At 49.9% G+C, this 71,640-nt stretch overlaps 2 protein-coding genes across 2 annotated transcripts; one reads left to right on the top strand and one right to left on the bottom strand.

Moving 5' to 3' along the window:
• Window positions 1–24,019: 24,019 nt before the first annotated feature.
• Window positions 24,020–46,343, bottom strand: LOC122372698 (tubby-related protein 4-like). Its single transcript, XM_043350213.1, has 16 exons — window positions 46,116–46,343; window positions 38,756–38,923; window positions 37,413–37,595; window positions 34,892–34,999; window positions 33,760–33,925; window positions 31,086–31,178; window positions 30,504–30,667; window positions 29,914–30,138; window positions 29,407–29,662; window positions 28,954–29,123; window positions 27,967–28,210; window positions 26,723–27,719; window positions 26,347–26,491; window positions 25,937–26,152; window positions 25,459–25,602; window positions 24,020–25,331 (listed from the first exon to the last, which is right to left on the bottom strand). The coding sequence occupies exons 1-15, from the start codon at window positions 46,209–46,211 to the stop codon at window positions 25,486–25,488; spliced, it is 3,348 nt and encodes a 1,115-aa protein (XP_043206148.1). The 5' UTR covers window positions 46,212–46,343; the 3' UTR covers window positions 24,020–25,331; window positions 25,459–25,485.
• A 14,820-nt stretch (window positions 46,344–61,163) lies between these two features.
• LOC122372702 (collagen alpha-1(IV) chain-like) lies at window positions 61,164–70,402 on the top strand. Its single transcript, XM_043350225.1, has 2 exons — window positions 61,164–61,279; window positions 68,711–70,402. The coding sequence occupies exons 1-2, from the start codon at window positions 61,164–61,166 to the stop codon at window positions 70,350–70,352; spliced, it is 1,758 nt and encodes a 585-aa protein (XP_043206160.1). The 3' UTR covers window positions 70,353–70,402.
• The last annotated feature ends 1,238 nt before the right edge of the window (window positions 70,403–71,640 follow it).

Raw genomic sequence — 71,640 nt, 5'->3', positions numbered from 1 at the left:
AGCCCCATCCCTTCTACCCCGTAATTGACTACTTTTGATACATCTCAGTGACCGTCGTGGCACGTGCCACGTGAAAAGCCAAGGGTGTTCAAGCTGTTTTGTAAAAGTAGTGATTTTGAGAGGCTCATATCTCAGCAGCCGCTTGGGCGATTGGCTTGCGGTAATTTTTGTAGGGTAGCAGCATCCCTTCTACCCAAAATAGGATACTCTCGATGCATGTGGGTCACCCCCAGTGCACGTGCAAAATATAACAATAAGAGGTGCCAAATTTGTTCCCATTTCAGTAACTCGGTAATTACTGGGGCGATTTCGCTGAAACTTGGCATACAGGTAGGCACCCACCAGGCAATGCATTCCCATGTGTTGCGGCTAGGGTGCTACTGCACGTGCGCACGTGCAGGGGGCGTTTCCAGATCTCGAGAACGGCTGGGCCGATTGCGCTCAAATTTGGTACGGCGTGAGACGACAAAATGCATTAGGTGTGTACTCTTGTACGGTCCTCCCCTACACGTGCCAGATGCAAAAAAGAGGTGATAGTTTTGTTATTAATGCGCCTCTTTCGAGTTGCATTCAAATTTAAGATCACTAGCTGTGAAAAAAAAATGTTGATGTTATGATGAAGCGTGTACTTCCCTTTCGACATTCAAGGTCTGGTTACGAGCGAGCGAGCGCAGCGAGCGAAGCGAGTCTTTTCAATATAACGGAAAAATCTCAGTATGAGCGGCCCGGCCCGGCCCGGCCCGGCCTGTAACGCTTTTGAGAGGCTTATATCTCAGCAACCGCTGGGCCGATTGGCCTGCGGTCTTTTTTGCTGGGTAGCCCCATCCCTTCTACCCCGTAATTGACTACTTTTGATACATCTCAGTGACCGTCATGGCACGTGCCACGTGAAAAGTCAAGGGTGTTCAAGCTGTTTTGCAAAAGTAGTGATTTTGAGAGGCTCATAGCTCAGCAGCCGCTTGGGCGATTGACTTACGGTAATTTTTATAGGGTAGCTGCATCCTTTCTACCAAAAATAGGATACTCTCGATGCATGTGGGTCACCCCCAGTGCACGTGCAAAATACAACAATAAGAGGTGTCAAATTTGTTCCCATTTTAATAACTCGGTAATTACTGGGGCGATTTCGCTGAAACTTGGCATTCAGGTAGGCACCCACCAGGCAATGCATTCCCATGTGTTGCGGTTAAGGTACTACTGCACGTGCGCACGTGCAGGGGGCGCTTCCAGATCTCGAGAACGGCTGGGCCGATTGCGCTCAAATTTGGTACACGGTTGGAGACCGGTTAGTAGGGTGCCGTGCAAAAGTCAGTTTGGACCCCGTTTGCACGTGCGCACGTGCAGAATGCCGCTTCCAGATCTCAGAAACGGCTGGGCCGATTGCGTTCAAATTTGGTACACCGCTAGCAACCGGTTTGAAGGGTGCTTTGCGCAAGCCCGTTGGAAGTACCTTCTCGCCCTTCCGCACGTGCAGGGCTCACTATCTCGCTCGCTCGTTCTTCGCTCAAAAGGCGTTTTACTGGTTTATTTGACTCAAAGAAATGATTCGTGAAGACTCCAGAAGAACATGCACAGAGCCTCTGTTATGTTACTAGTGTGCATCTGGTAGAACGGCATAATTTAAGATGACCATTGGCGGTCCCTGAGCTGCCCTCGTCAGATGGACGGTCGACAGTCTTACAATAAATAAGCCGATTAGCATGGCTCGTTGAGTTGACAACGGCATCAACGTGCTTGCGGAAGAGTGAAATGGGATCAGGGATTCCGAGTAAATTGTTGTGTTGTTGGTTGATAAGCGTGCGGTAGTAGTTTAGTGCCGTTGAATGCTATTCATTTCGTCATAGGAATGTGCTGTATGCTGCCTTTGTCGTTATTGAAGTCTTATACCAACCATTTCATAATTTTATGCGACCATCCTTCTCAGCACAACAATCAGGGACGGAAGCGGTCGGTGACGATTCCTATGTCTGATTTTGTTTGAACAGTATTTTCTTCCCATTAACAGTGTTTTCCAAAGCAATATTATCCAATCTCAATTGCTGATTATAATTTCCTTTCCGGCTGACTGTCACCTCACCCAGGCAACCGTCATCGGAAGGGAAGGTGGGGTTGGGGGACAGTTCCAAAAGGAGCATATCCCTCCAGGTTATCAGTTTGAGTGGCTGTGTGGCTTGAAGTCTATCCTTCCATTGCATGCCAGCCCCAACGACAGTGCAATCAGCCGATGGAGAAATCAGCCCGTCTTCCCTTACCCTTTCATCGCATGGGTCGCCATGGCCCTGCAATGGTCTGAAATAAAGACTGAAAGTTTCTAACCCAACAAAATAAGCAAGCAAACCAACTAACCAACAAATAAACCAATTTAGTAGATGTCACTCGTACGGTTTTCAGTTATACCATATATTACGGGCACTTGAACTTCTAAATCCATTATGTAATGCCATTAGACAAACCTAGTATAAAGACAATTGTCGATACGAGACCCTTGGGCAACAATTACCACAGATTCGCTATAGATATTTCCAAGAGGGTGGGTTTGTGACTCAGTCACACTTATTCAAAGGGACTTATCAGCCATCGAATCACCAATGAACGGATAAACTATTGGTCGTTTATTATTATTATATTATATATTATTGGTCGTTTTAGGGACGTGGTCACCATGCGCGCATGCTGATCTCTCACCAGTTTTCTGGCAAATTGACATTTTTCCGTAAGGTGACGCAATTCACCCTCCTTCGCCAAATGCATTTTACGAAATAAATGCTTCCTTTTACACTGGCGTTAACCCTCGCCCGCACATGGGGGGGGTGGTTGCCACCCAGGCAGTCTTTCTGCTCTGCACTCAACATTTTTAGAGCTAGAAGGCTGATTTTTCGTATAGCTGCTCGTCTATCCTTTCTGGATGTCCACTGAAAATTTCAAGTTTCTGTGATTTTTGGTTTCGGAGATATGACCTTGTTTTTCAGGTCATGTCATGACCCAAATGGCCAATTCTCAACATCTTGCGTTTGCCATGGGCCTTGTGAGCTTTTGACACCCTGATTTCGGCCTTTTTTTGCCAGTCTTACCTCCCACCTATCATGGAACATGTTGTTCGACGATGTACAGGGGTCAAGGTCAGGGTCAAGGTCAACCTAGGTCATCTAAGATAATTGCGTTTTAGGCAAGCTGAATTTACTTTTTGTGAAGTTTTTTGACTGCATTTTTGGTAAAAGCTTCTCAGATCATGATTTCATGTGAGTGATATGAACCCAAAAACAATCGGTGCACACATCAGTATACATACAGACACACACAGACATACAAACACATATAATTGACCTTGACCTAACTTGACCTGAAATGACCTCAGCAGCAAAATTCTGGTCGGATAGTGTGACAAAGAGGTTCTAGCTGGCTTGGCACCAGAAAACAGCATCGTCATCGGTATTTGATAAGCAGCGCACTTGATATCCAACGGTGACCCAAAACAGCAACATTTTTTAGTTTGAACTGACCTGGAAGGTCAATGACTGACCTGAAAAGGTAAAACTGGGTATCATTGGATTCGTCTCTTCCCAAAGAATCTTTTTGGTCTTTACTGCTAAGCTCTATCTCCAACAGGAACGAAATGGCGCGGGGGGGGTGGCAACCACCCCCCCCCCCCCCATGTGCGTTCTAGGATGGGAAAATGGCATGTGCGGGCGAGGGTTAATAGGCATATTGCATGTGTATTGTGTACTAGCCACGGACACCTAACAAAGTGCGCATTTAACCCTCGCCCCGTTGGGGGGGGGGCAATTTGCCCCCCTGTGGTTTTTCCTGAATAGCAAGAAAACGTACCAAATTTTCAGTACCTTCCCGGGCATCAATTTGACACATTCACACCAAATTTCAAGTCTTAGGTCACCTTAGGTCAGGAGTTATTGAGGTCAAACTGAGGTCATGTTCGAGCAAAAATGAGCAAAAAACATGCAATCTTGAAACGCTCACCAAATCTACAGTTACCAAGCAATTTCAAAGTTCTTTATATGGTCTAGTAGACAAAAAGCGGCGCTACAAAACTGTCATCTCGGATTTTCAAAATTTTGGGTTTTTGACCCCCAAAAATTCAAAAAATTGATTTTTTTAGAAAAACTCAAAAAATCAAAAATATTTCCAAATTTCGAAAAATCGGAATACATGTGATAGTTCCTGCGCTTTTCTATATTCATACCAAATTTCAGGTCGATATCTTGTTTTTTGGCCAAGTTATAGCGAAAAAACTGTTCAAAAATGATGACGTCAAATTTTTGAACTAAATTTTTAGCGATTCTAGACCACGTAGGGAAAAACGAAGACCACCATTGAACTCCCCGTGACGAGCTGCATCGAATCGATACCCATTTTATGCAAAAATATCAACTTTGAAATTTGACCTAATTTGACCTGACCTTGACCTGACCTTGACCAAAACGTGACCTAAGCTGGCCCCAACGGCTGCCTGACCCACATAATCGCATTTGTCATGTAAAATGGACCATAAAACATGTATCACACGACACTTTCATATTGTGACCCCCCAGTGACCTGGCCTCTGTGACCTGATCTGGTATCAGTGACCTCAAATAGCATAATATGTGTTTGAAGAACATTTCTCCATCGATGATTTTCAATGAAATGCATTTTACTCGATTATACAGCGCATTTCTTGAAATGCCTGTAAACGGTGAAAATTCGACCTTTGACCTGACCTGTGACGTCATCGGTTTGACCTAGATCAATAAAATTGGGTCACAAAGTAGTTCCCTGATAGGGCTATCCAACACCGTTTGCCGCTTGTCGCTAGGTTGCGTGGTTCTCGAGATCTTAGGGAAGGGCAAATTGCCCCCCCCCCCCCCCCCAACAGGGCGCGTTGCTCGGCAGAGCCCAACGGGGCGCGGGTTAATCATCTATGTTCTGAAACTGTGTGTATGTCATACATTCTATATCTCAAACGCCTTAACTTTGTCCTGTCCTCCGCTTTGAATGCAAAATTATTCAAAACAAACATACTTTTTTAATTCTCTGGCCTGGTTTTATCAGCAAAAACAAAACAAAAAATGCTTCTTTGCCTAGCCTATCATGTAGAATGCTGAAAGCATTCATTTTTGAGAAGGTAGCAAAACTTCATATATAGATCGCCACTGCGCTCTCGACTCTTCTCTGAAGAGATCAGCTAGAAAACGGAGTTTTGAGATATAGGTCTTGGACCTTGGTATTCAGTTTTGATGTATTTTCATCGCCTTGCTGACTAATGTCCTTTTCTTGGACGTCCATTGGCAATAGTAATTGCTTACTTATTGATCACGGATGGTTGGTATGGTCGGTATGGCTGGTTAACTGGTTGCTTTGTTTCAAACACTCTGTGCTGTATTCATCGGAATGATATAAGTCACACAAGCTCAAGCCCAATTATGGATTGATATAATGGTGAAACACCTTGTGCTCTGTATTCCTTTTTTCTGGGGACGAGAAGACAAATTGGTAGCGTTTGCCGTTTTCTTCTTGTTGCATGATATGAATCATCAGTAAGAAGCATAACTAATAATATGAACGGATGCATCTCTCAGTATGTCCTGGGAAGCTAATTGTTCTAGCATTATGTTAAGGCGGGTACACGTCACTGGTAACCGTTTAGCGACACTCACCTTTATGTTGACTGCTCTGATCGTGTTTCTCCGCGATCCCTGGAGATTGACTTGGGGTGACCTCAGCCGCTGTGTATCCTGAGGATGTCGCCTACCCCGGCGGGGTGACCTCGGCCGCCCTGTGTGTCCGGGGGGTGTCGTCGGCCCCGGCGCTGCTGCGTCCGTCGCCCGCCGTCCCGCCGCGGTATCCGGTCGTCCGATGAGCTGTGTGTGCCGCACAGTGGCCGCAGCCGTCGAGCGCGGCGCGGGCCGCGCGGGACCCGTCGGCCAGTGGCCCCGCCTCTCGACCCGTCTCATTGGCCGGCGCGTCACCTCCGTCAGAGCGGCGGCCTCCTCCGCCCGGCGGCCACCTCGCGCACACCGGCGGCCCCCGGCTGCGGCCGCGGCCACCCCGCCGGCCGGCACCACACCAGCCGCGGTCTGTCAGTCGCGGATCTTATCGGCAGTTGTGATCCGGGCTGCGGGAAGCTGGTTTTCTCCCTCTCCAGCGCGGTGGGAGGGCCACATCCTCGGGCACTGTCAGTGCCACCTCTGCAGGGTCGGCGGAGTCGGCTCTGACCCAGCTGGTGCTGTGGCCGTGTGCTCGCGATGCAGTCTCCGTCCGATTAGGACAGCCGGCACGGAGGTGGGCCGATCCTAGGGCCGCGGCTACCGGTGAGCATTGGTTCGGGCGAGCCGGGCTGCCAGAAACAGCGACCGGAGAGCGGTGCTTTCATCGGCATAGTTATTTCATCGAGCTCAGATATTACCTACATATAGATGTCTAACCATATTTAGTTAGATAGAGCATTTTTCCCTTCAAAATGAAATGAGTTGCGAGATAATGAAGTTATGTCCAGCTCAATTCTGTGGAATTCATATTTCGCCCAAATGCCATGCTACTATTGCTTGTACTTGTAGCAATATCAACGAGTAGTTGGTGTGCGCTTTTTGAGGCATTTAAGAACGGTGCAACCCACTATAACGTTTCAAGCTGGTAACAAGAAATGTACTGTTGCCCAGCCAATTTAAATTGCGATTCAAAGCAGATCATAGCATGCCATTTTCATTTCAAACATTATGAGCAAGTCTGTTTTGATGTGTCATGGGCAACAGACATGTATTATCGCTTTTCAAAAGGTTTTGACACTTCCGAATGTCGTAAAACGTTGTTACTGGAAGCTGATATGAATGTCTGTTGTTTATGAAGCAAAGATATGTTCTGCAAGAATTGGATCAGAAGCAGTGTTATGTTGAAAACGCCTTATTTGGCTCTTTATACCTAACTGAAGACCAACGGAAAGCTTTGGGGGAAGGGGGGCTGAAGGGAACATTGGAGCTCGCAACTGCTTTATCATAAGACGAATATGTACGAATTGTTCCTTTATTTTGTTCGCCTTATATCCTGTTCTATTTGCATCACAAGTCAGTTTAATTTTACTCGGTAGTGCGTTGGAGTGACCTGAGCGAGTATGGTTGGTGAGGGCCGGTTTCGAGTCCTTTCGGTTCTCACTATATGCTTCTGGCAATTCAGCGGCGGTAGTTTCGTTGCAGGTCAGCGCTAAAGCTGGTGATATGGACGATTTGTTCGTTTTGCTCGTCTATGTGGACAGTGGACACATTGAACGTTCAGTTTTAAAGTTGCCCGACAGTTTGACTTTGCTAGGCATATGGTCGGCCAAGTGATGGCAGCTAAATCGTGGGCGGGCTCGGCAGTAAAATGGTCAATGTGACAAGCTGCAAGGTTTCCTAAAACACTACGAAACTTTTGCTCCAACGCTTCAAGCAGCAGCCCCGGAATGCGTCGAGGGAGGAAATCAGTCTTCCCCGAAGTGCGGCATCGGATACAGCTGGACGTCGCTGGGCAAAAGTAGGCCACAAGCCTACGATGGCATTGACGTCCATTCAATAATAAAGCAGTGAATTGTAGGGGTCAATGGCTCGATGTGGAAGTGTAACCATTTACGCACTTTTGTCGAATAGGCCCTATGAAATTTGTGAATTGTGCCCCATTATTATTTTTTTTTTTCTGTGGCATTATTTTGTCAAATGAAAGCGGCTAACGGTACAGGGAGCATTCTATAGGGTGCGGCAAAAGTTTTGATGTCTTACGAATCGTTCCCTTCCTTTGGTAAAAGTAATGCAGCAGCTTTATTTCACCGGTCTATATTCTCCGTGAAGCTGGACACAGTATAAGACACGGCCAGGTAGCTGGCCTTGGGTGTGTCCAGATTCTAAGGACTGATGTTTGCTCGCGTCCTCTTGATCGCCTTTTCGAGCTGCCCGAAGTCGCTGCGAGGCTTTTTCTGGTCAAGCTCCTGGTACACAATTCGCCTTATTCGCTAGAGCAATTTGATTGGATCTAGGCCAGGCTGGCTCCCTAGCCATGTGTCCTTCGCTCAGATATTGGATTGTTTCTCCTGGCACCACCCCTGGGTTCTGGCGAACCGATGAGCAGCAGCACGGTCCTCCATGACAATGTTGTCGCCTGTCTAACCTGTGGGGCACCATGCGCCGCTGAAGGAATGAACCCATGAAAGTCGTCCTGTGGATTGCAGGGAAGCAGTCTTTCTACAGGATGTTCTCCATGTACTTACTATAAGTAGCCAGCATCGACCACCAATTTCAGCGAAATCACGTCCAGCTAGCCCTGGTCCTGATAGGACATCTTGCGCCATGCCATCAGATGAAGCGAAAATTTTATACTGGAGTCCTTCGAGACTTTTTCCAATTCCATGTTTTCAGCCCATTCTCTTTCTGGCGGTTTGGTTTGTAAAACAGGTTAAACGGAGAGTCGTCGCTAATCAGGACGCGTTTCTACTCCGTTTTCGCTATTCCACAACCCCGTTCTAGCGTTTCTTGCTAAATTTAAGGCTCTTGACTCGCTGATTTTCTTCGCAGAGTGCTCGGATTTACCAGGTGCTTTCTCCATGACGTCTTGGCAACGGTCGAAATGCAGAAGGGCCGCCCTCAGAGGCGGATCCAGCTCAGAGTTTTTTGGGGGGGGGACAAACCATAACAATTTATCGATTCTTTCCATGCATCGTCCATAGGCGTAATGTTAAAATTATGCCGTTTGGGGGGGGGGGGCAAATGCCCATTTTGCCCCCCCCCCCCTGAATCCGCCACTGGCCGCCCTGATAGGGGTCTACCTGTGACGCCCCCTTCTTAAACTTCTTCCACCAGCGCTTGGTGGTGAGAACTGGGACTCAAAAGTATTAAGCAACGTCCATCTGTGTTGCTAGCTTACATTAGCAATACAAAGTAAAGGATGCCAGGATAAAGCATCTCTCTCTCTCTCTCTCTCTCTCTCTCTCTCTCTCTCTCTCTCTCTCTCTCTCTCTCTCTCTCTCTCTCTCTCTCTCTCTCTCTCTCTCTCTCTCTCTCTCTCTCTCTCTCTCTCTCTCTCTCTCTCTCTCTCTCTCTCTCTCTCTCTCTCTCTCTCTCTCTCTCTCTCTCTCTCTCTCTCTCTCTCTCTCTCTCTCTCTCTCTCTCTCTCTCTCTCTCTCTCTCTCTCTCTCTCTCTCTCTCTCTCTCTCTCTCTCTCTCTCTCTCTCTCTCTCTCTCTCTCTCTCTCTCTCTCTCTCTCTCTCTCTCTCTCTCTCTCTCTCTCTCTCTCTCTCTCTCTCTCTCTCTCTCTCTCTCTCTCTCTCTCTCTCTCTCTCTCTCTCTCTCTCTCTCTCTCTCTCTCTCTCTCTCTCTCTCTCTCTCTCTCTCTCTCTCTCTCTCTCTCTCTCTCTCTCTCTCTCTCTCTCTCTCTCTCTCTCTCTCTCTCTCTCTCTCTCTCTCTCTCTCTCTCTCTCTCTCTCTCTCTCTCTCTCTCTCTCTCTCTCTCTCTCTCTCTCTCTCTCTCTCTCTCTCTCTCTCTCTCTCTCTCTCTCTCTCTCTCTCTCTCTCTCTCTCTCTCTCTCTCTCTCCCCCTCTCTCTCCCCCTTCCCAATCCAAGGTGTTGAAGTCTGTTGATGACATTGGACAGATTAAAAAGTTGCATGCAGCAATGACCTTCTTGACCCGTGTCCCGTAGGGGGGCCGAAACGCCCTCCCCCCCCCAAACCTGTTTTGTCGATGCCTCCTAAAATTGTCCCGATATCATCAATAAAGTTTCAGTAACCCTCCGGACATTAATTTTACACCTTGTGGCCAATTTTTCCCGGAGGCTTTGGTAGGTTAGTCACAAATGACGCCTGAATGACGTCATGTTTTGCCTTTTTCTACCCCAAAAAAAGTTTTGCGGGAAGAGTCGTCACGCCTACAGTTTTGAAGAAACAGAAAAATGTCTCACAAATTAGAGCAAATTACCCAGCCAGCAAAATTGACCTGGGCCGTGTGTGGTTTTACTCTGGCTAACTATAGGGCACTTACCACGGCCGAAGTACGGACAAGGTATGGAAATCTATCGGAGGTGACACACGATGCCGGAGCTCGCCCGCGCGTCGGACTTAAGCCGTATCGGTCTGCCGTACCTCAACCGTACTTCAGCCACACTAAGCCAGAGCAATACGTATTACATATTTACCTCTTTGCACCCAGGGGCGGGGGGGGAGGCACTGCCGATTTTTGGTCCCATTCTTTCTATGCAACGCCCATAGGGCTAATGTTAAAATGCCAAAATCAAAGGGGGCACGGTGCCCTGGTGCTCACCCTCCCCCCCCCCCCCCCGCCGCTGCGCCGCCTACGTTTGCACCATAGGCGAAAATGCATGTAAAAGTGTATTTTTCCAATACATGACACAGGTCAATGTACAAAAACCAAAAACCAATTTCAATGTGGGTGGCAGGGAGCCGGAGTTGTGCCGGACATGGCGGTCTGAAACCATACCAACTCCGGAGCGCTACGGCAGACCGGCTAAGCGGAATTGAGCCATATCGACCCAAACCCCTGTTCCGACGGCGTTCTGTTAACACCGGCCCAAATCTGGCATGTTGTTGTTATTTCCCCACGTAATCGAATCGCTACGTAGCCTCTCGGCATGTCGGAGTTACCGGGGCAGAACGGACTTGAGCCACACCAAATTGCCGGCTGGGTAGTTGTAAAATTAAAAGGGCTACAAAACTGTTAGACAAAACTACTCAGGTCACCCATCGACATATCAAATTTCACGTCAATTGTTTCTTTTTTTGCAGGCTTATGACGAAAAACTGTCAAAATTCGTCAATTGTTTCTTTTTTTGCAGGCTTATGACGAAAAACTGTCAAAATTGATAACATAAAATGTTGTCTCATTTTTGGCTGTTTTAGACCACGTAGCTTAAAACTAGACCAACATTGGATTCCTCGTGACGAGCTCCATCGAATCAATACCTTTTTATGAAAAAATATCCGTTTTGAAAGTTGTTCTTTTTTGGTCTGACCTTGACCTCACTTTCACCGGAACGTAACCTTAACTGGCCCAAATGGTCGCCTGACCCATATCATTAAAATTGAAATGTAAAATTGACCATAAAATATGTTTAACACGACCCTAGTGTAGTTTGGTTCATATTGTGACCCTTAATGACCTAACCGCTGTGACCTGCCCTGACCTGGTATTAGTGAACTCATTTAGCAAAGTATGTAGGTATTTGAAAAACAATATTTGATCGATGATTTTCGATAACATGCCTTTTACTCGATGCTATGCTATAACACATTTCTACGAAGGCCTGTATGTACATACACATGGTCAAAAATGCGATCTTTGACCTGACCTGTAACGTCATCGGTTGCACCTAGATTAATGAAACTGGGTCACATGGTAATTACCCAATGGGGTTATTCGAATGCCGCTTGAAGTTTGAAAATCGGTCGGTAGCGTTTCGAGATCTTCGGGGGAGCAGAACGGGTAACAGGGTCCCCCCCCCCCCCCCAACGGGTAACAGGGTCCAGGAATAGCCCTACGGGCGCGGATTACCTAAAGGCCGCCCCACACTGGAACTCGCATGCGGGTTGCGAGTTTGCGGGTTTTGAGTTTGCCGGCATAATAATAATTCTTAGAGTGATTAGACCGCTCCCTTATGGTAACTTCATGAATGCAGTGAAGCCAGTTCACCTTCAGAAACTTTTATATAGTCGCAATACCAGCGCAACGAACCAAAATTCGACTCCAACGAAAAACCCGCAAACCTCGCAGAACTCGCAGACCTCGCAGCGAGGAAAATCGAAAGTTGACTCAAAATCAACTTTTGGAATGCGATGCAAGGTCGCTCGCAAGCTAAAAACATGCAGACTCGCTTGTTAGATGGTAGTGTGGGTGATTCAGCTTAGATTGTAGGATTATTTGATTTTGAAGAAACCCGAAAATCCAAAAACTCGCAACCCGCATGCGAGGTCCAGTGTGCGGTGTCCTTAAGTTGTTAGTGTAAAGTCGTTATGAAATTGTAAGTCGTAATTCGTTAAATCGTTGTCTAATGTCTAAACGTTTGATCCATCAATAATTGCCCAATCATTTTTGTCTTGATATCATGCTAGCAAACCAAAATGAAGACACTGGACGCAGACAGCGCATATTGACCTAACTTGGGTTGAACGGGCATGTCAAATGCTTGGCGATACTAAATTGAATGGCTTTAGCGCAGAATCTTTCCGATTGTGGAAGAGTAGGGGAAGTTGGGGCAATGCCGGAGTTGGGGCAAAGCCGAAATTCGAGATATTTCGAAAACCGTAAGACATGGATGCCACCTGTCAGTGATGCTCTGAAGCTTAAGTGACTACAATTATCGCATGTTTGTTACGAGTCGTCATTCGGAATACTTCGGCTGTGAGGGCGCCAAGAGCGTTTTCAAGGTACGCGTTCCTTGTACTACATGCGCTTTTGAAGCTGCATTTCTTACTCATTATGCTACCGTTTGTCTGGCCAATTCGGTCAAGTAATCTTCAGCATGTCTTTGCATAAGTGTGCTACCTATTTGAAATTTATACGGCACGTTGAAAAGTTATGGGCCTGCAAATGAAAGTATGGCTGGCTGGGGTGATGCCGAAAACGTGCAATTACGCACGTTAAAGCACGCTACGTGGACTTTACTGCTGTAGAATAGCAACGCGAATTTTTAGTCACACAAATTACACTTTCAACCGACACAACGGCCTGTTACCTATAAGGAATTATTTACCTGGCATTTTCTTATTATATCACACAATTATAACTTCCAGTGTGCACCAAGCGTACTCAAGCTCTTAAAACGCGTGTCAGCTTTGATAAATTCTGGATAAAGTTTGAGATAAAGTGGCAAAACATCAATGTCGGCATTCCCCGTAGATCATTTCTCCCATTTTCGGCTTTCCCCGCAGTCCGGGGCAACGCCGAAAAAGTCACTTCTTTGATATTTTTAGTTTGTGCGCTTAACGGTATGCGAATTCATCAAATGCGCCTGGTATGTTTGAAAGGCAAAAGACTGGCCTCTCGAATGACGCCAACAAGAATAGCTTATGTTGTCTACCTTGCGTGCTACGGGCGTCAGAAAAAAAGTATTCGGCGTTCCCCCAACTTCCCCTATAAGCAACATTTTTATCGGGCCTCATTTTGTAAACTTCGCATATCGGGTTTAGTTATTGACTCGCATCACGGGCAAGCATCATTCAGTCTCTGTGCAAAGGTTCATCTTCATCAAGCGAAATGGAGTCGGGGACTCAGTCCTCAGTCCTGTGTGGATGAAATGTTGGGCGGACGAGAGAAAAATGTAAATATTGATCACATATCACGGCGGTATGGATTTTAGTACCTGCCAATTTGTCACGAGGATGAATACTGATGAAATATCACGGTTTTATTGATAGCAGGACCAAAGGAAGTTATGATCGCCAGATAAGAGGAGATTTGATATAGCTTTATAAGGAGCTTTGATATACATATGTAGGTGTGGCCAAGATAATTTTTTAGTTGGTGAGCACGATATCTCATGGACTATTTTGACTATAACTCATTGCTCGTTGCCCACAACATAGCACTGCCCTCAAACAGCTGACTCAGCCCATTGGTGTCACTAGCCTTTACCTGAATCTCGACCAGCTTTAGTTTGCAGGCAGGGGATCAGCGCACATGTCTGACATCAATTTAACGGAGCACGGCGGGCTGTTAACACCTCATCGAGCCCTCCGGAGTCAGAGGGCAGGGCGAGCTGCGACCACCGCCGGTCGCTGATGAAACCATTGCCGAGCCATCAAACCAGCGGGACTCGTCCCGGGTGCAGGTGTATTGCCATTTAACGCGGCCGTAAAACCGACAGAGCTGGGGACCTCGACGCGCTTCGCCAGGATTGGCCTTGCGGTGAGAGTGGCGCCTCTAGTGGCAGTGGGCCTGAACTAGTACTTGCTCATGTTAACACCACGTTAACACTACGTGAAATGTTCATTGATCGTTGCTTGCAGCCAGTGTGATTTTTGTACGGCTCTACTTAAATTATTTAAAAGCTGGATGTGTTCGTGGGACCGCAATGCGATGTACTCGTAAGTTGGCGGAATTGGGAGCCTACTCAACTTAGCTATCAATACGTCTGCGATTGTTTTAAAATGCAAATAGTAATGCTTTTGTGTGGGCCAAGTCGTTGGTGGGTGAGTGTAGGCCACGGTGACATTATAGACTTTGCCACTTGCTGAAGAGTGTCAACTTGGACTAACCCCATTTATCCACAGGCGCCCGTGCGCAATTCGCGGACTTGCACGCTGGTCAAGAAAGCTATCGCAGACGGCGACAGTTAGAACGGTGTTTCAGTTCGCTAACGCGAGATGAACCAAAGCTAGTTGGCTAGCTTTCGTCTGCAAATTTAACAGACATTTCGATTCGGACATGGTTTTATGCAACACGCCGAATATACACGACGTATATCTGCTGTCAAGTCTTCTTGAGCCGTGAGGTGTGAACACCATCCATTTCAAACGTTTGTATCAGGTGAAATTGAGACATATGGGCCCGGTTTCAAGGTATGAAGTTTCAAGGTTATGAAGTTCAAAGTATGAAGCTACAGCGATACGCGCACTGTAGCGTAGTGCCGTGAAACAGTTTGGTAACTCCAGTGTAGTTGCTGTTCGCCACCAAAGACCTTGATGATCAACACTCGCTGTATTTTGCTGAGGTTTCTGCGGAAGCAAAAACACGTAGATGAAAGAAAGAAAAAAAAATTGTTAAACCAAGCACCAAGCTCACACCAAGCCAAGCACCAGCCATCGCCACTGATCAATCTCATTCTGACCACCCAACCATCCATGTGCAAGTATCCAATACCAAGATACGAGTACCAAATTGTTCCAATATTCTTTAACTGCACACAATGACACGTACGAATCCATAGACCAAGCAACATATACCAAGCTATTGGCTAGATTTATATACTACCATAGACATAAACCCGTACCATCAGAATGGGGTCTCCGACGAACATCAGGCGAACACCAACGCTCCAAACCAAGTCGCCGATCCAAGGCGGGCCACCAGCCCAGCGGGCCAAGTCGGCGAGTCACAGTTCTCTCCAACCAAGTCGACACCCAAAGGCGGGCGGCCAGTACGTGTGATACACCTGGACAGGTAAACGAACCACGTTTACGAAAGTGGCGCAGACGGAAAACATGGCGCAAACAATGAATCTACGGTAATTGACATACAAATGGATCATAGCCGCAGTTTTATCGCAGAAAGTTACACAATGACATCCATGAATAAAAAGTGACATAAGATCGTAACATAATCCAGCAAATTTACGTCCAAAAATACACAAATACTTACAGAGCACGCCGCGCCAATACACCAAACCAATCCAAAATCCAAAGTGACACCGAGAGCCAGACAGAAACCGATAACACCTCCGACACAATATTACCACAAACATCTACGAAGCGCGAATCGGTCATTCCCAAATTAGCACTCTGGAAAAAAGAGAAGTGTCGCAAATACCCAAAATACATCTCAAGGCTACTTTGTGCAGAAACATGAAAATATTCCCTTTGTTTACATCGATAACCATTCTCCTTCAGCTCTATTACTACACAGGGCCAGCAGAATAACCGACAACATTTTCGGACAGAAACCTTTTCTCGAATAAACTTTTCGCGATAAATAAAGACAAATGCACCGAACATTCTACAGCAGACAATTTTAAGCATCACATAGATATTCTAACTAAAAATACGCGACCACGCCCATCTATTCTCGTCATCAATCACAAACCCTAGCAGGTGCTGACCTCTATATCTCCAACGCATCTCTGTACTCGACGTAGGTGGCGTTGGGCGCGGACAATAGTCAACTACCAACCGTCAAAACGGTAAGCGCCCTTACACTCCCCTCTTTCAGCTCTCTGCTGAAACCTAGCACGGGCGCTCACCAGCTCAACATCAGTGTGAATGTTCGCGGTCACTCGTGATCAAGGAAACGGAGAGCACAAAAGGAAAGACCACAGCCTCTCTCCCCCGTAGGAAATATGACAACAAGGCAGCAATCTACACCTGACTTAAACACTAACCCCTCTAACCACTCCTGATAAACTTACCAGTCTAAATCAGAGTCCGAGTAAACTAGCACCATCTTGTGGATGGGCCTCAGATACGTTGAAGTGCTGGTTCTTACCAAAGCCTTTCTCACTAACCTATCAGCGCTGGGAAAGACTCGCACTATCCTTCCCAGGGGCCAGCTTCCCCTCGGAAGGTCCTTATCTAAAACCAAAACAATATCTCCTGTCTGAAGATTCCTACCTGCCTGCCGCCACTTCTGACGGGTTTGCAGCGTGGGCACGTACTCAGCGAGCCACCTGCGCCAAAACTGGCTCGCCAAGTACTGTACATGCCTCCACTTACGCCGGGAGAACGAGTCGTTCTCCGAGAACTCACCCGGTTCGCCGCTAGCGTTTCCACGTAGCAGCAGCAAATGATTTGGGCTTATCGGCTCCACATTTCCATCACTCGTCGATACGTAGTTCAGGGGCCTACTATTGATGACGGCCTCAATCTCACAAAAAAGAGTCTGAAGAGTCTCATCGTCCAGTCTCTGCTGAGGCATGCTACGCATAATCTTTCTAAACGTTCTAATCTGACGCTCGGTAGCTCCACTGAAATGTGATGCAGTCGGGGGGTTGAACTCCCAGTGAATACCGTGCTTCACAGATTCACCGTGCAGCCTGTCATAGTCCACCTCCCTCAGAGCTTCCCGAAGCTCTCTATCTGCACCAACCAAATTGGTCCCACGGTCACTGATAACGTATCGAATTGCTCCCCTCCGTGCCGAAATCCGGCGGACAGCGTTAATGAGGGAATCGGCGGTCAACGAACACAGCACCTCCACATGCACTGCCCGGGTAACCAGGCAAGTGCACATCAGCCCGAAGCGCTTTCTCTCACCCCTCCCAGACTTCACCAAAAACGGACCAAACACATCCAACCCTACCTTCTCGAACGCGCCTGTGCCAGCCGTCACCCGACTCTCGGGAAGACTAGCCATAAGCTGTTCCTGTGGACGAGCGTTTACCTTTCGGCAAACCACACATGATCTGATCATCTTTCGGACATCTGAGCTCGCTCCTACGATCCAGTATCTTTCTCGGAGTTTCCACAGCGTGTGGTCTCTCCCTTGGTGACCTGCTGCCACGTGAGCGTCTCTCAAGAGCAGCCGAGCCACGTGATGCCGTCTGGGCAAAATGACCGGGTGTTTCGAGCGCTCTGAAAGAGAGGGCGAGGAACTCAAGCGACCTCCGACAACCAGGAGGCCGTCACTCATCTGAGGTGCGAGAGAACTCAATGAACTGCCCTTCTTCACAACTAACGGACCATCAGCGACCAGCCCTCCCGGATACTCTGGCATAGCACACTGTGCGTACCGTAACACCGCCATCTCCGCCTTCTGAAGGTCTGACAGCTCCAGAACCACGCGAAAGTCGGGTTTCCTCACCCGCAGACCCTTACGTCGCGCTACACAAAACCTCCGATACGCACCCGATCTGATGACTTCACCCAACCGGTGCAGCCATGCCACTGCCCTCTTCAGCCTGTAGAAAGAGGAGTAGTGCCTCACCAAGGCATCGGAAGGACCGCCCTCCACATCAGCTAGGGCAGCCTGACAGACACGAATAGATCGTTTTACCTCCACCTCTGGAACTTCTACACTAACCACCGGCTCCTCAGGCCAGCTATCCTTACCCTTCGAAAGGAACTCTGGTCCCCTCAGCCAAGGCTCCAGCGCGCCGGGACGCGAGCCCCTCGATCCGACGTCGGCCGGATTCAACTTGGTCGGAACATAACCCCAATCCGACACCTCCGACGCAGAGTGAATCAGCGACAGCCTATTTGCTACGAATGTTTTGAACCTAGTAGTCCTATTCCTAATACAACTCAAAACGATCAGGCTGTCAGTCCACAGGCTAACACTGTCGAACTCCATCCTCAGCTCACGAAGCAACAGCAATCTGACCTTCACAGCCAACGCCGCAGCGGTCAGCTCCAGACGAGGAACGGACTGAACGCATCGGATCGGGTTCAGCCGGGACTTACCAAAAAGAAAATTGACAAAAACTTCTGTGTCACCTTCTCCGGTGTCTACCTCCCTCCTCACGTAGCCCACAGCCGCGTGGGCGGTCTCGCTGGCGTCTGCAAAGAGATGCAGTTCTGTGCTCAAAACTACACCCTGTGGACCCGAGATATCTCTCTCCAAGTGAACGGAGCTCAGCTGGTTGGCCTGGGCTAGCCACCTTTCCCACTCGTCAGCGAGCTCACCTGGTATCGGGTCGTCCCAGTCGCATGGCACCGCACACAACTTCTGCAGCAGCGCCCTGCCCACCAAGGTCACCGGAGCGATAATCCCCAGTGGGTCGAAAATCGAACTCACTGTCGACAATAAGCCCCGGCGAGTCACTGGTTTTCCTCCCCCCTTGAATTCAAAACAAAACGTGTCACTCTCGACATCCCACTTCAAACCCAAGGTACGTTCGGACTTCATCCTATCCTTCTCCAAGTCCAAGTCTTTCACATTCTTACCTCTGTCCTTTTCCGGTATCTCTTTCAGAAACGCAGCACTGTTGCTTGCGAACTTACGCATGTTGAAAGCACCACTCCTACATAGCGCAGACAGATCATGAGCCAGTTTCACAGCACTACCAACTGAGGTCGTGGCCACCGCAACGTCATCGACATAGCTGTTCTGTACCAGTACCCTTGATGCGTCGGGAAACCGCTCAGCTCCATCTGCCGCGCACTGTTGGAGGGCGAGAGAGGCGACACTGCTGCTGGACACAGCACCGAACACGTGCGACCTCATTTTCCACACCTCGACCCCTCCGTCCAGACTGTCGTCCCGGAACCATAAAAATCTCAACAGGTCAGAATCATGCTCGGGCACGCGCACTCTGTGATACATTGCCTCAATGTCACAAGTAAAGGCAATCGGTCCCTCACGGAAGCGACTGATCACCCCCACCAGAGCGTTTGTCAAGTTGGGGCCTCCTTTGAGCAGGTCGTTCAGACAGATACCACCCGATCGAGCCGCACAGTCAAACACGACTCGCAACTTACCCTTACCGGGCTCCTGTACTCCATGGTGCGGGAGGTACCACACCGGCCTGCCCTCGAGCTCCTCTTCCGGCACCTTGACGGCATAACCGTCCTCAGAAAGCGACTTAATCACAGCCTTGTACCTGTCAAAGTACTCTGGATCCTTCCTAAATCGGCGGCGAAGACTTTCCAAACGCCGCTTAGCAGATGGAAGGCTGTCAGGTATCTCACTCACCTCCACCTTTGGTAAAGCCACCTCATAGTGGTTCTCGTCATCCTTACGGATAGTTGAGCTGACCTCTTTCAGCCACTGACGATCACTAACCGAGAACTGCTCAGACTCCTCTGAAACATCACCGAACTCTGATTCGTACATGCTGTTGAACATGTCAACCAAGTCCTCTCGCGAACCCGACCTGGGCTCACAGACACGAAGGAAGTTCACCCAAAATCGAGAATCACCGCCTGCCCCGGGACGACGCGGACCGATCACGTACCATCCCAGGCATGTCCTCACTCCGACAGGTCCCACTCCCGCCGGTGGTAACCGGACCTCTCTAGCTGCGAGGAGAGGGGCGGCGTTAGATCCGATCATCACCTCCACCGGCGCCTCCAGCTCACACATCGGCAAATCAGCCAAATGCTCCCACTGGTTCCGGTCAGCGCCCTCACATCGGTCCTGAAGCGAAACAGGAATCGAGTCCAAGGTGAAAAGGGGCGGCAAGGCGAAACACTCATCAGAGCCAATCGGACTGACCTCGGCTCCACGCATCACCGCAGATCTGGCCTCCTGACCTACCCCAGTCACCGTGTCAATCCTGATAGACACCTCCTCCTTGTCAAGTCCCAACTGCCCGGCCAATCGTGACGTGATGAAGCTTCCTGAGCTTCCCTGGTCCAGAAAGGCATTAGTGAGCACCTCTCTCCCTCCCTTACCTCTCAAACTGACTGGTAGTACCGGCATCATTGTCGCACTGGCGCCGCTGACGGGCTGCACGCCGACACCCGCGCTGACAACCTTTGGCCTCACTTCAGCCCCAGGTGCAGGCGAGTCGGCAGCTCCCACTGCCCTCGCAGCCGTCCCCTGGTCGGCCGTCCTGTGCAGCAAAGACGCATGTCTGGACCCACAAACCTGACAAGTAAGTCGGGACTTGCAGAAGCGGGCTTGATGACCAGGCTGGAGGCATCCAAAACAGAGTCGCCTCTCCTGTATGAAGGTCTTTCTCTCGCTATAAGGTCGGAAGCGGAGTTTGTCACACAGATCAAGATGATGGCTACCCTTGCAGAATGAACAACTAGGCCTAGCCCCGCTGAACGTGACCGCGTTGACCTTCTGACTTCCATGCCCATCACTCGACCTGGAACTGGAGACTCCAAAAACTGGATTCTTTAGAACCCTCAACTCTCTCTCCAAGAAATCGACCAAGTGTCCGAAACCAACAAAACCAAAACTCGAACCGTCTCTTCCTTGCTCCATCAGCCTATCAGCCTCACGGAGCCAGCGATCTCTGAGACACGTGGGCAGCTTCTGAACCACCTCGCGCAGAGTCCGTGGATGTTCCAGCTCGCCCATGCTGATGGTCGTCATCGCGTTCTCCACCTCAACAAGGAACAAAACCAGCTGATCGAGGCCCTGCACGTCACCTGAAGCAACCTTGGGCCAAGATCGCAGCTTATTGACGTACGAGTCTATGAGAACGTGTGGGTTCCCATATTCTCGCTCTAGAGCCGACCTGGCTCTCTGATAACCACTCTCGCCAAGATGTAGACAGTTCCTGACCAGCCTGTTTGGACGCCCGCGCGTGAACTGCTCCAGATACGCGAGCAGCTCGTTCTGATCGGTGGTGCGGTTAGCCACACACATGTCAAAGGTCCTGAGAAACAAACGATACTCCTGGACGTTACCAGAAAACGGAGACAGCTCGGCACGCGGCAACAGGGACCGCTGAATGTGCTGAGCAAGAGCGTCTGCCGCGCCAACCCGCTCAGACGCACGCTCAGAGACGTTGATCGCAGCAGAGCGCAAATCAGCGTCAGCAACTGGACTACCAATCTCTGCCAACCTCTCCTCCAACACCAACTGCTGTCTCCTAGCATCGATTCTAGCCTGCTCCTGCTCCATCCTAGCCCTATTGCTTATCTCCTGTTCAGTTAGAGCCTCCTTCTCCTTCAAAATCCTCAACTGAAGCAGCAGCGACTGGGGGTCACCACTACCAGCGGCCATCGGACCGGGAGCCGCGGCCGATGGGGGCTTTGCCTCACCATCAGCTCCTCTCGAACCGTTCCCAGCTCCCGACGCCTTTATAAGTCTCTCTACTAACTCTGATTTCTTACCGGAGGGATCCAAACCACGATCCTCTAGCATCTGCTGTAACTCGGAGGCCTTCTTACCGCTTAGTTCTTCCCGAGATGCCATACTTAACGCTAAACTTAACCTAATATGCCCCCAGGCAAAAAGGGAGAAAGGTTGTGCTCTCCGACCCTGACTGATCCCTTACCAATATCCAGCAATCTAAGAATCACACACAATACATACAATACATCGACCAATCACCAATACGCAAACACACAAACACAAGGAATGCAAGTCAACCAGCAATATCAACCCTTTACTGGCTTTCCCCACCAACCCAACCTTACTTGCTCAAGTCAGCTCTGGGGACAGGCCACCAAAGGACGGTCCGGCAGCCGACAGCCAGGCTCCAAACGGTCCAGTGGCAGAGGGCCAGACGGTCCGGCGGCAGAGGGCCAGACGGTCCGGCGGCAGAGGGCCAGACGGTCCGGCGACAGAGGGCCAGACGGTCCGGCGACAGAGGGCCAGACGGTCCGGCGACAGAGGGCCAGACGGTCCGGCGACAGAGGGCCAGACGGTCCGGCGACAGAGGGCCAGACGGTCCGGCGACAGAGGGCCAGACGGTCCGGCGACAGAGGGCCAGACGGTCCGGCGACAGAGGGCCAGACGGTCCGGCGGCAGAGGGCCAGACGGTCCGGCGACAGAGGGCCAGACGGTCCGGCGACAGAGGGCCAGACGGTCCGGCGACAGAGGGCCACAGAGGGCCAGGCGGTCAGACGGTCCAGCAGCAGAGGGCCAGACGGTCAGACGGTCCGGCGCCAGAAGGCCAGACGGTAGTCACTCCAGCATCAGATGAGACTTCTGATGAAACTGTAGTTGCTGTTCGCCACCAAAGACCTTGATGATCAACACTCGCTGTATTTTGCTGAGGTTTCTGCGGAAGCAAAAACACGTAGATGAAAGAAAGAAAAAAAAATTGTCAAACCAAGCACCAAGCTCACACCAAGCCAAGCACCAGCCATCGCCACTGATCAATCTCATTCTGACCACCCAACCATCCATGTGCAAGTATCCAATACCAAGATACGAGTACCAAATTGTTCCAATATTCTTTAACTGCACACAATGACACGTACGAATCCATAGACCAAGCAACATATACCAAGCTATTGGCTAGATTTATATACTACCATAGACATAAACCCGTACCATCAGAATGGGGTCTCCGACGAACATCAGGCGAACACCAACGCTCCAAACCAAGTCGCCGATCCAAGGCGGGCCACCAGCCCAGCGGGCCAAGTCGGCGAGTCACAGTTCTCTCCAACCAAGTCGACACCCAAAGGCGGGCGGCCAGTACGTGTGATACACCTGGACAGGTAAACGAACCACGTTTACGAAAGTGGCGCAGACGGAAAACATGGCGCAAACAATGAATCTACGGTAATTGACATACAAATGGATCATAGCCGCAGTTTTATCGCAGAAAGTTACACAATGACATCCATGAATAAAAAGTGACATAAGATCGTAACATAATCCAGCAAATTTACGTCCAAAAATACACAAATACTTACAGAGCACGCCGCGCCAATACACCAAACCAAGGGCCTGTTCCAGCGCCTCCAGAAACCTCCAGAAAGCTCCAGAAAGCTCTAGAATCCTCCAGAGAGCGTTCCAGCGCCTCCAGAAAGCTCCAGAAAGCTCTCGCCAAAGCTCCAGAAACCTCCAGTAGCCTCCAGAGAGTTGGGAGGTCCAAATTTCTCTGGAGGCTCTGGTCTACAATTATGGCGCACATGTGACAATCACAAATGTAAACAAAGGACTTTTGACTGATAGTTTTAGAACTTGAATGTAAAGAAAATTACATTGCTATAATTTTGTTAATCTTTCTAAATAAAATTGAAAACAAATTTTGTGTTTCAAGAGAGAACAATCGTCATTCTTTTGGTATCTGTGACGCCAATCTCCAGAAATCTCCAGATTGCGTTCCAGCGCCTCCAGTGAAACCTCTGGTAGAGCCTCCAGTCAAGAATTTCTACTGGAGGCGCTGGAACAGGCCCCAATCCAAAATCCAAAGTGACACCGAGAGCCAGACAGAAACCGATAACACCTCCGACACAATATTACCACAAACATCTACGAAGCGCGAATCGGTCATTCCCAAATTAGCACTCTGGAAAAAAGAGAAGTGTCGCAAATACCCAAAATACATCTCAAGGCTACTTTGTGCAGAAACATGAAAATATTCCCTTTGTTTACATCGATAACCATTCTCCTTCAGCTCTATTACTACACAGGGCCAGCAGAATAACCGACAACATTTTCGGACAGAAACCTTTTCTCGAATAAACTTTTCGCGATAAATAAAGACAAATGCACCGAACATTCTACAGCAGACAATTTTAAGCATCACATAGATATTCTAACTAAAAATACGCGACCACGCCCATCTATTCTCGTCATCAATCACAAACCCTAGCAGGTGCTGACCTCTATATCTCCAACGCATCTCTGTACTCGACGTAGGTGGCGTTGGGCGCGGACAATAGTCAACTACCAACCGTCAAAACGGTAAGCGCCCTTACATCCAGCGTTTAGTGGAAGCGTTTCCCCCTCCCCAGCTCGCTGGCTCCAGCACCAACCAAACATGGTTTAGGGCTAGGCAATTGTTATTCATACATGTCGTACAAATTGCACAAGAAGTATTGCACATTTGAGACGTTCTATTATATTACAAACTTAACCTTTGAACCGGAAACAGTGATAATAATAACGCTAAGAAAGTAAGCAATAATGACGATTCTATCGCTTTCGTCTCGCAGGAACTTTTTCTCTTCAAAATGAAGGAAATAAACAAAGGAATATAAATAATCTCTGAGCAAGGTAAATACATGTATCACAGCGAGGGTTGGGAATGTTGAAAGAAAACGCTGTTTACCCAAGCTTAAAAGCTATCCTACGGCTTGTTATTTTAAAGCTTCCTTACTGTTTTGTCATTGTTTTAAATATGAACAGATCTCATTTGCCTGAAATGTGTCGATTAACACATAGTGTAACGAACTCCAGCTAGTTACAACAACGTTTTCTGGTAAACTGAGATCACCTTATATGCTATCTGAAACGGCATTACGAGTACCTACGATTGATGTGAACGTTCTATAAAATGAATACAGCGTGACTTCACCTACGTAAAGCGTGGCCTTTGATGGCTGATGATGAGTATAGTTCAGCAATATATATGGAATGGAGCATTATGGACAGGTCGTGCTGAGGAGAGGCGCGAGGCGTGACGTGACCGATGGCGTGCTGCGTGGCTCAACAGAGCTGCTCTGGCACGGATACAACACACGCAGCGGCGCGACGGCACACAGAAACCAATCAGCGCGGCCGGCGCACGACCCCGACCAATCAGCGCAGCCGACACGCGACCCCGACCAATCAGTGCAGCCGATACACCACGCCAGCCAATCAGCGCAGACGGCACACTTCTCGACCAATCAGCGTAGCCGTCACACAACCCTGACCAATCAGCGCAGCCGACACCTACTGTGACCTCAGAACATGGGCTTATGGCGCTCATTTGACCAACAGATTATGACAAGGGACGCCTGGCGCCGAGATCTGACCGTACACGACATGCGACATTCAACCAAGCATCGCACGCGACTTATAATGATTGTCCGCCAATCACAGTGTTTGGTATTCGCTCGCGGTCTAACGCGGTTAGCTACGTAAACACGGTCTGAACACGACATTGGCGGCTGGCTGGCCGCTGACACTGAACAGACACCGCCGCGCGGCCGCGAACCGTGGCTGGCAGAGACATGACACCGTGTGAGAGAGAGTGACACATAGTGTACCGCTGCGCCGGCCCGACCTGACCCGGCCTCTGCTGGTGACCCCAGGTCCGCTGCGGGGCGCTCACCAGCTCTCCAGCACCATTGGTTCCATTTCAGACAGCACCTGGAGGGAAAGGACGACAGCAACTGATGAATGCCAACTTCACCATTATGACGTCACGTTAAACAAACGACTGAGAATGTGAGAATATGAAAAAAAAATAAGCGCAGTTCACTCCAGCTAAACGAACCTCAGGAGTCGGGGCGATGGGTAGGTGTCACTTGAAGCGTTGCGTGACGTTGGCCAGAGCCACGGCAAAGGCCTGAACAGCCGAGAATGGGTACTGGAAGTCCAGCGTGTAAGCGTTGCCGTCGATGCGGCCAAACTGCATCACCTGTGGGAGACGGGTCAGCCCAGAGAAGAGCGGGAACAAACAAAGGTCGTTACTGGGATTATTTTATGCATATAATCTTAATCGGTAGCAAAGCATCGATATTCTGATAAAACCATGAAGTGAATTATGAGTGCCAGTATGGTAATCACTAAGCATATCAATTATTTTCAAAGCGACACATGACAAAATCGATGCAATGCACGGTTGTCATAAGGAGATAACCAAGCATGTGTTTGATTCGAGCGATTATTTTTTAAATAAAAAGAGCACACCTAAGACAAGACAGAAAAGTGACAACTAAGCGATAAGTCGGCGCAGTGAATCCGCCGCTGACCTGGTCGCCGCAGTACTGGATCTGAAAGTTTTTGGCCGACTCCTGGGTGACCCGGCCGCCAAAGTCGAGCTGGTACACCTGGCTGGACTCGTTCCAGAGCGGCGCGATGTTGTGCATGATGAGCTGGCGGCAGGGCGGCTGGCGGCGCTGGGTCGGCGGGGACGGCGCCGCCGCCCCCTCCGGCGCCTGGGACGAGTCTCGGATACCGCGACGGAGCTGCCGGGCGGTGAATGAGGAAGGTTCAGTACATAAAAAAAAATCATATTGGAACGAGACTAAGCACGTAAATCATGATGCCTATCACTTGTGCACGGCACCGTTTATTATCTGTGTCACGACTGTACCTCAAGTACCCAAAAGAACACAGACTCATGAAATTGAATTGTTGTGTTTATGTACCTAGATCTTACCTTGTTTCTGACCTGGCTCCTCTGGAGTGACTCGAGGCTGGTGAAGGGTTGTGACCTGGTGACCTCAGCCGACTCGTCTTCCGATGATTCAGTTGAGCTCGGCATACGGCGACGGCAGAGCAGAGGGGAGCTCAGCAGTCGCCGGCTGATAAAGGGAACACATTGATTAGGTGCGGAGACAGACGGACGGCAGTCACCACCTCTCTCTCGTAGAGTTATACAGACAGAAAATAAGACAGGCACGGCGGACGAGCAAAGGCAGCAGCCGGCGACTGCTTTATTATATTTCATATTACCATTAAAGATGCACTCCTGAGACAATTTGTTTGCCCCGGACTAATCACATCGCTCGTCCCCCGTCGCTGAGCCAGCCTACCTGATGGGCGGTGTGCCGGTGGCTTTCCTCTCTTTGCGCCGTGCCACGGGCGTCACTGGGCTGCTGTGGCATCCGCGCAGCTCCTCCGGAACTCTCAGCTTGGCGCGAACAGCCGCCTCGGCGTGCAGCACGGCCGCGCGCCCGGCGCCGGCCGGAGTTCCGGTCGGCGGCGGCTGCTTCTTCTGTCTGACGGCGCCACTGTCAGTCAGCCAGTCACCCAGCCGGCCGGACGGTGCCGCGCCCAGACTGTGACTCTTGACGCGCTTCAGCCGGCGGCTGGGCCGCGGGATGAGTACGACCCGCGAGCGCGGCGCGCTGGCCGTCTCGGCCACCATGTCGAGCGTCACGCCGTGGCCGCTGATGAAGTTGAGACTCTGGCTGCGGTTGGGTGGGATCCGCGGCGCCACCGGCCGCTCGTCCTCGCCGTCATCGTCGATGAACTTGATCGCCTCCATCTGGGAGCCGCCGCCGGCTGCGGGGGTCGGCTCAGGGCGAGAGGTCGGTGGCACGGCTCCGCCCAGCGCCGGCTCGCCCGCCGGTGCTGAGGACGTTCGACGTCCAGCCAGGTCGCCCCCAGCGGCGGCGTCCCCCGTCCGACCGTGACTGACCACGTGGCAGCGCGCCCGGTCGGCGCGGTTGACGCTCTGTGAGCGGGCTGCGCGCCGCGGGCTGGCCAGCGCGTTCAGGCCGTTCAGGACGCGCACCTTGCTCGACACGGGGTCGGGCGGCGGCTCGGGCCGCATTTTGGCGTCCATCTCGTGTTTCATACGCAGCAGCGACTCGCGGAGGTGGTCGAGCTCGGGCGCCGCCGCCGCCTCATCGTCTGTGTCGGCGGCGATGACGGGCGCCCTGCCCCGGTCCCGGCTGGGGGGAGGTGGCGGCGGCGACTCGGCGGCGGCCGGCCGTGACAGGGAGAGCGACACGCCTGTCCGACAGGGTCGCGCGCCGGCCTCCGAGCCGCCCACACTCGCCTGACTGGGACGGTGGCGAAAACGCTCTGTGGACAGCGGAGTATTGAATATGTCAGTGAAGCGCTCCTTATGACATCCAAATGTTATGCAACCTAAAAGGGCGTTGAATTAATTAACTGGAAAGCGTCTGAAGTGGAGATGAAATGTAAATAAAGCACAAATGCGAACTCCGGGCCTCAGTTGTCATCCAGCATCCTTAACAAGTTGTCGAAATTGTTAATTACAAGCGAATACCAGAACACCTCAGAATTGTGATTTCTCATATTTTCTCACCGTCTCTATCGTCGTCCCGGCTGCCGCGCCGCGTGCCGGGAAGGCCGGCGGAGGAGCCGGCGGCACATCGGCGCCGGCTCAGCTCCGTCATCACCAGCGTCATCTGACGCGGCTGCAGGTGCAGCAGCGACGTCTTGTAGCTGATCTGGCCCAGGTCGGGCGCGACGTTCGGCGCCACTCCCAGCACGCGGAACTTGGTGCCCCAGATGTTAGAGGTGACCTGCGCCAGCGTGGCCGAGCCGGGCTGCCGATGGGAATATAAGTTAAATGACATCCGGCTAGAGGAATTAAATTTACGCACCTCTGTGGAAACAGATTAAAAAAAAGAACGTCAATATTTCCGAGCCAAAAGCCTACTTAAATTACACCAAGAATCATTTAAAACTTACGAAGCTTGAGATGCATGTCAATGATTAGCTGTGTACCCATTACCGATCAGAGTAGTTACCGACTGCCGTTATCGGTATATGGTTGTGGACATGCTCTATCATCGGTGTGCTGCCGTTATCCAAGCTTCTTCCAACGCTTATCATTTCAACCGGCGAAAATACCATTACATTGGCGAGAGTGGAACATTCGGTAGCGCTCCGACTCTCCCCGCCACGCACGCCGGCATGGCGCTCGGCTAGTTATGCTGCGCCGCGATACTTTTGAGTATTGCGGTACAGCATCATTCAGGCGTCTCTCTCCACTGCCATCTAGCGGGAGGCGCGAGAACGTCCGGGGAACCGCCCGGACTTGATGCGCCAGCGCCCAGCACGACCACAATTTGCCAGAAACAATGGTTGAGAGATTTAAAGGAGAACTGGAGGGATAGTGTCAAGGCAAGTATATTCACCCTAGCCTATTGTTTGCTAAAAAATCTATCAAAATCTTAAATTCATCTGTTAGGAATAGGCTGGTTTGCCGTTTAATTTTTAATGCAGCATATACCCAGGACCACTCAAATACATCTGTCCTCGCACGTCTCCCATCCGCGCCGGTTACCTGGTAGCGGAGCTCCGGCGGCTCGGCGGCCGGCTCGTCTTCGCCGGCGGTCTCCCGCTCGGCCCTGCGACGCCAGCGCCGTCGGGCTGTGCGCGGCGTGTGGCACCGCTCCTCCTCCGTGTCCGAGCTGTCGCTAGGCGGCGCTGCGGTCGCCTCCCGCTGCGGCGCCACTGGGAACACAGGCGTGAGGGGCTGCTTATTGATTGTTGGGTCAGTTCAGCTCAGCGCGAAGGCACCTCGTGCTGCGACAAATAGTAAATAGCAGTTGTGCGGCGTTCGTCTGATTTTGCAATGCCTGAGTTTCCCTCATTTTTTATGTTGCTAAGCTGCAGACAATTTTTAGGAGTTGCTAAGCCATGGAGGCAGACCAAATTTGCTAGCATCCATTCATATTTGTGTGTGCTTTGATCTCTAGCCGACCAAAGCTGCTCACCTGTGGGTGCCGGTCCTTACCTGTGAGAATCGGTCGCGGCTCGGCGTCGCCGCTGACCGACGGGTCGAAGATGATGAACTCTGGACGGATTTTGCTGGTGCGTTTGCCCTTGAGCAGCGGTATGAGGCCGCCAAAGTGCTCCAGATAGAGCGTGTACATGGCGCTGGAGGTGACAAAGTCGTCCTCGTTGCGAATCATGGTGCAGTGCAGACGGGTGCTGCCGTCTGGTGGCTGGGCGATGAACTGACGCAGGCAGCCCGTGTCCGGGATGTGGGACTGCCGAGGACGGAATCGTTGTTATTGATCACAGTGGTGTCTTTTTCTGACAGGCTGGTGACGCCGCCTCCCAGTCCCAAGTACTCGTACCTGGGGTGGTGACCCCACCCCCACCACCTACCCTCATTGGGACTTACCAATCTGTGTTAAAACTGAGCCAGCTCCCCGTCTCAGCGCAAGTGTGGGGCTGGTGACCCCACCTCCCACCTACCCTCGCGGTCTGAATTGCCCGCTCCACAACCCACACCTACCCTGAGTGTGGGGCTGAACAGGCCGGCCAGCTGCAGTTTGACGCGGCGCGGCAGCGGCAGCAGCGCCGTGGCCTCCTCCGTCGCCAGTGCGTCCTTGATGCTCAGGCGACAGAGCAGCTGGAGCGGCGCCACGCGCCGGCCGATCCACGCCACGTGCACCATGGCGCCGGTGGCGATGAACAGCCGCCGCCCGTTGTGGCCCCAGGTCAGCGCCGTCACCCCACACTGCGGGGCAGGGGCCAGGTCAGGTCAGGTCAGGTCAGGGGCCCTGTCGGGGACAGGCGTCGGGTCAAGGCGCGGCGTTAGGTGTATGCACGACAGATGCTCTAACAGTTTTAGCATCAGATCACAGATGAGTTGACGGTAATGTCCTCAGTGGATGCTATAAAAGAGCATTTGGACTTTACTTGGTAATAAAATCCCCAACTGCCCGGGTAGTACCCTGGTGCTTAGACCTCACCAGTAACAAAGGGCGTTACTCGTTGTACTGTGACCGTCACCGGACACCGATCTACGACAACCTGACAGAATCGTGTCTTATACCACCGTGCAATTATCCTACGGCAAAAACTGCACCACCGGGCACATACCGTGCGGCAGGGCAGTCGGCTGATGTAGCGCCGCTCGCCCTGGCTGGTGTAGAAGTGCACCAGGTTGGTGAACACGCCAGGCGTGCTGTCACCGTCCAGCCGCTGGCCCGCCACGGCCAGCAGCTCCCCGCTGTTACACCACTCCATCTTGATACCCAGCAGACCTGCAGGCCAAAGCGACAGACGGATATAGACGCGTTATGTAAGGACCGCCTCAAACCCGCCTAACAACGTGAAATGTTGGGCGCCGCCGCCGGATTTGGCTCTAAATGGAGCGTTGGTGCTATGCGGCTCGAGCTGGGGTCTTACCTTCTGCAGTGGTTAGCTCAGTAGCACTCTGGGCTGATGTATGGATTAGTTCTATTGGTCTTATAGCCAAAGCAGGAGGTTCTGGGAATATCATTGCTCCGTTTTAATGGTATAACTTTAAGGCAAGATGCGATAAGACCCTCATCAAAAATTGAACACTCTATGGACCTCACTGAAGTGCATGCATGCTGAAACATTTATTTCTGACACAGTCGCAAATAGTTTGTTTTCTGTAGACCTGTGTGAGAATGCTGAAGAGCCGTTTTAACTCACCCGTTCGAACCACCACCGGAAGGACGTCGTCATAGCTGTTCATCAGGTGGATCAGACCGTTCTCGAAACTGACTGCTAGCACCAGCTGCCTCCCTGAGAACGAACGGCTTGGTTGGCATTGGTAGTCGCAGAGGTACTGACTTAAGTGCACGTTTGTAGGCAAATATAACATCGCTCATTTCATTTCACACATCCCCACAGTGCGAAATATTTGCAGCCAAATGTTAAACGTCAACTGTCCGTGGTACTATTCAAAATGTGGATGCACACTAAAGCCCCCGTGTCGATATGAATCGAATGTGGGGCCGGGGTTCTGTGGGCTTAAGTGAGTCATGAACTGATTCATCCATGACTCAGTTTTCTGATGCTAAGAATTATCTGCAAAATAGAATAACATGAGTGCATATATCTACCATGCAGATGCGTCGTGCCGCAACATACAATCCGTAGATGTGTCAGCCTTGCTTACAACCCTGGCTGGCGCAAATGAAGATTACAGAATAAGAGTAATGACACTCCCCAAAAGTAATCCGAGGCTGATTGACTTACACAATCTCGCTGTGTGTGATAGCGATACTCTTCAGGCAATCTGTGACTCTGATTCGAGCCCACGCGGCACGGAAGGTAATTTGATTAGGCCCTGACGCTGTGGCTTTTTATAGAGGCCGGCGCACTGCCCTGTGCTGTCCAGTCGCTCGGACGCAGTGCGCCCCCCCCCCTCCCGGTGCCGGGGTGGGGGAGGTTAATGAGCCGGACCATGGGGGTCGCTCCGGTCTGACTGCAGGCGGGGAGGAGAGGGGAGGCTGCGGAGGGCCGGTGCTGAGCAAACAGCCATTACCAGCGACCGGTCAGCGGCGCATTAGCCGCTGGCACGGTGCAGGCCCCCCTCCCCCCACACACACACATCCCCCTCCAGCACACACATAAACGCGCGCGCCGACATACACCTGAGAACGGGCATATGTGATGATGCGTACCTGGTGCGTAGGATTTGAGTGAACGTCACGTGAACTGCATCGTCTAAGTGAGATTGGTAATACAAATCAAAAGCACGCAGGTAGATACTCTTTTTCATTATAAACGTCAACCCCTGATTGTTTTAACAATCAAACGCAAGCATTGGAAAATCTTGTTCAACATTCCTAATTAATTTCGTATCGTGACGTCGGTGTTCCTTGTCTTTGTCGTTTGACGTCAGAGGTTTGCCTACCTACTACTAGGTTTATAACTATTCACATAACAAGATTTAGCCCTATTTCCGTACCTTGCCGCCCCATAAGGACATTTTTTTAAATAAGGATGACATAAAATTTACGTCACTGAAGAAAAGAAATTTAATGCTACTTGGTATGTCTTAGCTGCTTAGCATCCGTGTCGATCGTACGAGTCAGGAATGCAGGAATACTCAAGAAAACGCTATATTTCTTCTAAACCAGACGTATGAAACATGGTACTTGGAAGTTAGAAAAGCATGCTGGGATTCCCCTGGCTGCATGTCCGGCTCCGCTTTAATCTAAACCGTTTATTACGTCGCCACCGTCCCCGAAATGCTCGATATAGCCGCCTTTATCTCTTCGCCGGCCAGCATAGCGCCCTTTATCTCTCAGCCACCCAATATGCCGGACACTCCCATTTACGAGTCCCCGGCGTGGTTTCGGTCCCCAGCCGACGCTGGAGCAGCTCCCCGTCCTCTGAGCCAGTTCTGGAGCAGCTTCCCGTCCTCTGAGCCAGTTCTGGAGACGCTCGCCGACCCCAGATATCGTATAGGACACCCTCCATCTCCACCATTTCCCTGATGCTGCCTCAGCTACCCCGGCTCCATCTGCTCCATAACTTTCCCCTATTTTCCTACCATTCCTCTGACGTTCACGATCCCATCTCTCATCCAACGCCGTCTTATCATTTCTCTAATGTCACTCTGGTCCCAATCTTAGCTCGTCGCGTGACCCAATCATTTCCCTGGTGCCGCCCCTGCCCCAATCGCTTCCTGGCGCCGCCGCTGGCCGCCGGCGTAGTACGGCCAATAAGCCAAGAACTAGCCGCCGCGGGCCGCAGGTAATCCTCGTTCGCACTTCTCGCGCGCTTGCGCTCGGCGTCTTGCCGCCGGGAGTCGGGGCGGCGGCGATCGATCGCCGCCGGCGGTCGGCGCTGGACGCCCGCCGCTGGCTACTGCCCGCCGTCGACAGTGATGCATCGCCCTGGCTCCGTGGCGGGCCGCGCACGCACAGCCCCGCTCCCGGCGCCCCTCCTCCGAGACGGGAGGCCAGGATTGTAGCAGGAAAGAGTCAGAGACCGACTCGCCGCCGTGGATGCCACACGGTTCCACACGCATACAGGCAGGCATCCATATACGCAACTAATTTCTATGCGGTAGGTAATTTAATGAAATTCAGACGCGGCCTCCCTCGCAGGAAGCTCTCATAACATATTCCGGATACTTCGCATTGAGAGGCAATCGTCCGTAAGTCGTTGAGCGATTGTATTCTCGGTGGCGTGCCGCTGTGTTGAATGTCACGATGCATTTTTATCACAGTTAAAAACAAAAATAAACAAGTTATCCGGAGATAAAGGACATCAAAAGAGCTACTAATGAACAATTCAAATCGTATCAAAAAGCAATGTATAATCTATCGCAGCGTTTGTATGAAAATCTTTCCTCTGGAGACATCCTTACGTTTTCCGGAGCCGGCCGTGGTGTCGTCTCGCTCCTCCATTTTGAATTTCTCGCAGTTCCAGCTCATCTCGAGAACGGGCACGCCTTCCAGGAGCGTGACGTTGGAGACCATGGCGCCGTGCACGTCCATTACCACCAGCTGGCCGGTCAGCGAGCCGAAAAACACCTGCCGGCGGCGCAAACAGGCTCTCAGTTCGTCCGAGTGGTGACTAGACACTGCGAGAGACATAGGAGACTTACCACGGCAAACGACCATTTTGCGCTGATTTTAGAACTCATGAGACAAGAGAATTCAATCAGTATTAAGTGCTAGCAGGGGAATTGTGGCTGCATCAAACGTGTAGCATTTAGAACAATTATACCAGAAATTGTTATCACTTCCTGGTCCGTTATGTGTCACCGTGTCATCTCACTTGCTGGACTCGGTGTGTCCCCAGTACTCTCACCTGCTGGTGGTCTGGTGTCCCCAGTACTCTCACCTGCTGGTCGTCTGGTGTCCAGTACTCTCACCTGCTGGTCGTCTGGTGTCCAGTACTCTCACCTGCTGGTCGTCTGGTGTCTAGTACTCTCACCTGCTGGTCGTCTGGTGTCCAGTACTCTCACCTGCTGGTCGTCTGGTGTCCAGTACTCTCACCTGCTGGTCGTTTGGTGTCCAGTACTCTCACCTGCTGGTCGTCTGGTGTTCCCGTACTCTCACCTGCTGGTCGTCTGGTGTTCCCGTACTCTCACCTGCTGGTCGTCTGGTGTCCCGTACTCTCACCTGCTGGCTGTCTGTTGTCCATCACTCTCACCTGCTGGTGGTCTGGTGTCCCGTACTCTCACCTGCTGGTCGTCTGGTGTCCCGTACTCTCACCTGCTGGTCGTCTGGTGTCCAGTACTCTCACCTGCTGGTCGTCTGTTGTCCATCACTCTCACCTGCTGGTGGTCTGGTGTCCCGTACTCTCACCTGCTGGTCGTCTGGTGTCCCGTACTCTCACCTGCTGGTCGTCTGGTGTCCCGTACTCTCACCTGCTGGTCGTCTGGTGTCCAGTGCTCTCACCTGCTGGTCGTCTGGTGTCCCGTACTCTCACCTGCTGGTCGTCTGGTGTCCAGTACTCTCACCTGCTGGTCGTCTGGTGTCCAGTACTCTCACCTGCTGGTCGTCTGGTGTCCAGGTGCCACAGACGATGTTGCTGCTCAGTCTCAGGTTGGACGACCAGTACCGCTGGCCAGCGACAGAGCCCACCAGGACAAACCCGTCCTGCGGACAGCCGACACAGTGATAGAGGGGAACGGACATGGAACGTACACAGAATGGATACCGAACAGACAAGGAACGGACACGGAATGGGCACGGAACGGACGCGAGACGAGCACGGAAGGGACACGGACCGGACCGGACACAGAACGGACACGGAACGGACACGGGCTTGGAACGAACCGTCTTGTTCCTATCATGGCACAGCAGTCCCTGGAAACACAGCCCACGGCTGGCTTTGGCTGTGATATGCATACACATGTCTGTGTTCTGTCTGTTGTGTAGCACACCCGTCACACTCAACATCGTCAAAAGAGACAGTCTCCAGACCGTCTCATACAATATGCATTGGTACGGCGGTCCTACAGCCCGAGGTGGACTCCGCAGCAGGGATCACAGACCTCACGTTTCTTCCAGAGTCTCTCCTTCCATCAATGAAGACCCTATCTGACGTCTTCGGTCGTCCTTTCATTAGGTCATGCCTGGCACCCGTGTAATCTCTATTCCCGAGAAACTACCCGCCGCGGCCATGCAGGGACATGCGTTTTGGCTTCGGCCGAAAGCTGGCACCCTGGTCTTCCGAGATGTGTGGGCAGCTTTCATCTCAGATTCCCGGATCTCTGCCTGAGACTTGTGGCGCATCGCCGGGAAGCCGAAACGCAGCAGACTGTTGTCGAATATAGCACATATGCAGACATAGGTATCCGTGCTTCCCCAGAACTGGTGTGACCCGCTGCTCCGGACCAATACGCCTACGGCAAGAGTTTCAGCATTGCTCACCACCAATCGGATCGACTCGAAATGGGATGTTATGAACAGGCTGAAACTCGCGAGGGTGCTACCACTATCAACGACTCGAACCGCAATCCCTCTGAATAGCTTTAGTAGCGTGTCTGAAACCGTGCATGCCTGGACCTGGTGCTAAATTTAATGACATCGGTGGTGGTCTTTATTGGTAGGTGTCGGTACTCGGCTTAGGCGAATGAAAGCTAGACTCATTTTCGTGTCATGGGCTCAGTTTTGCCCAAGTAGCGCAATGTGCGTGCCAGGTGGACGCCGACTATGGCGATTATCAATCATCGCCATAGTCCATATGCCTAGTCTACCTGAAGACGGTCCTAAGTCTCGGCCCGTCTAGTTCGGAGAGGAGCCATCTCGGTCCTGGTTCCCACCGCAGCGTGGGACCCAAACAGAGTCGTGTGGCTTAGAGTGACAGCGCAGAGCGGACACTTCATTACCCGAGCCGTGTGCCGGGTCTCCGGTGTATGGATTGTCGATAATCTATGGCAGAGCGTCCCGGGCACAGCCAGGTAACGGCAGGCGGAGTGACAACTCACTCACGGGAGAGAGAGAGAGAGAGAGAGAGAGAGAGAGAGAGAGAGAGAGAGAGAGAGGGAGGGAGAGAGAGAGTGGGAGACACGGCGGAATTACAATGACGCAAACCTGTCGCCACTCAACACTGCCCGACTTTGAGGACCTTTACATAGATCACGGCTTTGAGTGTTTATAAAGCCATGGTGTGTGATGGGAAACTTCGGTTTCTTCTCCCATGGAACCCAACAGATATAATTAGATAAATTACGTTATACCCCGTACAGCCTAGTTCATTCGTCTGGAGTGGTCACAGGAGATATGAATATTATTGAAAATTTATTTAAGCTAAGTTTAACACTCATCCTAACTACTGCTTCAAAGACATTAACAGAGAGCGCTAGCATTTAACGTCCTTCGCGGGGTTCACGGGTTATTTCAGATGCAGTTTCCGTGGGGCCATCCGTAAGGTTTATGATTTGAAATTGTCACAACCGAAGCGCATGAAGGCAATAAAATGCATGACCGACGCTATGCCGTCACAATTTTTCCCAAATTGGATGTTCTACCGCCATGGATGAGAAATGCATCTCTCATGCTTGACGGCGCCATGCTCACAGTATGTTCGCCGGACATAAATAAAACCCGTCTCTATGGGATGGAAATGGTGAGACATCACGCCACGGTTGAAACATCGTTGATGTCCCACAAACCGATACAAGAGTCCAGACGTACCCAAACGCAGCCGACCATTTCCATTGCTGGGCAAAAAGAGAAATGATATGGCATTAAGTATTTGGATCATCTACTTTGTGTTGTCGTTTTGACACGCACTTCGATACCTTCAATCGATGAAAAAGGATAAATTTACAATTATACGTCGGTTATACGTCGTCTCGCTACATCGCGTCTCGCGATCGCCGCACGGTAGGCGATTGGTATGTGGCACTGGCCATTAGCCATGGCGTGTGTCGACGGCTGTTAAGGTCCGTGTTTTAATGTAGCGTACCAGTGCAGGTCGTTCACCTGGTATATATAGCCGATGTCGCCAGTGAAAATGCTTCACCCGGTATGTAGCTGATCTCGCCGTTGAACATATGCTTACCTGGTAGCAGATGAGAGCCATCCGTCCGTCGTGCGACCAGGAGAAGTGTGTGACCGGTGTGCTGCGGTCGTTGATGAGCTCGATGCTCCAGCGGCCCTCGTACTTGATCCAGACGAAGATGATGCCTGAGCTGTCGCAGGTGGCCAGCTTCTGGTAGGGCTCGTTCCAGCGGACCAGCACGATCTGCGGGAGTGGCCGGCTGCCGGTCAGTGGCGGCCGGGGAGGTAGACAGCGCGCCGTAATCCGACCCAGACAGGCCCGACGGCCAGCCGACCGGCTCCATTATCGCTGCGACAATCGCCGGAATGGCGGATCTGCTGCCGCTGAGGTCGCCGACGCACCGCGGGCCGGCTATTATTTGCGGTGCGCTCAATGTCACTGTCGGGGTACGGCGACTCCAGCGCTGATTCCCAGCGGGCATGTGTGGATGGTGATTGTTGTGTTCATGTGATTGTTCGTGCCTTCATATGATCTTAATGCACATATCTCGATGATATCAGCCTATGTGGGCTGCCGACTGACATCATGTGGCATGTCAACGAGCTTTCTTGTTGACAGAATAGTTAGGTACATAATTCCATATGATCTGACTTCCTTAAATACCGTAAAAAATTGATTTTTGACTAGCATTTAAGTAATATATGCAGGAACATTTAGTAAGAGCGTTTGCTCCTTGGTGTTTTCTCCGCCCAAATGGTACAACGTAGATTCTCCGTGCAAATTTATGGGGCCTATGAGTTGTACCTACTGTTTATCGCCTCCAGCCAGAACATGCAGACACTTGGTAGTTTGTGAGGTAGTTTATCTACAAAGGGTCAGAGTAAAGTGCCGCATCATATCCGTAGTCCGTAAACAGCATACTTACATTACAAATTACAATAATGCACCCAGTGGACAAAAAAAACGCGACAATTTTCTGTCGCAAAAGATTGCATCCATTGTCTGGCCCATTGAACATGCATAAATCTGACGGCACTTTTGAGCACTGAATATTAATTAACAATGCTATGAATCAAATCATGGACGAATCACCCCATACAAACGGCTGTTGAGACCGTCCCCTTTACCGTTTTAACGTGTCTGTGCCGCCCGCCCCTTTACTCTAACCTGACTACGGTGACCGCCCTTCATGCTCTGACCTGAATGCAGTGGCCGCCCTTCCCTCGCGGGCCTGAAAACTGACGGCAGTAGTCGCCCTCCCGCCCTACTGCGTTGCCCCCTCCCCCAGCTCTGACCTGACAGTGGTGCCCCCCCCCCCCAGCTATGACCTGACAGTGGTGCCCCCCCCCCCAGCTCTGATCTGACAGTGGTGTTTGCCCCCTTCCCCTCCCCCCCGCTCTCACCTGACTGCGGTGGCCGCGCAGATTGTAGTTGGTCCGCACGGGCAGGTCGGTGTGTTTGCGGCTGTGCGAGGAGGTGAAGGTGACGCCGGCGATGGCGCGCGCGTTGCCCGTGGCTAGCCAGCCCTCCTGGTAGTAGCTGGACCGGTTCAGACGCCAGCTGCCCTCCTGCTGAAAAAGGCAGAACAAACAGGGTGTGAGGGAACGCATGCAGCATCCTGCTGCGAAGGACAGAACAACCGGGAATAGTTAGAACGAATGTATCCCGCTCTCCGCTGCAAATTATTTTGGAAATATTGTATGTTCGGATATACCCCGAACTTTTTGTTACATTTGCAGTAGGTATCACACGCTAGAAACATTGTAAATTTACAGCGTGAAGTGCGAACAACTCTTTAATTTAACAGAAAAAAAAAATATTAGTAACCATGAACAGCCCGGCCCGGCTTACACGCTTCCGAAAGACATGTCCGCAACCGTGCAAGTCCGTTTGTCAAGCGGTCGACTCCGTTGGGTAATCCCATCTATTCTTCATCGATATTGACTTCTTTTTATGCATCTAGCACCATAGGCGGCGGAACGATTTGAGACAAGGGGGGGCACCATGGCTCAAGGAGCCAAACCTAGGGTACCCCCAAATCCTGTTTTCTCATCGGATTTAGGCCACTTATTTTTCGTCACAGCCCTGACACGATGATTTTTTTAATTTTATTTTTTACTAAACGAAAATGGCAGTTCACCCCCGTATGCAGGGGTGTAATTTTATATCTCTTTGTGGGGGCATATGCACCCACAATCCTGAATTATGTATGCCCACACAATGATGAAAATGCACCCACAAGTCTTACAAGGCTGCAAGCGTCCTTTCGAGAGCACGGTGCCCTTCGCATGCTCTAACGGCGTCCTCCTGACCGTCTCGCGTTCATGGATAATATAGCGTTTTTAATCACTCGGCACCCTTCTGGGAGAATGGCGCACTTTTGACAGCACCGCGCCATTCTCATGGTCCAACGGCGCCCTCCTGACCGTCTCGCGTCCTTGGGTCTCTGTTCACCGTGCATCCCTCGACTGTTCGGCGCCCTTCTGGCCTCTCAGCGCCCCTGAACCACATATAGCGTTTTCAATCACTCGGCACCCTTTTACGAGAATGGCGCCCTTTTCATGATCTCAAGGCGCCCTCGTAACCATCTGGCGCCCCCACGTCCCCACCAACGTAGCACTACTGACTGTGCGGCGCCCTTCTGGCCTCTTAGCGCCCCTGGACCACATAGCGTTTTCAATCACTCGACGCCCTCCTAAGAGAATGGCGCCCTTTCCCTTTTCATCGTCTCACGGCGCCCTCGTAAGTCGTAACCGTCTGGTGCCTCCACATTTGGTGCCCCTCCTACTGGATGGCGCCCCTCTACAGCTTTTTACGTCCTTCCGGTCAGTTTCCACTTTTAAGCGTGTATTTGCTTAGTCAGACACGTCACATGAAGCGCCATTCGGCTAGCAATGTTATCAAATTCGGTGTTAATTTAGGCTCCCACATAAAGAATATATATCGCGCCCCAAAACGGCCTGGCGCCGGGCGCCCCTACAGCTGGGCACCCACAATCATTTTAGGAAAATCACACCCCTGCCCGTACCTATGTGTGGTTAACTTTAAGCTGATCCTCAAGTACCTATGTTTTTGTCTCTTCCTTATTCTCGTTTGATAAATTCCATTAATCCTACATGTAATAAATTACCAAGAAGCCATCGCAGTGTCGTAGACTATATATTCCGTGGCAGTACTAATCAGTGGCGAATCCCAGGGTGGAGGTCACATGGGTCATGACTTAGGGCCTGGGGTCACCACATGCCTGCCAGGAGCACCACAGGCCTGACAGCCGACAGGGGCAGCACAGGCCCGCCAGGGGTACCACAGGCCTAGCAGGGGCACCACGGGCCTGTCAGGAGCACCATCGGCCTAGCAAAAGCACTACAGGTCTTCCAGGGGCACCAAAGGCCTGCCAGGGGCACTATCGGCTTCGCAGGGGAACCACCGGCCTCGCAAGGGCACCATGGGCCTGTCAAGGGCACCACAAGCCTGTCGTTGGCAATTTAGGATTGTCAGAAGCACCACAAACCTGTCAAGGGCACCTGCGTTTTAACAGGGGCACCACAAACCTGCCAAGGCCCAAGGACACCACAGGCCTAGCAAGGACACCACAGGCCTGTCAGGGGCACCACGGGCCTGTCAGGGCCCATGGGCACCTAAGTCATGTCAGGGCCCACCGTAGGCTTGTCAGGGGGCAGGGTAGGTAGGTACCACAGTCTTTCCAGGGGCATCAGCGGCCTAGCAGGGGCACCAGTCATCACATGACTAACCAAAAATAAAGAAAATAAAAAAAAACTGAAAATAGGCACCACCAAAATTAAGTGGCCGAAATCCGTTGAGGTTTTAATTTTGGGCATAGGTAGGGGCACCACTTCGATTCATGGCCCTCCCCTTGGAGTTTTCCCCGAATCTGCCCCTGGTACTAATACATCAAATTTAAGGGGGGGCACCTTGCTATTGGTGCCCCCCTTGCAGAATTCAAGGGGGGGGGCACGGTGCCCCGGTGCCCCCCCCGTTCCGCCGCCTATGTCTAGCACAGCACATGTCACGGCTCATGTCAACTCACTTAACCCTATTCCTGGCGGGGGGGGCCTCAGGAGCCCCCCCCTGAGGTTTTTTGGTTATTTCTCCCAAACGCGTTGAGCTAGGAAGCTCAAATTTTCTGACTTTTCCTATAAGGCTTCTACGCAACATGTCTGAAAATTTTGAGTTGATCTGACCTCAGGTCAGGTCACCAGAGGCGGTTTGGCGACCCTACCTCAGAAAAGTTTGCAATCACGCCAGAGCTAGAGTTTTTGACCGATCAATTTCTTCTCTTCAGGCTTTAGTTAGGGTACCAGTATGTGCAATTTGTATATCTCGGAATTTTGATATCGGTGACCTAAGGTCAGGTCAATTTCGCGACCTCCCCATTATAAGTCAATGGGGGAAAAATCAACTCCCTGTTTTTACCACTAAAACGGGTCGGAATGGCCCAATATACCATACATGACTTCATATACGATCAACCTTCACTACCTTGAGGTCTGTTTTGCTGTTGGGCAGCTGTGAGGTCATGTGACGTCATCAAAGGTCACCAAAGGTTTTTGGCCAATAACTCCGTACAGGAACAAGATACAGACGCGTGGATGGTCTCATTGTGTTCAGCTCGTCAAGACGCATCGAATGATATACATGATGACCTCGAGGTCACGTGACCTGAGGTCAACCTTTGACCTTGACCTTTCGAGGTCAACATATATATCATTCGATGCGGATTGACGAGAGGATCACGATGATGCCCTTAGTTTGTTCCTATCTTGACTAATTCGAAAGTTATTCGAGAAAAACTCTCTCCATATCTAGCGCCGCCATTTTGACTTTTTCGACCCCTGTGACGTCATCTTTGACCTGACCTGAAAATGACCTTAGTAAAAATTGTAGACCTTGTCCATGCGTATCCGATGCCGTTTACCGCTTGTCGTTATCTTGCTTCGTTCTCGAGATCTCAGGGGGGGGCCGAATCGCCCCCCCCCCCCCGCCAGTTTCTTGTCCCGGCGGAGCCCGCCAGGAATAGGGTTAAGTGTCAGCATTGCCACTTGCCAGTCCAAGTCAGTGCAAGTCAGTGTATTGTCGAAATTGTTCCGCTTGCAATAAATCCGCAACTGTCGGGACGATTGCACTGAAACTTTTCCTATCGGTGGGCAGCCATAGCTTGATGCAACCCATGCTGGGTTAAAGCGTTCATAACTTCATATGCATGTGTGCGCTGTGTATCGTGCGGTAGCATCAGTAGGAAGCGGTCAAAGTTTCGTCAATTTAGGGGAGGGGCAAATGCCCTAAATGCAGCGCCCGTGGATCCACCATGGGAAGATCCTTGCCCATTGTTATTCACAGCAGGTTTTTTTTTTTTTGGTTTGTCGTATATGTTCGTAAAGCCATTCTAGACTGAGAGAATTTCAGGACCGTGAGATGACGGTATAAGGGGAGGCCCTGAGGCGTAATAAGCTGGGACTTGGGTGGCAGACTCAGCCCGGCCACGACCGCAAAAGCCGCCATTTGCAAAGTGGTGAGGAGAGTAATCAAGATAGCGGCAAGGAAACGGTACCAATCAATCCGCAAATTGACTCGAATTCTTACCAAATACCAAGTCAGATAATAAGAGGTTCCACATCATGATTCATCGCTACCCGCCCTTTAACTTGTAACATTACTTGTTTCTAGTGCCCTTCAAACTAAAAAAAGGACAACGAAACTGACGGGAAAACAACCAGTTCACCACCTTTGGCCTCACGCCAGAGCGCGTCCACTGCAGTCGAAGGAAGATATATGGGTAAGGTGGTCTGGTAGGACGGGTAGCCGTTCGAGCTGTATTATTCTTTGAACCGTCAAATTGGCCATTTATGGGCGGCCAGCAGCTCGCACTTACTGGCCGTCGCCGCCGTCAAACATCCGCGTAAGATCCAGATCTGGAGCATGTTCAGCCAAGGCCCTATATACCAGGTAGGGTCGTCCGGCGATTCTACCTGATCGTGACGTCAGCTCGTGACGTCATCTGGGGGCAAGTCTTGAAGTCCCGTTTAAGTCCTATACAAATGGGCGATTTTTGAAGCGCTGTAGAACAAACTCTGCTGAAGCTAGCACAAAACTAAGTGCATCATCGGGAAGCCGAGACATTTTTCTTCGAATTATCTAAGAAGCGTTTTTCACTAAACCCATTAGTTTTTCCAAAAATGCGTAAAAAAGCCCCCATGCCTCCGCAGCCTCCCTTCCGCCGGCCGCCACGCCGCCGCGGTAGTGTAGTGGTTAGGATGCTTGCGCCGTAATCCAAAGATCGTGCGTTCGAATCTAGGCGCGGGTCGTACTTAAATCGAAATTGCAAGCAGAATATGTGTTTTTTCTTGATAAATCACTTATATTACAGCTAACCGTTCATAAAACCATCGATAACAATTGACTGAAACCCAAAATATAGAATACATTCTAATAAAACAAATTAAAATATGGCGGCCGTTGCGCCAGGCTCCGCCCCCGACTCCGCCCCTTCGTGTGACGTCATCTGTGCACTTGGACACACAGGGAGATAGGGGACGACATGGGCCTGTGTTCAGCTGCTTAGCGGTGCTCCAATACGAGTAGGGCAAAGTGTCGCAGAATACCACCATCAACGTCAAGTACTACCTACCGGAGCAACATCCTGGCCAAAATGGTTGGAGGCGCTCAACCAGACGGTACAGGAGGGCTCCGTTTCTGAACGCACACTGATACCTGATTCAAGCCACGCTGTCTTCATGCGGGGCGGCGCGCTAGCCAAGAGTCCCTAAAAGCATAGGCGCGGGAGCCGGGGGGGCAGTGGGGGCAGCTTGCCCCCCCAACTCTGGGGCCGTGGGGGCGGTGCCCCCACAGCTTTGAGACGGAATACCACACTTTTTTGCAAATGTTTTCTTTTTTTGTTGAAAAAGCCGAGGGGTGAAAAATAAGTGGCCTAAAACCGGTGAGAAAACTAGATTTGGGGGTACCCTAGGTTAATCTCTATTATGGTGTGCCCCCCCAGTCGGAAAGTAGTTCCCGCGCCCCTGCCTAAAAGAACGGGAAGTGATGCCGATAGAACTTCCAATCATTCTGGGCTAACAGCTTATGACTTGGAAAAAGTTGCGACCCCAATTCAATCGAAAACCTGTGGGCTCTTGTTCAGCAGGAGGTGTATGAAGAGCCACCCGCCACAAGCACCGCCCAACTACAGGCACCGGTTTAGACGGCGTTGGTCCGCATCAAAGCCAGTGTGCTGGAGAATCCATTGGCTGGAATGCTCCAGAACGTTTGTCTTGTCACTGTGTTCTTATGAAAGGTGGCTACATGGTCATTTAAAAAGAAAAGTAGGTACCAGATTTTCTGCTTTTTAATTACAGCGGGAAGAAAGGTGTCCGGATACCTAATTTCCTCACACCCTGCAGGTACCTAATATGATCCCGCCTCAAAAACAGTATTTGTTTTTGCCGCTCCCAAGAGGTGAAATGTACCTATGAACTGTCGTGTAGCATGTAGTTGCCGCTTCACAAGTTATTAGAGCTCATGGCCTTGTGAGTTGCATCACGAGGCCGTCCTCCGGCCCTCAGCCGCGCCCGCCCGGTCCTCTGCCCGCCTGGGTGCAGTGCGGGTCAGTCTACCAGGACAGGCGTTCTACTGGACAGTGCGCTATAAGAGCTGTAAGCTGAAGCGGTGACGTCAACGACCGACGACAGCGCCGCATTTGAACGGTAATAACAAATCGATTCGCTGATGAGCTTGTGGCTTTTTTAGATCATCAGTAATACAAGCCACCGTTTGATATGCTCTTCGATATGATAAATCAGAATCATTAATGCTGGCAAATCGGGTTAGATATCGCGAGCATGGAATGGTATGAAATACTGGCGCATAGCACAACAACTCAAGCAATTGTTGATATAATTAGCATTCAGCAGCTGCACATCTCGTAATGTAGAGATTCAACGCGTTGAATGATTCGCACATGTCCTAGTAGGGATGCGTTAGGTAGGCAAATTCCAAGCGTTTTAAAGGGATATCCGTTTTGACGAGACGTCCGATTTTAGCAACCAGATACTACAGTAGGTACGTGTATTTACACATGAATATAGGTATAACTAGGCATACGTGCACCATGCATCCAGCGCATCGTGACAACTGGCAATACTTCCGAAACGGTAGCAATTTATAAGCGATATAGGTAAGTGGCCGGGACAGTGACTGAACAGGCTGCCGAACGTATCGGCCAAAATCGCCACTAGCGGCAAGCCTAAAACAAAACAACCGAACCGAACCAACCGGACGCATGCTGACTAAAACTGAGATAACTTGCTCAACTACGTGGTCGAAAGCCGACTTTCAGCTGATATTATTATAAATTATTATGTCGTCAGCAATAAAAAAAAACAGCTGAGGGTGCGACGGGTGTGTCATGGATCCCATAACTGAGAGACTTTACGAGCTTTGCCAGGCGTTTTCGCAGCAACCAGTAGTCATTGAAACGGCTTTACACTCGACAAAAATTCGTACAGATGTACCGGATGTCAACGAATGTGGGCGAGTGAACAGTTGAAAAAGAATGTATTTTAATGCCTTAAGCCTAGGGTAATGGCGAACAGGTAAATAGATACGTTTTGAGAAGGCATCCGATTAAGCACACCAATGTGATATTGCAGTATCGCGCACACTGTTGCGAAATAAGACATAAACATTCAATGACCATTGTAAGACATTCAATAATCAGGACGGCCTCATACACGGCGTACCAAGACCTACCTCGATGAGTTCATTGGGCACACGGCCCATCCAGGAGAGCGACAGGATCGGACAGTCCGACTCGGCGCGACAGTCCTTCTCCAGGTGGAAGTGCATGGTCCACACCGCTGGGTCACTGGCACCGACGCCGCGTGATGTCGGCGGCCGATCTGACTGCACGGCTGTGCCGGCGGCGGGCGAGGCGCGGCCGCGGACACACCTTGGCCTGCAGGGGCAGACGGCCGGTGTGTGCCCCACCTCGGCGCCGGCCGTCGCCCTCCTCCGCCGACCACCCCACAATGGTATGGGCGAGAAAATCGAAGCCGCTGCGCCGTCCGGTCGCCTAACCTGCGCTGTGTCGGCGGCGACGGCCGTCGGTGCGCCGCGCGCGCCAGAGACACCTACCGACCGGGCGGCGACACTCTGGTGTGGTGCATCCGGGCGGTGAGTCGGAATGTCGGCCCGTCCCTGGTGGGACGATTACGTGACAAAAGATCGTAAGACAAAAGGTCGTATGGAAAAAGATCGTAAGATAAAGATCGTATGTTGTAAAAGATCGTACGGTAAAAAGATCGTAAGCAAAAGATCGTAAAGCAATTGATCGTATGCAAGAGATCGTAAGATAACGATCGTTTGTTGTAAAAGATCGTACGACAAAAAGATCGTAAGCAAAAGATCGTAAAGCAATTGATCGTATGAAAAAGATCGTAGGAAAATGATCGTAAGATAAATATCGTATGTCGCAAAAGATCGTACGACCAAGGATCGTAAGCAAAAGATCGTAAAGCAATGGATCGTACAAAAAAGATCGTAGGAAAATGATCGTAAGATAAAGATTGTATGTTGTAAAAGATCGTTCGACAAAAGATCGTAACGTTACGTTCGTAAAGTAAATAATCGTATAGAATCGTGTTGTTACGAGCGAGCGAGCGCAGCGAAGTCTTTTGAATTTAACGGGAAAATCTCAGCATGAGCGGCCCGGCCCGGCCCGGCCTGTAACGTTTTTGAGAGGCTTATATCTCAGCAACCGCTGAACCGATTGGCCTGCGGTCTTTTTTGCTGGGTAGCCCCATCCCTTCTTCCCCGTAATGGACTACTTTTGATACATCTCAGTGGCCGTCGTGGCACGTGCCACGTGAGAAGTCAAGGGTGTTCAAGCAGTTTTGCAAAAGTAATGATTTTGAGAGGCCCATATCTCAGCAGCGGCTTGAGCGATTGTCTTGCGGTAATTTTTATAGGGTAGCCGTATCCCTTCTTCCAAAGGTCGGATACCCTTGATCTATGTGAGTGACCCCCAATGCACGTGCAAAATACAAAAAGAAGAGGTGCCAAATTTGTTCCCATTTCAGTAACTCGGTAATTACTGGGGCGATTTCGAACCAATGATGGACAATTGACATCTTTAACCGGCCTTCGATAATAATGACTCCTATAACTAGGATTGGATTGAAACTAGGATCCTATAACTAGGAGAATTGCGACTTCGATAGTGATAACGCGATAAACATCTGTTGATGACTGGTAAAGCGATGACGATTCAATATGAAAATGTAACAGTGCGAAGGAAAAAGTATTTTTACCGCCGTTTACTTCAGCCGCTTAAAGGGACCCTCCCACCTTCAAAAAAGTTTATGAATTGGCATGAAAGTGATGTCGCTCGGTTCAGAAAGAGCGAAAACGAATATCTACCAAATTTCACCGAAAAATATTCACCGGTTTTCAAGATATTAGACTTTTACTTTTGTTTACTTTTTTGGGATCTCCGCTGTTTCTAGCGACTTTATTTTAGAAGTGCGGCGTTTGCGGCAGATGTTGCGCGCAAATAACATATACCACCGCGTGCTACAAAACGTTTTAGTCAAACACTGCGCTGACGTCACACATTCAGAGGGGTATTCCTAAGCATTAGCCCCTCTGAATCAAAATGCTGCAATTTTGAAATTCAATATTTCCGATTTAAGGCATTTCTCGATGTTGTGAGTGCCGAAACCGGTAATTGTGAGCCAGGGACCCCATTTTGGCTATCTCAACTCAAATCTAATGTTAAGGTGGGAGGGTCCCTTTAAGCAACATTTTAACCTTCCAGGCGGTGGGGGGTGGGGGGTGGGGGGGGGGGAACATGGGTGTAGTTGTATTCACTTCAAATGGGTACATAAAAACGGCAGCACATACATTCATTTATTCGGCAGATATATAACGGCGTTGCTTTTAGGTGTCATTGAGCCATCTAAGCTCTGAAATAACATCAATGTATGGTCGAGCTTACGACGGCCACTTACTACGCCAACACAGAAATTGATAAGCTTTGTATGCGCTGGAGTTGGGCTGCACCATGTGAATACCATATTTTGACTGTACGATCTTTATCTCATACGATCATTTGGCGTACGATCATTTTCCTTGACGATCTTAGCGAATACGATCTTTTGTCCATACGAGCATTATGTCGTACGATCTTTAGGTATCCATTACGACTTTTTTGACATACGATCATTTTCCTTGACGATCTTTAGCGAATACGATCTTTTGTCCATACGATCATTAGGGGAAAGTGGGGTATGACGGGCATGTTAGTTTTGCGGGTCTGTACCTCTGAAGTCTTTTCTTCGATTGCTTCACCAATTTAGCACAACCATCTTCAGGCATTTTTCTTTCAGTGCCCCTTTGACACCTAAGGTCTAAATCCAATACTTTTCAATTGAGAGTGTTTTTAGCAAGACCCTGCAAAAACCCGTCTTACCCCACCGGGGAGGGTAAGACGGGCACTGATGTTGGGGCAAGACGGGCACAACGTTAGTTTGAACTTCTTTACATATTTACTGCCGAATAATTATGCTAATACATCTTACACATCTGGCTTTTGATCTTACAGTCAATATTGTAAGGTTCGTAGCATCGCACGGCTACTTATAGGCGTAATGGTATTGATCGATGTAATGAAAAAATTAAACAAATTCAAAGCTGTCTATTTAAATAATTTCGATGGAAATGCGTTGCAAATGATGTAGAACAGCGTAAGTTAGCTTAAAATAACAATATCAGATGGTTTGCATTCCTTTCATCATTGTTGCCCGTCTTACCCCATTCGGCTGCCAATAAGGATATCACACCGCCTCCGGGCACCAAATTAAAGGATTCATTCGCCAGCATACACATTTGGATGACACCCTAAGACGAAACTCTCATCAAATTTCCAAAACAAAATATGAAACAGCGAGGTCAGAAAACACTACGAAACACGATAGTTCTGCTTAGAGTGCAAGGCACGTTTTTAGCTTTTCCACAATTTTTCAAAAACTATTTAAGATGCGTACCTCTGCCTTCACCTCACAGCAAAGAACCACACGGCCGATTACCAACCACAACAAGAGGTTGCTAGCGCCAACGGTTTGGGCTAGAGGGCCGGTGCCCGTCTTTCCTACCCCGCCCGTCTTACCCCACTTTCCCCTATGTCGTACGATCTTTATCCATTACGACTTTTTGGCATACGATCATTTTCCTTGACGATCTTTAGCGAATACGATCTTTTGTCCATACGAGCATTAGGTATGTCGTACGATCTTTATCCATTACGATATTTTGCATACGATCAACTGCCTACGATCTTCTGCCATACGATCTTCTGCTTTACGATCTTTTGTCCGGTTACCGGTGGGACATATGTACTGAGAAGTGTGATAAAACTAACATTGTTATTCTTTAATCTTTATTAGGCCGCTTTCATTTGCCAATACCTACAGCCACAGGTATAGACGACTTCTCAGGAATTATGTCTGAACTAATAAATAAATTGCAGGCGGGCATCATTGCTAGGTAGATGGTAATGTCAATGACCTGATGACGCGTCGCACATTCGAACAACTCAGGACAGTCCCGGATTACAAGGTGCTGTGATATGTGGGACCGTGTAAGCGTTGTCTAATAAGCGCTGGTATATGCCTAAACGTAACGGCCATGGATGAAATAATACGGCCATGGATGTGTTATCTCATCCATGGATGTATAACGCCTACGCCGCAGGGGTCGGCAACCAACGGCCCGCGGGCCGCATCAGGCCCGCGACCATCCTGATGTCCGGCCCGCGGCTGGTATCAGCAACTAACATTTGTTCCGGCCCGCGGTTCTGTTAGGAATCGAGCTTTTCCATACAAAAGTGACTTACGTTTTTCAAATTAATTCTTCCTTCTCACGTTTCAACTGCCTTGAAAAGAATGCTATTGATATGGACACAATGATGGACACAATGATTGATAAATGGACACAAGCATTCCTTCTATTTTCACACTATTTTTCCCTCTGCCAGAGTCTGCCTTAAAAAGGTACGGTTCATCATATGACACCAGGGCAAAGCATGTGAGCTGTCACATGTCATAACCCAAACTCCAACGCTGTCGTATTTGCCAGTTTTTGCCTGTGATTGTGGCAAATTATAATTATCGGCCCGCAGGCTGCTTCCAAATCTCATGTCCAGCCCGCACCCCAAAAAAGGTTGCCGACCCCTGGGCTACAGGTCCCGCCTACTTCGGACATCAAGTCACTATCGCCGTCACCTTAGGTATACTACTGGGTATAGCTACATACCTAACAAGCGAGTCTGCATGTTTTTAGCACGCGAGCCAACTTGCATCGCATTCCAAAAAATGATTTTGAGTTAACTTTCGATTTTCCTCGCTGCGAGGACTGCAAGTTTTGGTATGTTCTGTTGAAGTCGAATTCTGGTTCGTTGTGCTGTGTGCAACTGCATATACAGTAGGGGAGAGAAGTCATTTTTTTTGTTTTGCTCCGCCAGCCTAAAGCCAGTCTGGAGCCGGGGGTCATTACATCTGGCAATTTTGGTCAGGAACAAAGTTTTACGTTAAGCCGGTTTATGTGAACCCGGAAGCAATAGCAACGTGGGAGCCTATCCTTAGTGTGTGTGAGCAAATCTAATGGGGGAACTTACTTTTGCCGAAGTGCCAAAAAAGCCGGAACAAAACACAGATGAAGAAACGGTAACATTTATTTACATCACATATTCATACACTTGTGTAAGGTGTCAGTGTACTGGTGTGGGGTGTATTGGTCAGGGAAAAAGTCCTAAATAACAAAAAACCTGACGCCTATTGCAAAGGGGAAAACCCCGCGCTGAAGCCAAAGAGCGCGGGGAAAAACCCCTACAGTTGTTTAATCTAATGTGTAGGAGGTAAAAAGGAAGGGATAATGACGGCCCCGTGCTGGGGAGGGGCGCCCGGCGACCACAGGCGTAGACACCTTGGCCGCCAGTCGGCGTTGGCTCTCAACGACTCCGCCTTAGCGGGTCGGAGAGCGCAATAGGGGGCCGCCAGTTACACATGCCAGTTACACAGTGCAGGAAACATCAATGGCTAGAGCGCGAGCACACGATGCAATCAAAAGGAAAATGTAAATAAACGACCGGGATTTAGGTTCAATACGAGTAAGGAACTGGGTGCCGCGTTACTATCGTCCCCACGGCGCCCACTCATGCCCGTGCTCGGGGTTCCTTTTGTCTCAGTGAGGTGGTTTCTATATGCTGTTAATAAGACGTGCCTCCTGAAGAAAGATAAAAAGCGCGCCCTGTTCTTACATGCGCCACACCTTCTTCCTGCCCGATTCGAACGAATACTCGAATGTGTGCATTTACATTACCACCAGTAACTCGCTCTTCCTCCGGTCCACGGGGGCAGCTGAGGTGTCCAGTGGCGGATCCAGGGGGGGGGGGGCAAAATGGGCATTTGCCCCCCCCCCCAAACGGCATGATTTTAACATTACGCCTATGGACGATGCATGGAAAGAATCGATAAATTTTTATGGTTTGCCCCCCCCCCCAAACCTCTGAGCTGGATCCGCCTCTGGAGGTGTCCCAGCCTTCTCGCAGACCATTTTTTTTTTTGTTATTTTCTCTATCTTTCTTACGTGGAACAGTCTATTTCAACCTTTGCTAGTGTCATGGTTTATCTTAGAGACAGTGATCCAACTAGGGGAGAGTGGGGTGGGTTGTATCAGTTTTTACTCCGAGACCCATAACCTCGTAACTATCTGTGATAAACTCATTATTTCCATACTATCTCCTTCCTTGATTCTTCTGCTTTTTTGTGCAAAGTAACTTTTCCGCTACCTCTACCTGTTTTTCTTCTACGGTCTGCCGAATAGAACAATATTTTTGATACAACTTGCCCCATGGCTTGGGTGAGTTGTATCACATGGGGGGTAATTTGTATCATTATTTCACGTTTCAGGGAGTGTGCTTGCTACTGTTTTTGAACATAACAACAACATTAAATGGGGTTAATATAATGTAAATGCTCAAAGACTTCACTTTTATTAGACCAAACTTAGGTCAATCCGAACGAAACATCGAAACGAACGAAACATCAACAGACTAGACGCAAAAGTGGCCCGTTAAGAGCAAAGAAGCCAACACATTGTGCCGAAATGGAACGAGTATTGACTAGCTACCTACAAACGCGAGCCAGGGCTTAGCTTTCGTGATCAAAAGCAACATACTCATACATACATACATACATACATACATACATACGTACATACATACATACATACATACATACATGTTACAACATACCCCACCCGGCTCTGATACAACATGTACCTCGCCGCCATCTTGGAAAAAGCATCCTCGTGCTCAAAAACAACGGACAGCTGGATAAATCCATTTTCACTCACGCAGCCTTAGAACCTACCCTCACCACCGCTACGGAGATCTTTCAAATTCGTGCACATCTAAATGCCCAAAACACACATTTTCTTGCAGCTTGTTTTTTTTTTAGAATGACATTAAAAAAAAAACATAAAATCGGCTCTCACCTCGAGACGCGTCCACCCAGCCACACGACAGAACAGGGAAAGATGGCGCCCAGAAAACCTCGTCGGCTGGTCGTGTCACGAGTACCTACCATCTATTGGATAAGTTTGGCACAATTCGTCCTGATACAAGTTGGACATGATACAACTCTCCCCGCTCTCCCCTAATAATCATTGTTAATTGTTCGTTTAATGTAGGGGAGCGGGAGAGCGGCTGTATATACCAACTACCAGTTTAGAGATTAGGGTTGAGTTAGTATCCGTTTTAGTTTACCTTGATTTTGTTACCTTGATTCGTAATTGTACGCGTGGGATATTTAGGCAGGGGTCTGAAACTCAAAAGGAGGCAAGCGCGGCGGGAACCGCACGGGTGCACATCGGCCGCTATCTTTAGCCTCGAGGCGGCTGATGTGGGAGCGGTCTACTTGGGCGAGGGACGAGACGAAAGCAGGGGAGAGGAGATCGGGGCTCTTGGAGTCTGACTGCCGTCCGGTACGGACATCGAGCCCCCGACTGCTCTCTGCTGCTGGCTCACCTGGCTCGAGGTAGGTTCCTGTCACGCAGGGATTGATGCTGGGCTCAAAGCACATCCCATATAGTTAGGATAGGGGCACGGGGGTGTATAGGTAGATTCGCGCGCCGTACTTAACCGTTAGGGTAGTGATAGGGTAGAGATTTGCGAAATGCGGAAGGTGAATCGTCGTCTCGAATGTTGTCTCACGCAGTCCTTTATGTCGTTCGGCCTTTCACAATAAATGGGTTTAGAATTGACCAGATGCATTTGGAGACGGGTTGAGTCGGGGGAAGACCGGAGGTTGAGCGGAGTCTGATTCATTCGGTTCGGTACTGTAGTTTAGTCACCACGGCTCAGGAGCTTAGCTCCGAACCGACGAGGGTACGCTTCCAACCGCGTGTGCCCCACACTGAAAATTAAAATGGCCGGAGTTATTCACCTGAACCACGATGCATAGTTTAGTACAATTAGTGTAGATGACAGTGGCGGGTGGCCTGGGTGGCAGTCGGGGTAATGCATGGAAGACGTCCCGGCCTACCACTTGTCATGTAGAGTAACGTGGATATCCGGTATCCGGTATCCGGTAGCATCCGTGGATTCACTCAACGTACCCTGGTCCAGACTCCAGTCACTAGTCAGTCCCGAGGGTTGCATAGTGCATATTGAGTGGTCAGAAAGTGTTGAAGTGTTTGTAGTTTTATCAGTGGAATAAAATATTGAGTTACGTCAATAAACGTCATTTATGGCGCATATGGGACGTATTTGGCAATCGCAATTCTTGTAATTGTAATTGTAATTGGCTAAAGAGGCCATAAGTGGTGAATGAACCTGACTTGTTTTATGACTGAATATGCAAAACATTTTGATAAATAAATTGTGTGCCCTTTCACACCCCAATTGTGGGTATTTGATGGCCATTTCTTGGAATATTATAGTTGCTGCATATTGGGGTGCTAAGGGACAGTGATGAAAAATAATAAAAATAAGATGCAGTTATATATTTTTAAAAATTTAATGTAGCAGGCATGTAAAGCACCAAATTCCACATAAAATGCTGACAATTTGATGCTTCTATCTCCAACCCTTGTTGAGTTATATAACAACAAAACACCTCAATGCTGTCCTTAAACACCCCGTTTTACGATATTCTAAATAAAATAATATTTGACACAGAACCATATTACGTGTTGACCAATCATATTGCGTACCTACTTCCTGTTCACACCTACCTTCGCATGCAGCATTTATTGGCTGCAAGCAAGCTGATTGGCTGACGACGATGTGGCTGCATTGCAAGCAAGGCTATATAAACCAGGTAGAACGCTCCGGGAAAAAAGTTGGAAACAATAAATTAGTTGCGGTATTCCCTGATGACGCGAATGTGGGTCAGCGGCCGGCGGCCGGCCGCCGCTAACACTGTATGAGGAGGGATGCGCGGAACTTTTGCTTGTTGGTGATTGCGCTAGGCAGTTAAATGGTAATGTTAGGATATGTTTCGAAAGTAAATTGAACGACGCTTCGAACGCCGTCAATGAATTTGCGATAATACGACTATTTGTTTAGTTAGAGCCGGCGAACTTTTACCTTCCGACCGCGCGCGGAGGCGATATGGTGCCACACTGGCGGTTTTTACGATAGCTCAAAATTCTTTTGAGATAAAGAGATGAAATTTGACATGTCCTATCTTTTGATCAAGCTGGATCTTATGGTACAAGTCGCATATTTAAGGTAGGTCAGGTTGTTGACCTATGTTGTCGCTCGTGAGCCTCTGCACAAACCAAAAACAACGCAGTTTCTGAACACTCAGTGCCAAGAAATCCTTCACAGAAAGATGACACTTGGCAGAAAGAAGAGTTGTCGGTTTCTTATTGTTCGTATGTGTCGTGTTTTCACAAGAGTTAAGTAAGGTCAGGTCCGTCACGTGACCTCCTCTCATAACTCAATAGGTTTACGGGTTTACTATCATAGAAGCGTCTATCAATCGCCGGAAATCTTAGCCAATCCCACTGGACACTGGATCCATACCCACATGGGGCCCTCCTGACTGGCCACTCCCTCTGAAATCCACAATAACATTGGGCTGCGGCCACGGTTATGTATTAATGCTTTTCACTAACAGAAATACAACTTCAACCAGCACAGTGCACGCCGCCACAACAGTCCGACCCACGTCCCTGATATCGACTAGCTCCCGGCCGGATGCACATACGCGGAGCCAATCAGTCCGAATGTGACCTGCAGCTTACAATTGCTGTGTCGCATGGCGCATGGCACAGGACGATTCCTAGCAGCTGTCGGCTGGAGTGGAGAAACAGCACGTTGCGACAAACCGCGCCGGCGACAGAGCTCAGCAGGGCTGGTTGGAGGCTGGAGCCGGAGGTAAGGGCGGACACAAGCACAGACATTGCAGGACAAATAACAGGATGTCAGTTAGGCATATAATTCAAGACGAATGATTCAAGAGGGACTGAAATAATACACATTTTGCTCACTTGGATACCAACTTCAAACTTGACGTTTATGTATAGCACCATGGAAACAGTGGGCACACAGGAAAGAAACAAAAGATGAGGGTTTTTTAACTCAAGGAACTAAAACAGCCCGAAGTGCAGACAAGCACATACTTTTGGTAATAGCTATCAGCTGTCCTACTCCTCTTCTCCCTCCATCAACTACTGGACACATTTGAAGCATCATATAAGCACCAATGTCCATAACCAAAGCTTGCAAGTAGTTTTAACTTCTATGAAGCCAGGGGAAATGTGCCTACATTATGCATGTTAACTCAAAATTACACATGCATGACAAAGGAAGCTTATGTAAAGAGAATAGTTGACAAAAGCATCTCATGGTTAAAATTATTCAAAACTGCACACAGGGCAAACATACCTAAAAAGCAGCAAGTGTACTGTTCTGTTATGCTAAGAAATAGTCCAAAACAAAATACAATCTTTTCATGTTTGAACTGGTCGTTCTTCTATGCCCCTTCATCCATATCTTGATTACAGATGGGCTGTTACTGTAGGCTGATGAAGTGACACTTGATTGCCTTTGTGCGAGTTTCAGTTGCAGCCTCCTTGGTACTGCACTGGAAAACAGATTGAATTGAATGCCTCTGAAAGATAGGAATACAGGCAAAGTTAGCTGTAGTAGTGTCAATGATAATAGACATGACATTTTTGTCCTTTGACATACATTTGTTGAAGTACAAAAAAGTACAAAATAAATTGGTTTGTTTCAAGACACGCACACTGCACAAAGCCGCACAGACATTACACAGGCATATGAAATTGGTACACATAAAAATTGATGATTAAAAAGGTCAAAACTTGCAATAATAATTGAAGTAAAGGTTACAATCACAATCATTTGATTTAAATGACTTGACATAAGTCACAAGACGCAACGCTCCTATTCTTTTATGCTTTCATTATCCTCCACATATCAACCAGCTTGATACCAGGCTGTGCAATAGTGTGTACATAACCCCATGTTGCCATTTTATTAGAGCAAGTGGGGTTACAACAACAATGCTAATGTCAAACCCACATCTGCAACCCGTACTGCAGTTTCAATCACCTGGCTTACAAGCACACCTTCTGGCAGTTTGATAGGCAGAATGGCCATTACTACTTTCCCCTCATATTCAACATATATTCCCTTTATACAGATACAGCTTAGACCTGGTTATGGCAAGCACTTTCGAGAAAAGATATGATTAAAGTCCAAGACAAAGGTCGAGAGAAACAACACCAACATAAAACACCGACTATGTAGCACTAATACTGTCAAATTCATAAAAATATATACATGAGTCGATCAGAAATTCGCTGTAAATTTCGAAAATGGTGTCAAATGCCACTCAAATACCCCCATTCGCATGTACGAAGCAATAAAACACTGACCTTCAATTCCGCGTGCCATTCTCCATAGGCCACTGTGTATTAAATAACGCGTTCACTGATAGCAAAAAAAAGAGACCCACATATGACGCGTTTGCTACCAGCCAATCAGCGCTCGAGTTACCGAGCGCTGATTGGTGGAGAGGGCCGTCGTCAGCAGCTAATTACACGTTGTTTTCCTTGAACATGTGCGTGAGCGCTGATGCTGCTCACGGGCTGTTGCCATTTTTCGTAATGTTGAAGGCACGGGAGCGAACCCCCCTGATTGCAAGGCACACATTCCTCCGCAAGGCACTTTTTACAAAACGGAAAATGGAATATCTTCATCTAGAGTGATTGTTGGGCCGTAAAAGCTCCTGATTTGTGCTAGCCTCAGCTCTAGCTACAAAACTGTGCTTTTCCAGTTCAAAACCCATGTGAAGTGAACTATTTCCTTTAAAGGCAGTGGTTAGTAAATCTGCAGGCATAAGTCTGCTTCACACTGACAGTGTTATGTGGAAACAAATGATGGAGCTAACCAAACCTAATTAACCCAAACCTTATCTTTCAGGTTCTCCTCACACCCTGGAAAGCTGGAAGGGTGGCCCGGCCTGCAGTGCCTCTTGAAGCTCAGTGGCCAGTGCTACACATGAACTGGGCTGAAAGATGAATGCATTTCGCTTGTCAGGTGATATTCTTCATGCTCTTGCGGTTTTACTTCTCTTGGGAAAAATGGGAAAGCGGAGATCATGCTCAGGTGGGTGCCGATTTAATGCTCTCTCTCGGCTCTCCTCCCTCTTCTGTCCTCTCACTCAGTCATTTTCTCTCTTTCTCTCTCTGTCTCTCTCTGTCTCTCTCTCTGTCTCTCTCTCTCTCTCTCTCTCTCTCTCTCTCTCTCTCTCTCTCTCTCTCTCTCTCTCTCTCTCTCTCTCTCTCTCTCTCTCTCTCTCTCTCTCTCTCTCTCTCTCTCTCTCTCTGTCTCTGTCTCTGTCTCTGTCTCTGTCTCTGTCTCTGTCTCTGTCTCTGTCTCTGTCTCTGTCTCTGTCTCTGTCTCTGTCTCTGTCTCTGTCTCTCTCTCTCTCTCTCTCTCTCTCTCTCTCTCTCTCTCTCTCTCTCTCTCTCTCTCTCTCTCTCTCTCTCTCTCTCTCTCTCTCTCTCTCGCTCTCGCTCTCGCTCTCGCTCTCGCTCTCTCTCGCTCTCTCTCTCTCTCTCTCTCTCTCTCTCTCTCTCTCTCTCTCTCTCTCTCTCTCTCTTTCTCTCCTCCATCTTTTCCTCCCGCAGTAATACCACTACCAACAGAAAAGAATTATGCTGATGGTAGTTATTTTTAGCTGGAAGCTGTTTGCTAGTTTCACCAGCCTCGTGAAAAATTGCCGCTGATTTGATTGAAGAAAAAAAAATGACGGTCAGTCTATCTGATTTTTCCAAATCTTTCAGATACGGGTGTTCCAAATCTTTCAGATGAAATATGAACCATTTTAAAAGGAGAGGCAAAAAACCATAAATCCTGTCTCAAATAGTTCCATGATATCCATTTGAACATATAGGGAGTACTTTTGGTTCCTGCATAACATGCTACGAAGCTGTCAGTGGTGGTTGACTCCTACTATGGATAGCCGGCAGGACGTCTGCTGGTTGACTTGACCTGACCTACCCAAAATGCATAAATACGACATCTTTGATAATAATTGACATTAAATTTGTAATCAGGACCCCCCCCCCCCAAAAAAAAACATTACAGCCTCATTTAACGAAGTTCTAGCAGGTTTCGATTTGCCCGTCTTTTGGGTCATTGACTTGACCTGGAGAGTCATTCACTAACCAGTGACCTAGAACCTTGAAATTGAGTATCATCGGCTTTCTTTCGTCACAGGCAACACGCCCGTTTTTCCGCGAAGCTTTAGCACGATCAGGGGCTGAACGGCAGGGTTGGGGTTAACGATCCCCCTTCTACGTTGAACGCTGTAGAAAAAGCCAATACGAACGAGGGTTCATGCTAAAAATAACCGCCGCTGCGTTTTTATATTGGTAAATTTAACCCCGGGCTCAAATATGAGAAAGTGTGCATTACCTATTTGTCAAGTCCTCTTGGCATTCTGGATCTTAGCTTTCGCAGGGTCACCATACTACTAACGTTGTTTTTATTTGCAGGCATCTCCTGTGTTGCCCAAGTGCTCTACCTGGTGACGTTCATTACGCGGTACCTTGACTTGCCATTCGTCTTCTTCTCCTACTACAACACGGCGATGAAACATTATTTTATTTTCGCCACCGCCTGCACCGTCTTCCTGATGCTGGTGGCGCGAGACACCTACGACTCGAACCACGACTCAAAGTGGTGAGTACCACCAAGTACCACCATGGATAAGATAGCATCCATGACTCTGTAGTACTGTCCCATCCATTGTCCCATCCACTATGGATGCCGGCATCCGACTATGGATGCTGGCATCCGCTCATTTGGAACGTATTTGCCGTGACAAGACGCGACAGATGGTAATCTTTCAGGTCAATTTACGATCTTTAGAATTCGGATTCCGTTTTTTTATAGATTTGCAAAATTATTGCAAAAAAGGCATGTAAATAAGGTCGTAAAGCTCAGTCGCATCGAAGTATTTTTCTTTTAAGAACGCCAACTTTGTCGTTAACCACGGTCAAGTTCAGTCCTCAGCCACTCAGGTCAGGAAGCTGGTCAGTGGAGGTCGCGTTGTGTTTTGTTTGATTGGGTAGCTCACGTTTTTGGTGCCTTTTTCGATCCGCCGACTCAAAGTCAGTTGGAACATATTTACGAAAAGGCCTCAGGTGACCTTAGTGACGTCATAGATAAAGCAGGACCTTGCAATGAAGCATGTTTGTTTGGAATTATTTACATGAATCAACATCAACGCAACACTGGCTGAAACACATATAGGTCCATTTTTATACTGATATTGTTAGATTATTCGTTGTTGACGTTTTAGGAACACTTCGTCTCAACAAGACAATAATCACCAATCACCATACCCGAAGTGCAGTACTACTGCTCTCCATTCTCTTCATTTTTGGTGCAAGTTTTGACGTGAGAAGTCGTGACTCTGTGCCCGTTTTCACCATAGCTATTAGCTACCGTTAACATGTGCATTGCGTAAGCAGCATCTTGTGATCTGAATTAAGGGTTCACTTTTTTTCTTGCAGGATGTTTCTTCTACTGGTGCCTCCAGCTGTATTGTCCCAGTTCGTCAATTATGAGTACTCTGTTATAGAGGTGAGTTTGTCTCTATGAGCGCCGGGGCAATGCCCCGTCGTTCTCGCCTGGATTACCTACTCCAAGCGAGTTGAACTGAAGTGGGCACTGTATTGGCTATTGCACAACACAAGTTTGTTCAATCCCCTTGTCTCGTCACGCCTTGTGAACTTGTGTTAGTTTGGCTGGTGGGTTAGTGCGGCTCGTGTGGCTTCTGTGTGCATACATTGATGACAGATGGCCTGACGTCGCGGCACACAAGAATAAATGTATGTCAGGACTCAGGGCGCGTATCGGCGCGCATGCCTTGATGAGGGAAGCTGGTTCGACTATGTGCCAATTCGCATGGACAAACTAAAAATGAGCACGGACCTTCTTACTCAAAACTAACAGGAGAATTTTACACACCGCATGCAATGCACATGCCATGCTTTCATCCAGACTGTTTGACCTCTAAGCTCCAACTCCATCTCGGGACCTCATTGTCCCGACACGATGTTCAAGCCGAGCCCAAAATCCCTGCGCTTCGTTTTTTGGGCGTCTTTCGTTACCCCAGCTGCATTCAATACCTGCTCTGTCCGGCTTTTCTTCAGGTGGGCTTCGCATTCAGTCAATTCCTTGAGGCTGTAGCCATGCTGCCGCAGTTCGTCATGGTCTGCAAGATGGGCCAGGCGGAGGTAACGGTGGTGTGCTATTTGAGGATGCTGGCCTCCTACCGCCTCCTGTACATCTTCAACTGGATCTACAGGTCAGTGCGGGCCTGGCCAGAGGCCCTTGTGCTGGCCACATTGTTGATACATGGCGTTAGCGAATGGCGAGGCAAGTTATCGCCTCTCGTACTATTACGACTCGAACCGGGGCCCACAACGCCGGGAGCGGACCGCTCCACCAAATGAACTACGGAGCAGACTTGTAGTATTGAGTGGTGACGCCTTGTTTGCTTGCGACCATGTTGTATTCTGACCTGACCTCAGAATCTCGCATCCAATGCTGAACTTTGTCGTTTTAGGTACGGGTTAGGATTTTCAAAGCATATGCTAAGATGCTGATTTTTGGTTCTGGCTTGTGTGTTTCCTAGTTTCAATGCCGCTAACAGAGTGGACAGGGCTTGTGTGTTTCCTAGTTTCAATGCCGCTAACAGAGTGGACAGGGCTTGTGTGTTTCCTAGTTTCAATGCCGCAAACAGAGTGGACAGGGCTTGTGTGTTTCCTAGTTTCAATGCCGCTAACAGAGTGGACAGGGCTTGTGTGTTTCCTAGTTTCAATGCCGCTAACGGAGTGGACAGGGCTTGTGTGTTTCCTAGTTTCAATGCCGCTAACAGAGTGAACAGAGGATGGAGAGGTAGTCTGTCCGTGTTCATGCGTTCGTCTTCGGGCGCCTGGATTGTAGTTACGGGGTTATTCGTGTAACTGGATTTATGACTGCATATTTTTAATGATGATAGCAAATGGTGGCTTCCCTTAACTGTACATAGATTAGTCTCATCCAAATTTTATTTGTTTTCAGATATAACATGGAGGGTTTCTACGATGGAATCTCCGTTGTATCTGGAACGGTACAATTTCTGACGTACGCGGTCTTTTTCGCCTTATTTTACAACGGTAAGTATTAGTAGCAGCTATTTAGCTACTATTAAAGGGACTTCCTACCTTCAAAAAAGTTAATGAATTGGCATACAAGTGATGTACTGGTGGTTCAGAAACAGCAAAAATAAATATCTACTAAGTTTTACTGAAAATATTCACCAATTTTTGATGAGTTTAACTGTTAATTTTGCTTATTTTTTAGGACCCCGCTCTTAATTTATATGGCGTCATTTGGAAGCAATAATTACGAGCGAACGAGCGCAGCGAGCGAGCGAGTTCATACTGAATTAAGGGAAAATCCTGAGTATGGGGACGCTCTTCAAAAGCTAATATCTTAGGAACGGGACATCCGATTGACAAGCGGTCTACTCTTCTTTACTGAATGTCACTTGGACGTAAAAGTTCTGTGGTGTGATGGCCACCATGCGTTCTTGCCAACCACCGCACGTGGCGCGTGGTAAAGTTGGACATTTTTTAAGAACCCCAAAATTGCAACCTCAATAACGGCACAACGGTTGGGCCGATTGAATTGAAACTCGGTACACAGTTAGGTCTCCATCAGATAATTCATTTGCATGTGTTAAGGTTGGGGTGCTACAGCACGTGCGCACGTGCAGGGGGCGCTCCCAGATCTCGAGAACGGCTGGGCTGATTGCGCTCAAATTTGGTACACGGTTGGGGACCAGTTAGTAGGGTGCCGTGCAAAAGTCAGTTTGGACCCCGCTTGCACGTGCGCACGTGCAGAATGCCGCTTCCAGATCTCAGGAACGGCTGGGCCGATTGCGTTCAAATTTGGCACACCGCAAGGGACCGGTTAGAAGGGTGCTTTGCGCAAGCCAGTTTGAAGTACCCTCACGCCCTTCCGCACGTGCAGGGCTCACTATCTCGCTCGCTCGTTCTTCGCCCAAAAGGCGTTTTACTGGTTTTGTATCTTAAGTTAACCCTCGCCCGCGGTATGGTGGTCGAACGGACTCCCCTTGGTTTTTCGCGAATAACTTGCGTAAAAAGCGGCCGAGCACGACGAAATTTTCAGTACCCTCGCATTTATCAATCAATTTTACGCCTACCCTTAAAATTTCATGACCCTGACCTAATTGACCTTTGAACTGTGACCTACTTTCTGAGACCATGTTTGGCCGGAATCGCGATTCGGCGTATGTCGGCTCGCATTAGCCTCGCGTTTGCAGGCTTTTCGTGGTTTCAAACGTTCAAACATGTGATTTGATGTTGCTCCCATGCATAAGGGTGGGTGTCAAGGTCACCTGAAGTCTGAAGGTCAGGTCAGATCATTGACCTTAGGTGACCTCGGTTCACTTTTTCGAGTTTGACATGTTTCTAGGCTAGTTTTTTGAGCTGAATTCGAATTTAGCAACCATATGAACATTTACGAAGTAGTTTTGGTGCCTTCGTAACATGTTACAAAGCTGACAGAGGCGGTTGACACCTACTACGAATACCCGGTAGGACTCCTACTGGTTGACCTGGCCTGACCTGACCCGACCTGGCCTAAATGCATGAAGATATCATCTGTGATCAAAACTAACTTGATATTCGTGATCATCAATCGAAAAACCCCATAGCAGCCACACTTAACAACTTTCTAACAGGTCCCGATTTTTCCGACTTTTAGGTCATTGACCTGACCTGGAAAGTCAACCAATGACCTAGGACCTTAAAATTGGGCATCATCGGCTTCCTCTCGTGACGGGCAACACGCTCGTTTTTTTCCGCGAAGCTCTAGCTCGATCAGGGGCGAAAGGGCAAGGGGGGTCCAACGGACCCCCCTTGCCCTTATACGTTTGCGGCTGAAAAAAAAAACACCAATATACGGGCGAGGGTTAAAAGTGCGACATATGTTGTGCGAAAGGTAGCATATACCACCACACCAACAATTGTCTTTTACCAAGGTTTTAGTATAAGATTAAAAATCGCTAGATCTCCGCTGACGTCACAAGGTCAGAGGGGTATTCAAATGTATTATCCCCCCTGCTATCTCATCCATGCCTCTTTCGAGTGCTACAGGCATTGAAAATAAATATTTCCGATTTAACCCTCGCCGGCACAGGCCATTTTGAGTCCTTCGACGGCACAAGGGGGGGGGTGGTACGACACCCCCCCCCCCTCGCGTTTGGCCCCTGATGGAGCTAGAGCTTCGCGGAAAAAAGAGCGTGTTGCCCGTCACGAGAGGAAGCCAATGATACCCAATTTTAAGGTCCTAGGTCATCGGTTGACCTTCCAGGTCAGGTCAATGACCCAAAAATCGGGAATATCGGGACCTGTTGCATTGTGTTAGTATCAGGGCCTCGGATAACATGTTAACGGATAACAGTAGCGATTTTTGCCCACCCAGTGGAGTGTGTTTGCCCACCCAGTAAAGACGGAGACGGAGCAGTTTTAACCGCGCTGGGCCGGTGCTCAGCGCCTTCCGCGCCGGGCCGGGGTGTGTGTCTGAACACCCCCGTCTAACTCGGCTCCTGGGCCACGCAACGACATGCGGTAGGCGGCATTGGAAAGACAGTTAAAATGAAGAGAATACTTGGTCTTTATAAGGTCAGGTCAAAGCTCAGGTGTCCAGAGGTCATAAAAGGTCAAGTTTGGATTGTTTGAACAGTTTTCGAAAACCTGGCGTATAATTTGGGAACTAATAGAGCTGCAGCGCCGCGGAAAAGCGCATTCGATAGCTCTTTCAACGCTCTTTCGCCAAAGTAGTCCTCAGATTTGACCTCAAGTCAACGGCTTAGCATAAACTCTCCATAGGGCAAAAACTCCAATAAAATTTACATATATAAAAATCAAAACGTCTGTACGTATGTATGTATGTAACGCGTCAGTCACGCTTGGCGGGCTATTGCTCCGGAACGGTGCGGGCTACGGGGGTGAAATTTTCGCGCCGAGTCGGACGCGTGCATCTGTTTGTCGTATTAAATTTTGGTGGGGGTGCGTGCAGCGGTGTGCACGTGGCGGGCGCATCTTTGCGGGATTTTGGGCCGCGGCCGGCGCCGATCAGAGAGCACGTGCTCTAGGCTCAGATTGTTCGCTGCGAAAACTGAGCGAAATCAGAGCCGGAAGGTCACTGACCTTTGGCAATGAATACCGGAACAGGGCACCGCCGGCCAGGAGGAGACGCCAAATTTATTCTGGCCATAACTCGGCCGCTACTGGGCCAATTTTAATGAAACTTGATTTATTACGCTGCGCGTAATGCTGTCCCTCTAGTTGACATATATAAAAATCAAAACGTCTGTACGTATGTATGTATGTATGTATGTATGTATGTAACGCGTCAGTCACGCTTGGCGGGCTATTGCTCCGGAACGGTGCGGGCTACGGGGGTGAAACTTTGGACTTAAGTCAGACGCGTGCATCTGTTTGTCGTATTAAATTTTGGAGGGGGTGCGTGCAGCGGTGTGCACGTGGCGGGCGCATCTTTGCAGCATTTTGGGCCGCGGCCGGCGCCGAGCAGACAGCACGCGCCCTAGGCTCAGATTGTTCGCTGCGAAAATGAGGGAAAACAGAGTCGGAGGTCACTGACCTTTGGCAATGAATATCGGAACAGGGCACCGCCGGCCAGGAGGAGACGCCAAATTTATTCTGGCAATAACTCGGCCGCTACTGGGCCGATTTTAAAGAAAATTAATTTATTACGCTGCGCGTAATGCTGTCCGTCTAGTTACATATATAAAAATCAAAACGTCTGTACGTATGTATGTATGTATGTATGTATGTATGTATGTATGTATGTAACGCGTCAGTCACGCTTGGCGGGCTATTGCTCCGGAACGGTGCGGGCTACGGGGGTGAAATTTTCGACACAAGTCGGGCGCGTGCATCTGTTTGTTGTATTAAATTTTGGAGGGGGTGCGTGCAGCGGTGTGCACGTGGCGGGCGCATCTTTGCGGAATTTTGGGCCGCGGCCGGCGTCGAGCAGACGGCACGCGCCTTAGGCTCAGTTTCTTCGCTTGCCAAACTGAGCAAAATCAAAGCCGGCAGGTCACTGACCTTTGCCAATGAATACCGGAACAGGGCACCGCCGGCCAAGAGGAGTCACCAAATTTATTCTTGCAATTACTCGGCCGCTACTGGGCCGATTTTAATCAAAATTGATTTATTACGCTGCGCGTAATGCTCGGCACCTAGTCCACTTATGAAAAAAGTTTTTTTTCTGCCATAACTTTTTGCTCGAGAAAGTCATGACATTTATCTTGCCAGCCATCATGTTCTTCTAATCGAGACGCGTCGAATAAACTATAGTTTGACCTTGAAATTTCATTTTGAAATTTGACCCCGGGTCAAGGTCAAGACATGACCGGAAAAGGTTATGTTGCATTTCAGTCGATCCGTTCAGTCGATCATCGCTCTAGCATGCGTCTACCAGAAGTTATCAACGAAAAACTGTTAGGCTCCTTTTTGTGACCCGAGATTACCTCTGGGATATAAGGAAGGGTCAAGTCATTTTCACGTCGGGTGTCATTTTGTCATCATCTTCTTGAGGGGCGGTATCATCACATTGAGGGGCTCCACAGATGCTTAGAAGGGCGGCACCATTACATTGAGTGGGGCTACTAACAGATTTAGGGGCGGCACTGTCACATTGAGTTGCGCGATGATCACTTTCTATAGACGGCTGGTTCACTTTAAAGGGACCCTCCCACCTTCAAAAAAGTTAATGAATTGGCATGAAAGTGATGTCCCTTGGTTCAGAAAGAGCGAAAACGAATATCTACCAAATTTCACCGAAAAATATTCACTGGTTTTCAAGATATTAGGCTTTTACTTTTGTTTACTTTTTGGGATCTCCCTGTTACTAGCGACTTTATTTGGAAGCAATAATTTGGCAGCCTTAAAGTGCGGCAGACGTTGCGCGCAAAGCAGCGTATACCACCACGTGTTAACGATGGTTTTAGTCTAAGATTTAAAAATCGTTAGATCTCCGCTGACGTCACAAATTCTAAGGGGGCATTGCAATGCATTAGCCCCTTAGAATCCGAAAACTGCAAGTTTGAAATTCCATATCTTCGAATTAAAGCATTTTTCGATGTTGTGAGTGCCCAAACCGGTATTTGCAGGCCATGGCCACCAATTTGGCGATCTCAACTCAAAACTAATGTTAAGGTGGGAGTGTCCCTTTAAGAGGCGGCATTATCATTTTGGAGGGCAGCAGCCTCACTATGAATGACGGCACCTGGCCTGCATGTGCGTGCTGCATCCTAGAGGGGGCGGCAACTGGGTCGGCAAACGGCTGTCACTGGGTCGGCATTCTCCGTGACTGGGTCGGCAATTGCCGACCCAGTTAACATGTTAAAATACGCCCTGGCCCCCACGGCCACAGAGTTAGGTGGGATAAACTGTCCCCACTGCCCTCCCCCCTCGTTCCCGCCCGTATAAATTAGAGAAAACAGTGCGTTCAAAGAATCGTAACAGTGATGCCAGTACCTACCAATTTTGGTTGTGGGTGCCCAGAGCCCCTTGGGGGGTGCCCAACTCAGCATTGGGGGTGCCCGGGCACACCCAAAAGCATACAAATCGACACCTAACTATGTCACGAGTCGTACCAAGGTCAGGTCCCGTGAAACGCCCCAATTTGGCTTCAGTAGCGTGGAATTTGGGACTTCGTAATGAGCAATTGAGCATATATCGCCATAACCTCTGTTAAGGCCTGGCTACACTATGCGTTTTCTGCGTGCGTTTTTGTGAGTTTGCGTGATTTGCGGAATATCGTTCTAGAAAGTAAACAATATTACGTTTTTGTGATGCTTTTTACATTGAATTTTAGTTAATATAAGAGTAATATTAACTTTTATATCTAACTAATGTAAAAATGATGTTATTTATGGCCTTTTTCTAGAACGATATTACGCAAAAACGCAAACCTGCAAAAAACGCACGCAGAAAACGCATAGTGTAGCCAGGCCTTTAGGATTGTGTAGAACCTTTCGCCAAAGTGGCACAACGAAACTGAAAATGTAGGAACGCCTCCCCCCCCACCCCAAGTAGCTAAGTCGCAGTTTAAAGTGCACCTTTTCCTCACAGCATGCATCGCGACCATGCAGCAGTCTGGTATTGCAATACGATACACAAACAGAGTTACGTCAGGCGACCGCAACGTAAGCAGCTGAGTGTCATGGCGCGGCCGGTGTTTGCTCGGGGTGCTCACGGCTCGGCGGTGGTGTTAGTATGTCAGTGGAGGCCGGCTGCGAAGCGGTGTCGGAACGGCTGCGGCTCGGGCTCCGGGACAGCCTGGTACGGGCGCGGGGATCCGAGGGGCCGCAGGGATGTGGTCGACGCCGCTGGCGTTGGTGATCGCCGCAGCAGCACTGCTAGTGGCCCGCTGCCTCGCCTCGGGAATCGTGTTCGGCTTCAGCACCCGCTGCTACTTGCGCGACTTCAGCCTGGGCTGGTGCGTGGATACTGAACTGTGTGTGGCACCAAGCGGCCCTGCCCATGGCTGTCCTGGCCAGGTCTGTTGTGGCACCCTGGGTCTCGTCTGGTCTCAGCGGGCGCCGGGGAACTCCCCAACGGTCACCCAGCTGCCAGTCAGTCTTCCGCCAATCGCTCCACCGCCTTTCGCCCCGCCTCTGCCGGCTCCCGCACAGACACCACCGCCTACCTATTGCGCCTACCGTGCTTTACCGCGACTGCGGCAAGCTGCCAGACATCGGGAACGCTGGCAGTTCTTTTTTCTTGCCGAGCTTCGGCGCTATCACAGTAGTGCGCGGCCCTCCCGGTCCGCCAGGCCAGCCCGGCGCGCCAGGACTGCCGGGCCCGCCCGCTCCCGGCGCTAACTTTCCACCGGCGGGCGCCCCGCGTGCCGGTCCGCCCGGACCGCCCGGAGAGCCCGGAGTCCCGGGAGCGCCGGGAGCGCCGGGACTGCCCGGTGGCGCCACGTCCGAGCTGGGACCGAAGGGATATCCCGGCCCGCCGGGCCCGCCCGGTCCGCCGGGGCCGCCGGGACTGGCGTCGGTGGTGTATGGTCCGCCGGGGCCGCCCGGTCTGCCTGGGTTTCCCGGACCGCCCGGACGGCGGGGACCAGCCTCGCTGCTGTCGGGCCCGCCCGGTTCACCAGGACTGCCGGGCCCTCCTGGCCCGCCGGGCCCTCCCGGAAGGCCCGCACCGCCGGGCCAAAAGGGCGAGCTCATCTTTCTGCCGGGACCTCCCGGGCCGCCGGGACCGCCGGGGATGCCAGGCTTGCCGGGACTCAAAGGAGAGACGCTGCCAGAGGATGCGCTGCCAGCGAGACCCGGCCAGAAAGCTGAACGATCGGATGTTTCTCGGCCTGCACACTCAATGGAGGGCGGGGCCGCTGCCCTGCCGCCTCCGCCTCGTCCGGCGCCGCCGCCCGGCCCTCCGCGGCTGTCCCCAGGGCAGCATCGGCACCGGCGGGCGGCTGCCGATCCCGTGGCCTCTCCGCCTCTCCGCGAGCTCCCGGGGCCGGTGGGCGTGCCCGGCTCGCACGGCGCCGTGGGGGACGGGTTCCCCGGAATCGGCGGGGTGCCCGCCACCAAAGGCACCTGGCCCTGGATGGTGTCGCTGGGCGAGCGGCACGGCACGTCGGTGAAGTGGTTCTGCGGGGGAACCCTGATCTCGCCGCTGACCGTGCTCACAGCCGCTCACTGTGTGCGTGGCAAGCAGGCGGACCGCCTCACCCTCCGTCTGGCGGAATATCGCCGAAGCGCCACTACATCCCCGGACCGGGACGGCGACTCGGACGCGGCGGGCACGGCGGCGGTGCGGCGCATCGTGCAGCACCCTCTCTACCACGCCAACCAGCACGACCTGGCGCTTCTGCTGCTGCGCCGGCCGGCGGCGGTCGGCGCCGCCGTGGTGCCCGCCTGCCTGCCGCCACCGCGAGCCGACCACACCAACGCCACGGTCCACCTGGCCGGCTGGGGCGTGCTCGAGTGGGCCGGTGACCTACCCGACCAGCTGCAAGACATCGAGCTGGTCGTGGTTGAGACGGGGCCGTGTGAGGACGCGTACCGCGCTGTGGTCGGCTTCGAGGGCGACTTTCCGGGCGGGTTTCAGGGGACCAAGCTGTGTGCAACCGGAACGGAGGGCACGAATCGAGACGCGTGTCAGGGGGATTCGGGCGGCCCGCTGGTCGCCAGGGGAGCGGATGGACGCTTCTCGGTGGTCGGCGTGGTCTCCGGCGGCAGGGGCTGCGGGAACCCAAAGTTTCCCGGGGTCTACACCAAGGTCTCCGAGTATATTGAGTGGATTCTGGAGAATAGTGAATAAATAGTGAGTGAGGCTTGCGCCGAAATGACTTGTCTGCCGTCCGACTCTAAACGAAGACATGGATAGTCAGAGTCTATGGATATTGCTTTTGTGAATGGCTGGCATCTCGTTAGTGTGTGGTAGCATAATGACTGTTATAAGCGCCTCCGCTCTGCTGACGATATAACGTCACGGCCACGGCCTTTTAAAGATAGGCTGTCCGAGCACAATCTGGTAGCATCACGTGACTTCTTTTCAGCAGATTGTATATAATTTAAGGATATATTTACACGATTGCTGCCTTAAACATCATAAATAATACAATTGTAACATTTATGTTTTCTGTTCCCGAAGTCATAACATTGCAAAAAGCAAAGTCTATCATGGCAGTCACGTGACCAAAGGTGTAGCAGGGGGTTGGGACAAACACTCGGAAGGATTTCAAGTTTTTTTTTTATTAAATTATATAAGTTTCATGATGAAATTAAAAGATTGTATTTTTTCCTAATCAAATACAAATTTTCGTTAGTAAGATATTTTCCTTATAGGCGAAATTCTCCATATAAGAAATGTCCGTGACGTCACCAGGGCTTTACTCAAAACATCCGACCTATGTACCTGTTTCTTATAGGTATCTTGGTACGGCAAATATACGCACGGCTCCTGCGTAGTGTTTCGTTCCCACTCCTCGACCACTGCGCTTGTGCCTGATTCACTGATAAGATTTTGAGCCTCGTATCGCTTAAGTTCCCGTATCGCTACGTTCCGAGTACCTACCGAGTGGCTGATCACTTGGCCTTCGTACTATTCACCGTTTTGTCTAAATTAGAATTTATCTACATAGCTTGCAGTCATAGCGAGTTGTACAGGATCCGACATAAGTTTTGTACAATAAAAAAATGTACTATAAATTGCTATATAAAAGGTATGTCAATTGTCCAGGCTGGCCGCCGGCTTCTGTTTGCCCAGATCCTGCTGGACAATAGCCCAAAGTTTCTCGGTCAGGCTTAAGGCCGCCCCACACTGGACATGCGGGTTGCGAGTCTGCGGGTTTTGGATTCGCTGGTATAATACTCTTGGAGTGATTAAACCATTCTTTTATGGTCACTACATGCATGCAGTGAAGCCGGTACACCCTCAGAAAATTGCATATTATCGCAGTAACAGCACAATGAACCTAAATTCGACTTCAATAAAACACACCAAAACTCGCAGCCCTCGCAGCGAGGAAAATCGAAAGTTGACTCAAAATCAGCTTTTGGAATGCGATGCAAGTTGGCTCGCACGCTAAAAACATGCAGGCTCGCTG

The sequence above is a fragment of the Amphibalanus amphitrite genome, unplaced genomic scaffold (genome assembly GCF_019059575.1).
Source record: "Amphibalanus amphitrite isolate SeventyFive unplaced genomic scaffold, NRLGWU_Aamphi_draft 001388F_arrow, whole genome shotgun sequence".
In the NCBI taxonomy this organism is placed as follows: domain Eukaryota; kingdom Metazoa; phylum Arthropoda; class Thecostraca; order Balanomorpha; family Balanidae; genus Amphibalanus; species Amphibalanus amphitrite.
Note: the sequence above shows the minus strand (reverse complement) of the source record. Positions and strands in the feature narration are given on the sequence as shown.

What these genes read in the sequence shown, in the direction of transcription:
- LOC122372698 (XM_043350213.1), bottom strand. Translation starts at nt 46,211, where the DNA reads ATGCACTTCCACCTGGAGAAGGACTGTCGCGCCGAGTCGGACTGTCCG. An exon ending in TGCCCAATGAACTCATCGAG is followed by an intron (nt 38,924 to 46,115) that starts GTAGGTCTTGGT and finishes TGCCTTTTTCAG; the next exon opens with CAGGAGGGCAGCTGGCGTCT. An exon ending in TGCGCGGCCACCGCAGTCAG is followed by an intron (nt 37,596 to 38,755) that starts GTGAGAGCGGGG and finishes CCACTCCCGCAG; the next exon opens with ATCGTGCTGGTCCGCTGGAA.
- LOC122372702 (XM_043350225.1), top strand. Translation starts at nt 61,164, where the DNA reads ATGCTGCCGCAGTTCGTCATGGTCTGCAAGATGGGCCAGGCGGAGGTA. An exon ending in ATCTTCAACTGGATCTACAG is followed by an intron (nt 61,280 to 68,710) that starts GTCAGTGCGGGC and finishes GCTCCCGCACAG; the next exon opens with ACACCACCGCCTACCTATTG.